Genomic DNA, 72,089 nt, shown 5'->3' with positions numbered 1-72,089 from the left:
CTGAAGGAATGCCTCCTCCCATATAGACTTGCCTGAGCCCCAAAGGCAGTGTGTGTGTGTGGGGGGGGGGGTGCTTTCTGACAGCTTCATCACCTTCTGAGATTCAGGGATGGAGACCACCCAGATAGTCTTTGCACAATTAAATATTTTTTAAAAAAATAAAAATATACTACCAATCCACAAGGCTAAGGCAGCCAAGGACGGCACTGCTGCTGTGCTCTCAAGTTCCTTCAAAGGACTTTCAGGTGGCACTGTGTCAGAATGCTCACGAATATTTGAGGATGCTTATGCATGTAGTTACGTAAACTATCTGCCTGTCTCTTGGAGGCTAGCCAATTGTCAAAGGAAATGGACCCTCCATATCCTTATGGCAGACAAAAGATCTGTACTATAACATTGGAAAGATCAATGCTCACCTTCGGTAAATCAGTGGATTGATGACTTTTGAACTCTACCAGTATTTGAATACATGCCATAAAGCCAACAGTTGTGCATGGTTGCTGTGGGCTTTCCAGGCTGTGTTGTCTCACTATGGCATACCTCTGAAGACGCCAGCCATCGATGCAGGCAAAACGTTAGGAGAAAAAACTACTGCACAATGGCCACACAACCCAAAAAACCAACAACAACCAGTTGATTCTAGCCATGAAAGCCTTTGACAATAAATTGTGTATGGATTTATTTTTATATTTTTCAAAATCTGTAATAGAAATTTTTGGGTAGATCTGCCACCACTGTAGTTACATTCTTGCCTCTACAGTACATATACCTTGTTTTCTTTTTTTTCTTCTTTTCAAAATTCTATTTATTTTCCTGATTTTGAGGGGTTTTTCCCTTGTTCCTTTTTTAATGAAAGAGACATTTTTAAAAATAAAGCAAATTACTAAATCCATCAAAACATGAAAATGTATAAGCTTGAATTAACAGCTCATTTTGGACAGAAAGACTTTTCAAACTTTTTGAACTTTTGGCATATATTTGACAGGTTAGCTTACACAGATACACGGGATTCCTAGAAGTTTACCCATTTAGGCAATGATTGACCTTTTACTTTTGCTTCTCAACAATCTAACAATTTAAAGAGTTTCATCAATCGTTCATCAAGGTTTTTCATTTCTTTAGGATGTAAAACTAGTCTTTGTACATTTTTCCTTGACAGTATTTCTGGTTTTAATCCACAATTCCTCTGGTTCATATTCACTTGAAGTTAATAACGCATACCTGTTCTATACATGGTCTTCAGATTCTTCAGGAATGTTTATTATGTGGGGGACATTATGTGGGGGACATTTTTCCACATACTATTTCTGATCCCCCTCACTTTCATAGCCCCCATAACATATCCCTTTCCCCAGTCTTCCCATCCACCAAACTGCTTAACTTCACCTGCCCCATCTTAAACTTTCCCTTCCTCTATATCTTAATCTTTCCTTTCCTCTACACTTCCTCCTTTACTAACTTCTCTTCATCCCACTTGCCTTTTTCTGTTCACACCCTTTCCAGTTCTATTTTTTCTCTCCCCTTACTCTGTTTCCTTCTCTCTTTTCCATCTTGTAGCTTTACAATCTATCCTCAAACACCTGTGACTGGATTGGCAACACTGTTGCAGATGCCTAGCAGTCCCAAAAATGGCCAACTGAGGTTTTGGAACATAGTGTCATGAGAGCTCAATGGCATTTATCTCTTTAAGGTACATACATTTGCTAAAATTTTGCTAAAATGTTGGTGGTTTTAACCTTCTAATGTATTATTTAAAGATTTCATATTTTTGTTCAAATCTAGAACTTCTCCCATACCTGAAGAAAAATCCCTCCTTATCTGTCCCTTGCGTGGACTTTTGATTAGTACTCTTGGGCATGGTTCAGAATTAGATATAATGATAAATAAAGTTGTCTGATCCCAAATACTATTTATATGTCATAATTCTTTGTAGCTAAGGGGGCATTTTATAATAATGTTACGTACTTAGTAGGTACCAGTGGATCAAAGGTTCAGAATTCCTGCGGTAGACACTATAAACTACATAAGTGTCTGTGTGATAATGCATTTCCCATCCATGAACCATCCTTATTATAAATCCACATTCCCAACACTATGAATTAATACAAGTTTGGGAGTTCTCAAATACTCCCTCTAAGTAGGAAAACTTTTTCAGGAGAGAGTGTACATCAGGGCTCAAAAACTAAATAAGTGACAGCCTAATCAGATAACAATGCCATATTATCATGACCATATCCTCCAACATTTTATTTAAAAGACCAACTATGGGGCTGGGATGCCTCCAACTTAACCGTTTACCCCCATTCCCATTGTTTTCCTGATCTAAAACCCCCATCTGCTATGAGCCCAGAAGCAGATAAAAATTAACTAAATTCTAAAGGTAACTGTTATTTTTGTGCTGCTGAAGGGTTAAAATATATCTGAAATATATCTCAATGCTCTTTCAAAATTTATTGAGCAGTAGTGATTGTTAACAGCTACAAGCACACCATAGCCATCCTTTCTTTTAAGCTTTGAAAACCCAACTTTGCAAAAAAAAAAAAGTTATTGTCCTAGAATCTTGCTAAAGTTGTTGCCACTCCATTGGGGCTTATCCCAATACAAAATTAGTACAAATTTTATAATTGGGATATAAAGAACCATACAGATCCAATCTAAGCAGGCCACTTCTCTGATTCTTGTCTACCACCCCTCCCCTCAACAGCACTTATTCCTTCACTCTTATGCTATAATAATGATGATGCTCTTTCACTATCATAATATCACCCAGCTATTACATTATCACTGCACAGTGTAAACTTGAAGTGACTTCAGCAGAAGAAATTGAGAAACAGTTGTAACACCATCTAGCTGGCACAATAGAAGTTTATGAGGCTGAGCAGTTAAATTCTATCTTTCACAGTTGAGAAATGAGGGAAAGTTTATTTGAGATATCCAATGTATCCGGTATTTCAATCTTCTTCATTCAAATTCACCCTTAATTAAATCAGTTCTGGGAATAGCTCAGGGCACAGGCCATTAGGAGAGAGTGCCTTGCTGCTTAATTAGCAAAGAAAGGTAGAATAATGACAGTATGAACATTATGATAATGGAATAAAGCTACCTCAAAAGGTCATCAATTAGATATTGAGATAAATTTGCATTTTAAATTAAAACTTCGTTATTTAAGTCATCCACTTTTTCAGATTGACTCCAGTAACTGTTTCTTAATGTTCAGGGGTCATCTGTGTCAATTTTTCCAAAATATTTACCAATCTTATCACAACTAAAACATTCATCAAGGAGAAGGTGCTGAAGAAAGCAAGGAAGTGAATCCCTAGGCCATTTCCTTAACTCTTCAGTTTTAAGGACTGGGTTTTTTGATGATTATAACCCTAATGGAACATCTCGTTTTTCTATCTGCTACTTGAGTTTGCTACTTGAAACTTCGATAACAGTACATGGGAGATAGCGCCAGGTACTTCTGTTTCTATCATTTCAGACTCTTCTTGAATCTTTTGCCAATTTCACATGAAGCTGCTTGTACTGTGAATCAGACAATTAGTCCATCTTGAAAGGTTCTGAGATTAGAGCAGCTGTAGCCTGACATCTCAACTAGCCCTTTTCTCCCTTCTCCCCGCCCTTCTCTCTCCCCATCTTCACTTTTCCCTTTTCCTTCTTGCTCTTTTTGCTTTCCCCCTTGATGATTTAGAAATTAGGAGGTGAGGAGAATTTGGGGTTTTGTGTGCCAGCAAAGAGAAGGACCCTTGTAGAGGTCCCCTTCAGTATTTAACTTATTAGGAAGCTCAAAATTTATATCGGCAAGTTGACTATAGCTATACAGATGATGATGTTTTTTAAACTGAGATGTATTGTTTGTTAGATGATGTTATTGACTGTATGTATATTAGGCTATAATGCTGTTGTCTGTGCCCTGAGCCTGGCTTGCCGAAGTAGTGGGCGGGGGGTGAGGTGGGGAGTATAAATTTGAAATAAAATAAAGTAAAAAAGGTCAGTGAATCTATTCAGATCAGCAACTGTTCTCCAGAATCTCAGGTAGAGGTCTTTTGCATTGCCTCCTACCTTGTCCTTTAGCTTGTGATAACCAAAGAAAGCAGTTAGTTTGCCCCTGTAGACTAGGGTATTGAAAGAGGGCAGAGGGACACATGTACAGTCATGGTAAAGCAGTACAAGATTGCATTTGCGGAAATCAATTGTGGTACACTTAACAATTTGAGTGTCCAGAGGGAAACACTTTTCTATTACAATTTCAATAGAGGGGTGTCCATCGCATCATCAGTTACCAGAATTTAGGGCTAGCCAAACTACAAAAATGAACAAAAGTTCTCAGCATTGGGGATGTGCAGTCATGCTCTTTTCATTTCTTTTTGAGTCTATATGTCGTCTTTATGATCCTTTTCATTTCCAGTGTCCCCAATTCCTTTATTCTTTTACGGCATTGTTATGTGATATGCCTGTGGAACATGAATAATGTTAAAATTGCATAAATACAATACTAACAATTTTGCATGATCAAAAAGAAACTCATTTTGGGTTTGATTCACATGAGCGCGAAACAAAAACAAAATGGGAGCAGAATGTTCAAGCTGTAACAGCAGGGCTGTGAAATTTGGTAGCATCCTTGTAGCATTTCTTTGCTAAGACTACCTTTCTGGATACAGAAAATAAACCACAGAACTCATTCCCATTTACTGTGATGGCACATCCTCATCCGTGTTTGTGGGTGACTCCATGAATTCATCCCATCTTTGGAAACTACATAGAATGTGTGCAAAATGTATAATAAATCTTCAACACTCAGTGCAGTGCCTTTTGTAAGGAAATGGCAAAGTCAAAGTGTGTAACAGCAATGCCCTAAGGACAACATATTCTTCAAGGCAGCAGACATCAAACTTTGTTTCTCATGACTTGAGTTCCCTGCAACTACACATCAGCTGTGGGAAATGGCTTTTAAAAACCAAAGAGTCTAAATGGGTTCAGAACACCACTGCAGGAGACAAAAGGGCCCCTGCTTACCTCCTGCAGGCCATTTTTCCCATGTAAAAACAGCACTGAGGGAAGACAATTATTGCCCCATTTTTGCTGCTCTACATAAAGCATTCTGTGCACATGGAACAGAAAATAACTTTCCCCAGTGCTTTTTTGATTCAGGAAAACAGCTTTGAGAGGAAGGCAGGAACCCTTCTTTCCTGCAGAGGTAGCATTTTTCCAATTTGGGTTCTCCTTTATTTTTAAAGGCCATTCCTCCCAGCTGCACAGTGACTGCACGGAACCCAAGAATCACTGGGGGAATTGAAACCCAACTGATAGACTGGGGTGGGTGGGGTTTGAAATCTCTTCTGTCTTGGATGTGTTTATACTACCATTGAAAAACAGATTCACAGCTCAGGAATGTTGCTTGACACAGCAGTCACCTTAGAAAACCAGGTGGTTATGGTAGTTTGGAGTACTTTTGCCCAGTTTCCACAGTCATGTTAGCTGCACATGTTCCTGGCTGTTAGATCTGTAAAGCCACAGTGATTAATGCCTTAATTACGTCTAGACTGGATTATTGCAACCTGCTCTAATTGGGGGCTACTCTTTAACAGGGTCAGAAACTGCAGCTAGTGCAAAATGCTGCAGCTAAACTACAGGTCAGGGCCAGCTACCAGGAGCATGTGATCCTGATTCCATAGCAATTACATGATCTACCAATCCATTTCTGAGCCCAATTCAAAATATTGGTTTTGTCCTTTAAAGCTTTGTGTAGCTTTGGACCTGGGTATATGAAGGATCATCTTCTCTCATACAATAGTGGTACAGGTTGAGCAAAATTTTACTACTACTTTAGGTCCACTATCTCTCTCTCTCTCTCTCTCTCTCTCTCTCTCTCTCTCTCTCTCTCTCACACACACACACACACACACACACACACACACACACACACACACAAAATACCTAGGAGTAATTTTTTAAAAATCTCAATATAGGCTGCTTCTACATGGAGACACAGGCATATCTAGGGTGGGTCAAGCCAGGGCATGTGCCTCAGGTGTTGATGTTTAAAAGATCAGTTTAGATTAGATGTTAGTTTCATAGATGGTTCACAGTTTGTACAGTTACTTTGATTAGATGTTCTGGCTAATGGTTACTATGTATATATGTATAGGGTCCTAACACTGGCTGGGTACTTTTCTACTGTATCCTCATACAGCCATCACAGTTAGGTAAAACCCTCAAAACAAAACATAAACTCTTTACTTAGGTAAACTTAAAGGTAATCCCTATACCCAGACCCACTGGTGCATCAGAACTTTCCTCTCCTCTCCTCAGAAGCAGTTCGTATCCTGGTTTATATCGCCTTCAACTTACCTCTCCAATAAACCTAACACCACCAGTATATGGTGTCTGTGTATGATTGCTTTCACACAGCACTCAGGCTGATAACCAGCAGAATCAGTTACTCTCTTGGGCTGATCTACTCTCCCCAGAGTCTAGTCTTCCACTCAGTTAAGGCAGGCAGCACTTTACATCAGTAACATTTCCAATCAAAAGCCTCTCAGGCTTTTGTGACAAGCAGTTTAACCTCCTCCCTTTCTGCATCATGCAGTCACTTGCCCAATCAGAAAGCAAGGGGCCATGGCCAATCAGGTGGCTCCCCTGTTCCAAGTTCTTTCTGTGCCTCACTCCAGAAGTTCCTGGCTAGTTTCTGAGATCTGATGTGATGGGTCTAGCCTGGGACATGCCTGGGTCAAACAGTAAGGGCCCTACATCTGTTACCTTCTCTCTTACCTACAGTTGCCAACTGACCATAATAAGTCGTCCATCCTGCACTTCAATCTTTAATAGCAATTTGATGTAAGAGATTTGATCTGAAACTATTGCCCACATGAAGATAGGCATTGTCCCCAGATGATTTCTGCACATCTACCTGTGGCTATAGGGCCAAATTATGTTATGATTTTTTGCAAGATCAGTCTGGACTCCCTTTCCCTACAGTCTCATAGCAGCTGAAGGGAAATAACTTTTTAAGTGCCCAGGGACCCAATTCTACTCAGCACAATGCATAGAGGGTAGGAAGCATGTCTGCCTTTTCCTCTGTGCTCTTTCCCCAAACCAAAGCAGCACCAGGGGGAATAGTTTACCCTACTTTGGCAAATGCAGCTCCAAAGTGGGGCTAATCACTTCCCTGGGACCATTTTGGTTCAGGAAAAAGGCATGGGAGAAATCAAGAATCCTTCTTCTTTCTGTGCTTTTGGCCAAAGCTGAATTAGGACTGTGTAAACTTTAAACATTCTTTTCTCTGCCACTGCTGTATTCCCTGGACCCAGTTCACCAAAATCCTTATAATGTGCAGTTTGGCTCAATGATCAGCTAAAAAACTGGCAAGTGTCTCTTTTTTATTTCCAGTCCCCAATTCCGGCTGCATTTTGAGCTCTTTTCAAAACTCTTTTATGCTTCAGATTCATTTTCCTTTCTTTTCCTTTTGCTGATTTCTGTGACCTGTTCACAAGGATTTCCCCCTTCCAGCACCTGATTTGCTGAGGGAACCTCAGAAGCAGATAAACAGGTTATGCCATCTGGCTGGTTGGTGCCAAATCTATTGCACTGCTGCATTTATGAGAAGGATCAGTGGGCCACAGCCCGGGATCATCCTTACTGGAGATTGCAAGTACTCATTGATAGGGCTGTAGTTGGCCCCGAGGTCTTATGTTGGGCAAGCCTGATAGAAAAGCTGAATCATATTGCTGAATCATATTGACAACATTAGCACAAGAATTTAGCAAAGTGGCACCAACAAATCATTTGTTTTAAAAGTGAAACAGTTTTGATTGTTTTGAGAATTATTATTTACCACACAATTTACAATCAGAAGTCTTTCAGAACAACTTGATTGTTTATTTAATATCCTGTCTTTTTCCCAGATGCCAGCACAAAGAAACTTACATCAATCTCATCGCCTCCATTTTATTGTCACAACAACCCTGCAAGGTACATTAGGCTGTGAGAGTGTGACTGGCTTAAGGTCACCCAACGAGTTTCCATGGCACAAGTGGAAATTTGAACCTTTGTCTCTCAGAACTTTAACTGAAGATAAATTAAAAATGTTGAATATATTTACGTATGGAACTGAACCAAGTAATTGCTCTCGACCCCATCCTAACAGTTTGTATGAGCAACATGAAATTTTCCATCCTAAAATTTCCAAAAATATTGGCTATTTATGTTATAGAATGAATAGAATTTTGTTCTCTTGTTAAATATAGTAAAGAACAAGAGTGTTATACATGCATGTTTTGTATTGATACCTTGCCTTCTAAATGTGGCACTAGGACAAATTTATGCCTAACAAATGTAATTTATCTTATCCCTAGATAAAGTTTACCATTTAAATGGATGGCCATCCCAAGAGTTCATTTTAATTAGGCACTTTTGCATGTGAAAATTTAAAAAGAGTGCTTGGTTGTTACCATGGCAATTCAGCTTTGAAGGATAAATTTATCATGTATACAAGAACACTGGCAAATATCAGAGCTTGTATTCTGAACTTGGATGCAGCAGAAAAACACAACACAACTACATTTATTTGCCCTTTCTGAAAACAAGCATTTCTGACAGATTATTAAAACAGTTTCCATGCTAATATATCCAAGTGGTACTAGGACCAAAAGCTATTGCTGTTTTTCTTATACAATAGAAAATACGACCTTTTTCAAGAGGATCTAGGGATCAACAATATCAACAAAAAAATAAAAAGATTAAAGATCTGCTGCTAGAGCTGGTCTGTACAGGGACACCATGAGAGTAAGTTCTGTCCCACATCCTGTTATTTATATCTTCAAATTCACCATGTTTATATCTTCAAATTCACCATCACGTCTCTTTGGCAGTGCAGGCAAATCTAGGATAATGCCACACTTGATGCTGTCAGTCAAATAAGAATCTGTCAGTCAAATTTCTGTTTTTACTGAGATGGACCAAGGAAGACATAAAGGAAGAGAACAACAGAACTATTTTGAATGCCTGAGTTTTCACTAGCAAGATCAGACAGCTAATAATGGGAGGCAATCAGCTGCATGCTCAGGTGGAGCTACTCATATTATTGTGAGAGTTCAACAGGATTCTTGCAGGCATACATGTGCACACACAGATATGCCCTTCTGCCTGAGTGTCTTCTTCCCCATTAATTCTCCTTCCCCAAGTCACAAACCCTTATTATCCTTTAAATAGATTTAAGTTCCAACTGAGGCCTATCAGTCCTGTAAATTACTCTTCCCATTCTTTCTCAGCATGACTTCCTGCCTGAGAAGACACGAACTATAGAGGTTTTTTAACCCACCCAAATTAAATTAGATGGCCAACTGTGGAATCCTCATCAGAGTTATACCCTTTTAACACCACTGACATCAATGCCTTTTAAACAGTATTATCCTTGTTAGGATTGCATTGCAAGAATACTACTGTTTTGACTAACTTAAGCAAAATCTGATTATCCAACAACAGCTACTACTTGGATGACAATGGCCTTTTGCACATGTTTGGACTCTTTGAGTCAAACGTACATTACCTATGGGTCAGATTCTCAATTGCACACGTTTCCCCCTCTTCAGAATTCACTGCACCACAGATCAGAGAAGTCCTTGGTTTCTGAGAGTGGGCAAAGTGCAATGCACAGGGAAAGCAAAACACACCAGTGTGCGTTCTACTTACTTTCGCATTTCTGCTCCTCCCAACCTTCCCCCACTCACAAAGGAGCTGTCCACTTCTCCACTGGCATTTCAGGGAATAAGTGGGACTTTTAAAATTATGAGACTTTTAATCTATTGTTCCTGTGGTAGATTGTTAAAATGACCCTTTAAAAAAATGAAAAAGGGGTGGTGAACTCAGAAGCAGGGATAAGACAAAATGGTGGCTAGGCTAAGGGGAAGCAGTGGGGCTGTTTTTCGTATCTAAATGAGGAAATGTGGAGAAATCCCACAGTGAAGCACAAAGCTGAGACAAACTGTGAATGCGCAAAGGGAAGATGCCAGTTAGGATGGTCTTAGTGATCCTGTGGCCCAGGATGGGGCCCAAGGTTGTCTGCTCCAGATTGGGAAATACCTGAAGATAAGGGAGGGGGTGGAGCCTGAGGAGGGGGTGGTTTGTGGAGGGGAGGAAGGTTTACAATGACATAGACTTCATCCTTCCAAAGCAGACATTTTTTTCTGACGAACTGCTCTCTATTGCTTGGAGGTCAGTTGTAATAGTGATCTCCAACAATCATTTCTAGGTTGATGCACACTGCATGTCTGCTTTCTGTGTGAGAATTTATCTTGCTTGCAATACAGAATTCTTATCTGTTTGAAATGTGGAAGGGTGACTGGATCACGCCTTGGGTGACTGGATCACTCAGAATTACTGTGTGTGCACATGTGGGGGGAAGGGTTTATATCTGGAAATACGTTCCCACTAAAACCATTGGAAATGACTATCAGATTGATTTCTCAGTTATGACTAGCTTCAATCCTGATATTAAAGAGTCTCAGATTTTTAAAACAACATACAAACCAACTGTCATTCCAACTGTTCTGGCTTTTGGGGGGGGGGGCATTGCTATTATGGAATTTTAGTGCACATAGTTATAGGAGCAGCCCTGTCCTCTGGAATTATACACTCCTTCACTTGAAGGCCCCTCTATCAACAAGTATATCTTCTAATACTTTTTCTTAATGGTTAAATCCCAAAATAGTCAAATGTTACATAATCATAATTTTGTGTGTGTTGTGGTAACTTACAATATTTTTTTTTAAAAAGCACATTTACTTACTATGCTACAGATTTGTGGTTTTCTGCAGGAACGCACTTAGCACAGAACAATGCATGTTTGAAAATTAGATAAGACAAAACTAGAAGGTTAAAGCAAGTTATAATAGACTTCAAAATGAAGTAACATCTTATTTTATAGTGAAACTATCAAAAAGCAAATTCCAGACTTGTTGTGCTAAAGCACAGTTCCAGTCTCCAAGAAAATTGCCAAAGCCAAATCAATGCCAAGTGGGAGGCCAAAGGCAAGAGCAGGGGTTTGCTGCCTAAGATCTTGCAAATATGCAGTGCCTGCATCAGAGGCACTGCTCGCTCAAGGTTCACACTGGGAAATCAGAATTGATTCTTCACAGCGTGAGGAAACTTAATGTCAAAAGCAACCGGAAATCAAGTGGTATAATCAAAGCCTAGCTGCATCTGGTATTATGCTCTTGAAAGGTACTTGTTAGGACTCCAGTATGAAAGGCTTTATTTCATGGATAGCACTTAACACAGGAAGGTGGAGGGAGGGAAGGGGAACAATGTGTAAAGTGTCCTATAGACATGAGACAAATGTGGTTCCTTCACACATGGTAGATCCCACAGTGGAATGGGGCTATGTCTAAATGTGACTGAGGCTAATTGCATAGATCTTCCTCATGGATCATTTGAAACTCTTTGTGGTAGGACCTTTCTATGGGGATCTTGTGCAATAAATATATTTTAGACTGCACTTGATTTGTGTGTTGAGGATTGGAGGGAGTTAGGGCTGGCAAACGTGCCCCATCTTGGCACTGTAGGATGGTGTATTGGTTTGGTTCTAGTACGGTGTAATGTGTTGGTTGTTGTGTGGTGAATTGTTTTTTTTTTCTAGAGCGTTTCTGTTGTGTGGTGAATTGTTTTTTTTCTAGAGCGTTTCTGTTGTTATGTATGTAAAAGTTAAGATACCAGTAAATATAGACTTACTGTTCATGGGTTTAATGGAAAATAGAACAATAGAACAACAGAGAAAAATATTACTGTATATACTCGCGTATAAGCCGAGTTTTTCAGTACATTTTTTTGTACTGAAAAAGCCCTCTTCGGCTTATACACGAGTCAAGGCTTTGGTAGATCTGACAGCTCCCTCTTTTCCCACCATGGCAGAGAGAGGAAGCTTTGAAGGATCCCCACAGCAAGAGAGGGGAGGCTTTGCCTCACAGGCCTCACCAGGTGGAGGAGGGCACAGAATGGCCCAACATGGCCACACACCCCTGCCAGGCTGAGCACGAGTGCAAGTGCTCCAGAAAGCCCTGGCTACACAGAGCCATACTGGCTCCATATATTAATATAGCTGCTATCAGGGTTGCTATCAGACAGGTCCTGCTATCAGACAGGGTTGCTATCAGACAGGTCCTGGGCTATCTTTAAAGTTATGGTGAGTATTTTTAAAATTATAATTTTTACCTGTAATGTAGGTTTAACATGTTGTTGTTGCCCTGAGCCCTTTTGGGATGGACAAGGTATAAAACACGACCATGCGAGCAGTCCCTGAGCCTCCACCGGCATAATGTATGCTGGTGGAGGTGTATTTCCGCTGCCGTGCGGAAACAGCCTTAGTGATGTTCCAGGTGTGGTGCTTTACCTGGCACCCTTTGAAGAACAGAGCACTAGCAACTTACAGCAATTTTGTAGTATTTAGAAATACACAGAAAGAGGCCCTCCCACATGGCAGTAGATTTACTACCCGTTATTAGATACTTAGAGCAAGAGATCCTACAGACTCCCTGAGCTTAAGCCCACTCTAGCAACATTTGTACCTTTTCCTTTCTCACAGCATCTGAACTAAAGTTTCTTTTCACATAAAATTCTCACAGCCCCATACTTCCCCTAGTCAGGAAATTCATTTTTTTCCAAGTTCTGATGGACATTTAACAATGTTATTTCCAACACTTATGTCCCATATATAGTTGTGAAGATATTACCATTTCTTTTGTCATGTAGGATGGACTGAGTCCCAGTGATCAAAGACCAAGCTTTCAATTCAATTGTTATTTTGTGTGTCAAGGAACAGAACAACTACTCCAAGGTAACTCAATGAATGTTGATGCTTCTCCCTGCCATTACACTCCCCAAATAATGTTACATTCAATAGAAACAACCTTTTGGTAGTCCCTAGCCCAAAAAACATCCAGCTGTCCTTGACTGGGGCCAGGGCTTGTAAAACCCTAGCCCAGCCTGATGGAACTATCTGTCCAATGAGATCCAGGCTCTTCAGAACCTTTGAGACAGAGTCTGTAGGACAGAGATATTTGAGACAGAGTCTGTAGGACAGAGATATTCTGCCAGGCCTATGGTTGAAAACAGCAACGGTTTACAGCTATAGGTCTCCCTCTTCCTTGCTGTACCCTATTATTGTTATTACTATTAATTATTACTACTATTGTTATTATATGAAACCACAACCGCCAAGTCATTAGCTGGTGTTGGCCTATATAAACATCAGGTTTTTTCCCCAAGAACCTAAGATGAAATGTATTGGCATAGTATACATGTGGATCCAAACAACGTGGCCTTTTGTAACTGGCTTATTATTCTCATTATTATTATTTTCCCTAAGTTGATTGTTGGGTTTCCGTGTCTGTACTTGCTACTTATCTTAGCAATGGTTTCCATTTTAAATTGGATCAAAAATTCATGCGTGAACAATTAATTGGATGTTAGCTAGGTCTTAACACTAATATTAATATTTATGTGTATGTTTTATTTGTTGACAAACTACTATGCAATTTGCATTGTTGTTAGCCATCCTGAGCCCAACTTGTGCCAGGAGAGGGCAAGGTAGAAACCAAATCAAATAAATGAAAACTCAAAAGACATGAAACAAACTTCTATTGAACTTAGACTCTTTAAATTTGGGAAATGAGGGTATTCTGTTTGTGTAAGAGGTCTTCCAATGGAAATGGAAGTTTAATATTTGAAGTTTCTTGCTTGATTATACCAAGTTCAAACTTCTGGATCAAACTGTCATCAGACAACAGTATAGCTTTGTTACCGTTTATTTTTACTTAAATGGTATTCACCATTATTTGCTGGAATCATCCTCAATTACATGTGCTTATTTGAGGATTGAGCAAGTCTGAGCAATATAAAATGCATCTCCTGCAATTTCATGTCCTTTAAAAGTACATTTTAAATAAAATTAAACTTCCCTTTATCACCCCAAAAAATAAACTTTTCTAAAACAGGCATAATTCCTTGAATCAAAGGGTGCTTGCCTCATGTCAAGTTGAATAACACAAAGGGTAAAAATGTGAAAACAAACAGTAGCTGTAGTAATTTGAGCAGTTAATGCCGCCTTGGGTCATACTTTTCAAGATATCCTTCAACCTCAAAGGCTGGAGACACATCAGGAGGAAATAGCTATAATGGAAGAGTTCAGACAGAAGAGAAAAGTGATGGGCAGCAGAATTTGTGAGCATGTTTTCTTGTGTGACCTGATTGCTGACTTTTGGAATAGAAGGTTTCTGGCTTAGGGCTGTTGGTACAGATTCTAAAACAAGTGCCATCACTGATATGTCTCTTCATTGTTTTTCAGCATGAAGGGGTTTTATCCATTTCCCTTCAGCCAGCAAAGAATGGTGCATAACATCATCCTGCCATTCTATTTTACATCACTTCTGTGAGGCTGGTCAGGTAAATAGTAGCCTGCCTATGGTTTTATCAACAAGGATATTAACTTACTGTCTTTATACCAGTGGTTCCTATTGTCCAAATTGGACTCACTACACTAGGCTTGAATGATGCAACTTTACAAGCTAATTAAATTACAGCAAATAATGGGAGACCAACAAGAATGGTACTTAAGAGGAAGGCAATGACAAACTATCCCTGCGTCTAATTGGCTTTGGAAGCCTTTTGCTGGAGTCATCATATATCCATGATGACTTAACAAAGCTTATGTACGTATAACATGAACTTTTAAAACTTGAGCTGATCTTGGGACCTTCTGTGCCAAGCAGATACTCTACTACTGAATCACAATCTCTCTTGACTGCAGTTTCAATTGCTCGGTCTCCTGCAAGGTTTTGTCATATTTGAATATGTCAAAGGCCGTTTCCGCACGACATCGATGGGGGTTGGGTCGGCGCATTCCACGCCGACCCAACCCCCCTGGGACCGTTCGCACGAACGGTCCCAGAAACAGCCGTGTCGGCTGGGTGACGGCGCTCCGCCGAGGCCTGGAGACACGCCTCCCGGCCCTGCGCGACTGCTCCAGCGTCGCAGGGCAGGGGGGCATGTCCCCAGGCCTCACGACGCACCGGACAGCCAGAGACAAGGTAAGTGAAGGGTGGAAGGTGAGGAGGGCGCCTTGGAGCCACTGCCGTTCGCAAGGCAGTGGCTCCAAGCCGCCGTTTCCCGAAAACCTCGCTTCCTGAGCGAGGTCGGAAAACGGGCGGTGCAAGGGCGGCGCGGCTGCAAAGCAGATGCGCCCCCTGTGCGAATGGCTCCCTGGGGACGGCGTTTTTGCCATCCCCAGGGCGCCATATACCGCCCGTGTGGAAAGGGCCAAAGTGAATCTGCAGTTAATGTTCACTATATCTGTTACTCAATAGAATCAGCTTCGTTTTGTGCTTTTTAGTTCTTTGTGTTACCCTTTTGTACATGACGCTGCTCACATAAGTAAGCAACACCCCTAGTGATTCATTGTGCCAGCTGTACATGCCCAACATATAATTCAAAGGCATGTGATACAGTAACTTTGTTGAAGCTAAGTAAGTCTGTGTGTGGTCAGTTCCTGGACAGAACATAAGAAACTGTACATATACCAACTCCATATAAATATAATAAATAAAAAGAAATATCACCATACACCGTAAGGAACCAATAATATAAGCAAAAGGTGTCCCTGTGACCTTGTTTCAGTTTAGATGGGGGAAGACAAAAAACAGGGTGGGGAGAGGCAAGGGTAAAAAGGGACTGTAATGATTTAACTACTGTGTGTGTATGTGTCTTTAAATTTGAGACAGAAGTGGAAAAAGAGGGGAGAGTGAAAAGGGGATGATAGTGTGATGTGCGAGCCAGCATTAAAGATGTGGGTGGCTTTACCTCAGCTGGTGAGCAGCGGGATCACCAACCCAGCTTGGCCTTGGGGAGGGGGCATTTCTCACCAGGAGGTGGATGCCTGACAGAAGGTATCAGAGAAAGGGAAAGAGAACAGTGTCAAAGCTTTGTCTGAGATAGCAGAGATCTGTCAGAGTGGCAGAGTTTAGAGAAAGTATTGCACTGAACACATATGAGAAGACAGTGCTGAACTAAACAGAGATTAAATGTGAAACTTAATAGAGTGAAGTTGGTGATAAACTAAACCTTGAGAGCCAAATTAGATTAGAGTGGATTGATGCTAATTAACAGTCATCTCAGAAGTTGATGTCTCAATGTATTTTGTATTATATCTATATATATAAAAAGCTAACCGTCCGTTTGTTGGTGATGGTCTAACGTGGAAACGGCTGGACGGATTGCCCCCAAATTTTCACACGACGTCCCTTCCCGTGGCAAGCAGGTAATGCACCTTTCGCCGGGGTCCCAGGTCACACCTGAGCCCCGTAAACTGCTCATTTCCCCAGACCTCCACTGGGCCAATGAGGGTCCGCTGTTCCGGGGGGGGGGATGTGGCTTGCCCACCTTTGTCGCGGCGTGCGCATTCACACCGAGAAACCCCCTGCTGCTGGACCACGGGAGACCAGGGAGGAGCGTCCCCAGCCAAGCCGCAGGAAAAACCTGGTACAGCTCTCCCCTTCCTCCTCCGTCCCAACCCCCCCCAGCCCCAAAGCCACAGCGAAGCGTGGCCGGGCCAGCTAGTTGTATATATTTACCTTGAAGTTACATATCAGTTATTTTAAAAAATTAATTGCTTGAAGAAACCTGGAATTCCACCCAATTTCCTCAGGACCAGACAGTCCCTCTAAATTGCCTAAAAGGCTCATATACACTACCAGACAGAAAGTGATCAAAGGGTTTCAAAATTTGCATTCCTGGTGGCAACAACTCTATGCGGACCAAATAAGGGATTCAACATAGTTATCACCTATTAAACATTAGCTGGCATCTATTTCTTTATAAAGAGAGGGACACTGCAGGGACAAATAAGCAAATATATTGCCACAAGACCATCCTTTTGGGCATCAGAGAAGCAGTATGCATGAGCATACTGGGGATGGTGGCTGGCACTGGGGGTGCTGTCTCAGGTGGTGAGTCTGCAGTAGGCTCACCTGCCCAGATCAGCACATGCAGAAGGAGGGAATAGGCTACCTCAGTTGGTGGGTCAGCATTAAAGATAGTGTGGCTACCTCAGCTGGTGAACAGTGGGATCACCAGCCCAGGTTGACCTTGTGTGGGATGTTGGGGGGATGGCTCACCAGGACAGAGTGAGAGAGGGGAGGAGTGAATTTCTGAACTGGCAAGCCCACAACGGGCTCACTAGGCCAGAAGAGGAGTGGGCTGGGCTGGGCTGGGCTGGGCTGGGCTGGGCTGGGCTGGGTGCTTGAACAAGTAGGGGATGGCTGCCTAGACTTACCAGCTTGCAGCAGGTTTGCCAGGCCAGATCAGGAGCTGGGTGGGGAAGGTTGCCTCAGCGGGCTCAAAGGCCTGATAAGCCTTCTCAAGGGACGGATCCAGCACCTGGACAGCATGTTTAATATCCCTAGGTTAGATTTCCTTCAAAAGTCGTTCTGGAACACTGAGGAAGAAAATCCTAACCGAGTCACCTAAGAGCTGAATAGCACATACGTAGCTTAAGCTATCTCTAGTCTCAGAACATTTATATAAACCACAAAAAGTCAAAGAAAAGTCAACTTCCCTCAATAGAGAAACCAGCATGATACAAAAGCACTATTTAGATGAACACATCCACTTAAATGTTTAAAAATATTTATGCTTCACTTGGTACAATAGTAGTCAAGTAGCTGACATAGAAATCAAAAGAGAGTATAAAATGATAATAGATGCAGTAGAAATGAATAGCAGAAGAAAAACATAGATAAAACTTCTTCCTTCTTAAACTCCTGAAGTTTAAGCCTAAATAAATGATGCTATTTAGAAGTTAAGTTTCAAAACCATTTTTACTCATGTTCTGCAGGTCACTTGAGAGGAAGGAAACTGTTGTTCGGTAAGCTACTTGGTAGTATCCAAATGAATCCAAATGCATCCATGAGCATAACTGCAGTGTTCAGCACCTCCTCTTGTAGGAGCCAGGACCTTAACCAAGCTACCAGAAAGAGTAGGGATCCCATCCTCCTAAATAAGCCTGCAGATGGATAGGTGCCTTGCTTGCTAAGCGGCTCCCAGCAGCATTTATGCCTTCTTAGGAGAGTGGCAGTTCTTCCAGTATGGCCTGTAGCACTAGTGGATATTCCTTTCATCTCCTGCCCGTCACCTCAAGTATCCTGCTTTACCCTGTTGAAATCAGTTGCTCAGCATGCCTGGATGTTGGAAGGGGGGCATGCTACATGCGTGTACAAATGTCGTCTCCTTGAATGGGATTATTCTCTTTGGTCTTACCCTGGGAACTGCCCTCTAAACCCTCCTCTCTCTTTGTTCTTGTCTTCTCCTTACGAAGTCACACATCTCTATAAGTCTTTCCTATAGAAATAATGCTCTCATGTTTCCATATACATGATGCCAAATTCAGCTGTCCACTTGTGATAGGGATAGTAGTCTTTAGATTAGGCTTCTCTCTCTGTCTCTCTCCTTTCTACTGCAACATGAACAAGAACAGAATCTACATGAATAAATGTAAGTTTTATTTTTGTAATATACTTCTTGGAAGATATATTTTGCTGCATGTTTCTATGACTGGGCAAACTCTGCCATATTAACCAAATACACCCTTGTCACTCCTATATAGGCTCTACAGCCTCCCTGACGCCATGTACAAAAGTGTACAAGGCACACCATCTGCGCTTCTTTGTGAGGAAACCACTGCAGCCTTCTAAGGGCCTAGAGACAACTGGGTCTATGCTGCCAGCCAGACCAGGACATTAACCACTATCACACTATTTAAAAACAAATACTTTATCACATCAGCTACTGATGGGAAGTAGCTACATCACAAAGCTTTTTTTTATGCTGTCCCATAAACGACCTGCTGTTCCATTAAGGCAAACTGGCTTCATTATGTCTTGCAGAGAAAACAGACTTAGGAAATCTGATCAAAGGTCACTACATAAACAGAGAGGTCATAGCAGCTCTCATTCAGTCACAAAGTCCTCTGACACAGATCACTTGATTGTCCCATTTTGAAATAATCAACACTGATGGAATTTTAACAAGCTAGATCGCTCCAAATGCATTCTTCATCATATTCAACAGGTAATTTATTATATTTTGGGTCTACTACTAATTCCATTATGAATGTATAGCTTTATGGTTCATTAGAATTGATATCTGAGAGTAACAAGCTCTGAAACTGCAGACTCTGAGACATCTGGTTAGCAGAGTTCTGGCTGCTTACTGCAAAACCCTCTTTGAAAGGAGGGCATCACTTTCCTAGAAGTATTCCTGCACTCAGTGTAGGATGCCAGTAATGCAAACTGACCTACCTTTGACAACTGAGATAGGCAGTAATGTGATCCAACACTGTTAACTGACACAAGATAAAAATGTCAACAACAGAAGGTTTTTGTCTAAAAATATTTTATTAGAGCAAGTTTCCCAGGAAACAAAATTCGATATATAAGAGGATACCCAATGCATAAAACTTTGCCATTTAGATCTCATGAACAAAAGGAGGAAAAAAAAGTGGTAAGTCATTCAATTCACAGAAGCACCATAGCTATGACTATGTTGCTTTGGTCAAGTCATGGCTGTAGAGACCGAACACATTAATTCATCAAGTTTTAAAGTAAATGTTCACAAAGTATCAACTGTTTCATATGTCCTATTATGTTCTTCATGCTCAGCTCACAAAAATTAAACCCTTTGAAAACATGAAAACAAATTATTTCAGCATCAGACGCCAAAACGTAGAAATCTTAATACCAATTTACCACATAATACAGTATTTTATTTTTACCAAAAAAAGTTCTTAGGCTTCCTATTTAGGCAAGATGCTACATAGGGCTAAAACATTTTGAAAAGTTATGAAAGAATATCAACCATATTTGGAGGAATTTGCTTCAGTTTTCAGAGTTTGTATACTAGGGGCTCGACATCTAGTAACAAATAAAACCATAGCCTGAAACAGAAGTCATATGTTCTACAGCTTAATTACAAAGCACAAACCAGTAGAGAGTTTTTTTTAAAACCTACACAACAAAAAAACAGAAGACAGCAAACATGTTGAGTGCCTAAAACAATCTGCACAGTACTGGGAACCAACAGGATTTATTTTAAATTGACACCCAGTTGGCCTGATGTAGTTAGATTAAATTTAACCAACAAAAGAATATCCAGTTAGACTCCTACAATTTTTAAAAATAAAGTTCCATATATATAGCTGCTTAGCCAGGCTAAATAAAACCTTTTACCCAAAGGCATTCAGACTCAGACCATGACAAGATTCCAAGGGAAGGAAGTGCAATGGGTACATGGCTGCCACCAGGAATACTTCCATATAATATTATCTTCATGGGTGATGAACTCCAGATGGCACTGGGATAGGCATAGTCTTACACAATCCCACATACCTATTATTTATGAGATAGTCTACAATTCACTTGTGCTTCTGTTGGCTACCCTTTGGATTCACATACCTTTGGACTCCCAAAATCAAGGTGATCTGCACCAATAAGCCAGATAATCATGGAAGCATACATGTTTACCTCAAATGATTATCCTGCACTGCACTTCTCATTCTGCAGTCTCTGAAAAATGTGTCAGAATCCCTACTTTGTCATAAGAATGTTCTGAAAGTGACTGGGCACAAGAGGTGGAATCTAGCTTTCTATCATCTAAGATGACGTACTGTGTGACTAGACAAAGCTTTCCAATGCTGGGCTTCTATTAGCTGGAGAGATCACAGCAGGGAGTTCTTTTAGGAGACACACACACACACACCGTGCCGCAGAGCTCTAGAGCAAGTGTTATGCTCCCCTGCTTCAACCCTCACCCATTCCACACTGCTTTCTAGTATGGTGTAGAAGGGACAGCTCTGCCCTCTTGTTGCACATAAATAATGCCTTCAAATGCAGTATCTGGGAAGAACTGAGCAGAGCTGTCTGGGTGTAGCAAGCAACTTATCTTCCATTAATTTATAAATGATATCATAACAGTCTCAACTAGCTTTTAAGACAAGATCAGAACATTGGCTTTTTCCCCAAAACATTTCTCTATTTGGGCTTTTTGAGTTATTAAAGCCCAAATACATTCCTTTCCATCTTATTTTCCATGCCAAAATACATTATCCCTGAATGTATCTATACACTATGCATGAACTATCTCTCAGAAGGATTGTATCCAGGTGATTGAGATGCATTTCTACCCCATTGTAACTGCTTAATGCTACAAATCAAATGCTGCTAAAAGATATGTGTAACCTGCCTGCAATATGTTACCATTGCCATCTGTGGCATTCTTTCCTTGATCTTCATGGCTTCACACGCTTTGGAGATAACCAAGCTTTTGCCTGACACCCTGATCCTATGAGAAACAGTCACATCCATTATCACATGGGGGCAGGAAGCCAGGTGGCTTTCTCTTACTATCTGCCGCTGACCTTGGGCACCTCAGCTCCAGGGACTGTTTTTCACAGGAATTCAGGAGGGGGGACTTGCAGGGGATAAAGGGGGTGCAAAATCCAGGTTTGTTAGAATTGGATTTTCCAAGCTTTGGTGCTCTGATGCTTCTCAATAAATGCTATTGATCTTCTCAATAAATGCTACTGACACTTCTGAATAAATGCTACACAGAGCCCAGTTATTTGATTAAGGTTCAAGACCTAACACTATCATACGCTGATCATTTCAGCATCAGAATGCCTTCATACAAATTCTATACTCAAGGGAAATTGAGGCCTAGAAACTGAGATAAAGTAACATATGTTCCAGGACGGCAACTGCACAACTGTAGTCCCTGTGGCATGACTATGTCCTTACTCCTCGCAACAATAAGATTAGGACCTCAGTGTGCAAAAGGATATGGACATGGAATGTGGTTACATCAAACAGCGACCTTGAAGAGAATGAAATCTCCAATATCACATTGCAATAACGTCTATCATTTTATGACAAATTAAATTGACAGTTCTCATTAAGTTCTGTGCTCTATTATTCCTAAAGAGTCAATTTGTGCAGGGTAGGGAATGCATGCAAAGCAAAAAGATCAGATTACACAAAAGAAAGGGTTTCTCCTGTCACACCTGCAGGTAGATTTTCTTTGTAGCTATGCACTGTTAGACTACCACATTAAGAATTTGGCATTCCATCACCTCCAAAAGGTTTTTGATACTGAAAATGTTTTTTGCTCCATTGTGGTATTGCTCTATTTCCTGCTATTATAAACAACCAACTGCTTTTTCAAATACCATTCTCAGTCATTTAAAATATGATTAGTCCATACCACAGAAAAACACATTTCCTAACCTATACAATTTTCAAATTGCATATGCTTCTCTGTGAACTGAATATACAGTCAGCAGAGAAAAAAGCATGAGACTGTTTTTCTTCCTAAGTGATAAAAGCTGACATATTCTGCCTCCTTAAATGAGAAACTTTCCACAGCTCCAAGGGAGCACAATGCTTACATTAAAGAGTCATTCAAAACTAGGCCTTCCCTGAGTGCTAATTACTCATCACAGGTACACCTTGATTGACTCTCTCATGTTAGGGGCAAACTCATCTCCACTTACCAATTACTACAGTAAACACTCTTCCTTTTCTGAATAAAATGAGACTAAAAATAATCCATATCATTTTATAGTTTTGGCTGAACTGACAGTGTTTCTTCATTGAGAAGACTGAAGAGAAAAAAACACACCATGTGGCTTTGTCTCTGGTCCCGAGCAGAAGTAGAAAGCCGAGATATAGATCCATGCCTTATGAGGCATAAACAGCTACAGGTACATCACATCCCGTAGATGAATCACACTATGTTCAAGGTTTAAAAAGAGACAGGGCCGAGACAAGAAGAAAGTGTGGAGACCAATTTGAAAGTGGGGCAATGTAACTGTACTGTACTCTTTTCCCGAACTTGTAAAATAACTTCAGGTACCTCACTGACCAGATGCATGAGCAAACTGTGAGCAACACTCTTAAATCTAGGACAAGCCCAGTGCCAAAGTATTCTGGCACTGATTTCAGCAATTAGACTAGAAGTCTCTCATTATACTATGTTGTGCGAGGGCAGTCCAGAATTAACCAACTGAGTCTGTAATCACTTGGCAAATAACTTCAATTGCTGTGTGTGTTTGTTTCAGTTCTCAACAGAAATCACATGTTGGAACTGAATTCAGTCCAAAATTCAATCAGTTGCAATAATCATGAAAGCCAAATAAAAAGTGTTCAGGCCTGTATTAATATTTCTGTGATTTTTTTAAAGTGTCCTTTTTCTTCTTCTTAAGAAGAACAGGAACTGCAGAAAAGTCTGCAGGATGCTTAATCAAATCACAGTTTAAAGATAAATATTTTTACAGGCTGTCACATTGCAAAGTTCACATGCTAAAGACAAGGAGATGAAAGCAAATAGAAGAGACTGTAAATATGAGTTAAAAAAATGGGGACTGGAAAGAGGGGTTGAATGAATAAACAAAAAAGTCTGGAATGTAGAATGTCAATTGCATGAAATAGACAGTCAGAGGCAAACCTAGTGCAGAAAAGAAATACCACTTGTATGTGCAATGTTTGTCTGTCTGATTTTTAAAACAAAGCTCCAGACAAGTTTTAACAGCAATGTCCACAAAAAGTGCAAAAGTTTATTTCAAAAGAAGCTGCCCTTTTTTGGTTATCAAGTTCTATTAAGCAATGAAGGTTATTTCCAGGCGGTATTGACAAAAACAAAAAAACCCCACACATACCACCTTGTCAAGACCAGTCATGCTTTTCCAAGTTAGCTCCAAATTAGCAGCAACAAACATTTTATTACATGGCAAGATATCATTCCACACTCCTCTTCTAGGTGTAGTTTGCATCAAAGAACCTGAGCATCAGTAGAACCCAAGTGAGCCTCTGGATGTCTCCCCCTCCAATGCTCCAGTATCTGCTCCTATTGGGAATATACGACTTCTAGCACAGTCGCTATCTGCACCCTCTTGAACTTGCACAGGATGCTGAGCCATCTGAAAAAAGAGAAGACAACGTTTGTAATGTTTTCTAAAAATGTGATATTCTATTCATCCTTCCAGGAGTATAGAGTTACCTCAAGAACACTTTAAGAGCACCAGCAGGAAGATATATATCCCCTAACTAGAAAAACAGCTGAAGGTAGGCAATGTGTCAAATCCCCAAGCAAAGAAATACTGCATCATGCACTTGAGAAGATTCCACAGGCTAGAGGCATCAAAGGCTGACTTTGAAGTTGTTCTGTATTTGAAAAATAAGAATCCTTTGCACCCCTTTGCCCTCTCTTATTCCAGCAGTTACCATGACACCCATTCACTAGCGACATACCAAATATAAAGCTAACCTCATAAAGATATCTTCTGTGATCTAGAGCTCCCTGAGTAACTTAAAGTCACCATTAGAGCCCTCACTAGAAGGAATTTGACTCCAGGCCCAGAGTGCAGAGATCTATTCAGGCAGTGATTACAGTTCTCAATAGATTGTACCTTTCATCCATTAGCTTTCTAATGAAGGAACTTCCCCACAATCTCTAAAGCACTTTTAAAAGCAAACCTGTAATGTCATAGACATCTAGTAGGCAAAAAGGACCCTGGCTAAAGAGCTCTTAATGATACTTTGGCTGTGATAGAATACATATGAGCACAAAGACATACCTGTACTCAAAGAAAGGGGGAGACAGGAATTCCTGCTTTTCAAGTAAAGCTCTAGAACTGCATTTGATGTGTGCAGGTACTGAGCCCAACAGTTGGACTGAATAGAGGCCCAATGAAGAACTTCTATTATTTCCTATTCCTTGAAGTTCCTTTCTCCATATTACGTTCACTGCCCTTTCTGCTATAAAGTGTGCTTGCTACCCTGTTTCCCCGAATATAAGACATCCCCTAAAAATAAGACATAGTAGAGGTTTTGCTGAAGTATGAAATATAAGGCATCCCCCGAAAGTAAGACATAGCAAAGTTTTTGTTTGGAAGCATGCCCGACGAACAGAACACAAAAAAATAAGACATCCCCTGAAAATAAGACATAGCGCATCTTTGGGAGCAAAAATTAATGTAAGACACTGTCTTATATTTGGGGAAACACAGTATTTTCTTTTCAGCCAGAAGTGGATAAAGGACATTCTCCTTCTCGCTCTGCACTGAATGAAGCTACCATCAATGAAATAATTTAGAATGACAATCTTGAATTCTTACTGTATGTTAATTCTTCTCCAGGTCTCTTACGTTTCTGATCACCCCTGAAACAAAATGGATAAATTATACAAAGTTAGTATGGCTGAGGTAGATCCTGTCGCTATCCTACCTCTCTGTTTGAAGTCTTCCTTCAGTCTGAGAACCCTTCTTCCAATGAAGAGGAAGAACCACAATGAAGAGCCACTCCTTCAGCTGAAGGAAAGCTTCAAACTCTTATCAAGTGAAGTGGGAAGATAGAGATAAGAGCGATGCCTTTAAAAACAAAACCATTGACAATCTTTTAATGTGTGCCATGTATGCCAGCAAGAATAGTATTTATTTACTTCATTTATACCACGCTTTTCTCACCAGTGAGAACCAGCAACATTCTCCCCATCTCCATTTTATTCTCACAACCACCTGTGAGGTAGGTTAAGTTGAGAGTATGTGACTGGCCCAAAGCAACCTAGCAGCATTCCATGACAGAGAGAGGATTCCAACCTTCATCTTCCCAAATCCTATTCCAACACTCCAACAACTGGCTTTGAACAATATGGGCAGTTCAAGGAAAATGAGCCTTAGAATGAGTAGTCCTTGCAAAAAAGGTAAGATATATCTCTGCCATTTTGAGCCAACTCCTGAGTTGCCCACATGCCACTAATAGAATTTTTGTGAGGTCTGAACTCACTGTGTATCAGTAATGAGGAACCAAGAAGGATGCACAGATGACATGTTTGCTTTAGGCTGGCAATATGGGGATAGGAAGTTGCATCACAATCTATTGGTCCTCTACAGTGTTCTTATTTCAAAGGCTTCCTGAACAGAAGTAGTAGTTTTGTTACAGAACAAACATCAAGCCCAGAAGCACCTTAAATATGCAAAATATTTTCCAGGGTATTAGCTTTCTCAAGTTAAAGCTCACTTCAACTGATAACACTTCATAGCAGATAAAGCAAGCTTTCATTCACAAAAGCTGAAAAAACTGATGGCCTCTATAATGTGCTATGGAACATATTTTTTGTTCTGTTACTGTAGACTGACACAGGTATACCTGAAGTTATATCTCAAAACATAACATAGAATCAGGCCCTTAATTATGAAGAAGGAATTCTAGAAAAAGAAGGTTTTGTCTTTTAGCATATCAACTAAGCACGGCCAAAATGTTTACAGGCAATGCAATTTTACATTCTACTCCATCAATGTTAAAATCTCTCTTGAGATTCTCTGTTTTGTATATTACAAGGCCCTAGGCTACATTTTGTGTATGACTATGACTATATGTACATTTTATTTATACAAAAACACACAAATGAACACACAGGGACTCAAGAAACTTGTGGAAAGGGTGCATTCCTGCCCCCTTCACTTCTTTCCTTCTCCTCCTTTCTATAACAATCTTCTCCCTCCCTCTTTCACAACCCCTCCCCTTCTGTAAATCTTCCTCGCCTGTCTTTCTCCTCATCTCCTTTGTCCAACCACCCTTCTATTTCTCCCCACACTTTTCTCTGTCATTATCCCACTCCCCTTCTATGTCAACCTTCTCCATCAAGTTTTCCCTCCCCTTATCTGTCAACGTACCCCCTCTCTCATTTGCCTCCTCCCCTTCATCAACCCACCCTCTCTATTTCTTTCCCATTCCCTTTTCTGGCAATCATTCAATCCCTCTACCTTTGCTTATTCCCGTCAAACCACCCCTTCTCTGACTCTCTCCTCTCCCTTCTGCTTTTCCTTCTCTTACTTTGTGTCTCTCTTGTGTAAGCTTTTCTGTCTCTTTTCCTTCATGCCTAATATCACTTGTCTTCCTCCAAGTCCCATTACTCTTTCTCCTGCTCCCATCACTTGAATCTTAGCTGCTGACAACCCCCTACAGGCCATCCTTTCTTTCCAGATGTCCTTCCCCATGTACACACTGGCTGAACATCTTTGACTGTACTTTCTCTTCTTTAAGGGAGTTCCAAGACTGTGCATGTAGGAACCCTGCTAGGCCGTCCGCCCCCGCTCCCCCCCGCACACACACCCCACCTCAGTCAGGTCAGCTCCCTGGATGCCTATCTCCACACCAGTCCAAGTCAGAGTGGTGGAAGTTGTGCCATCACTGGCTGTGATGGGGAAAGCCATTCCAGCCATGTTGGCAATAGGGGAAGCTACACCAGACCTGGACAAGCAAGTGACAGAGGAAGTCCCTCATCGTCTCACCTATTCAATGACAGTGGCAAATCCTTCCCAACCAGCCTGCAATTTCTTTTCCTCTCCTCCTGCCCTGACCAGGATAAATGGCCAGCAGCTAATGGCAGTGATTAAAGTGGGCCCTTAAAATGCCCATACTGAATTACTGCTGCTGCAATATTCCTCCTCCCTGCTGCAGTTGCCCTGACTGGCTTAGCAGCTAGTGGGTGTGGCTTAGTTGTATGGGCTTTCCCATTGGTCACAATGTGGATTTCCAAGTGAGCATCCTGTGACTGCTGGGTAAGTCTGGGGTCAGTTCTGCAATGGGAGTGCCACTCCTACACATTGATATTTCTTGTAGTCCGGTAATGACGCTTCAAGCAGTTTGCACCACTCTTTACCCTTTCCTTAGTCAAACCCAACAGTGGCATATATATGCAGACTGGTTTAATTTATAAAAGCTGCAGAATTCTATGTTGGAAGAAAGGGACTGTACGCTGTTTCCTGCCTCATCCTGCAGAAGGGGTTTTTACTAGCGAGCTAGTGGCTAGATAGGGACTTAGGAATTTGTCACCTTTACTCTATCATGCTGAGTCTATCCCTTTGATGTAGACTGATACTCTTAGGGACTTCCTCCCTTGCTTCCGCCTTCTTCTCGGAGACCCTCTCCATTTTACCTCTTACCTTCACCATGCCTAGGGAGAGGATGTGTCTCCTACGCATCCGCCTCCATCCAGCTAGATTAGACTAGATAGTGAACCTATCTCTACAGAATGGAGTTCACTAATAAATTCTCTTTTTATTAGATAAGAAACTACAAATGACTCTGATTTTCTTTTGTGTCTGAAGTTCTCTCTAGCAAGCTCAACCACGTGTTTGTACCCAGGTAAGCTTCCCTGTGTTTAGCCTCTGTGCCACTCTGCTACTTTTCAATACACACGCACCAGGTGTGGATCTCCCAACATGCTACATACAGTATTTTGAATTATGTTACCCCATTGAGCCACCCAAGTGGCATGCAACTTTGTTCTCTCCTCCATTTTCATATTTTCGTAACTATTACTCTGTGAGTTGGGATAGGCTGAGTGTATGACTGGCACTAAGGTGCCCAGCAAGCTTCCATGCTGGAACGGAGGTTTGAGCCTGGCTCTCCCAAAGCCTAGTGCAACACTTTAACCACAACACCACATTTGCTCTCAAGATCTGGAAATCACAGTGTTACAGCTTTTGCAAGAGCTTTGAGACTTTCACCATGATAGCTGTGAGGTCAATAAGTCCAATGGTTAAAATGCCCAAAGTATGTTATTGTGGGGCATGCTGTGAATTAACGTAATACAGTTCTGTTATTTTCAGCTAACACTTACCACTAGCACTTTGCTTTAACATTCATTAGTTAATTAACAGAGACGCAATAATCAAAATCGCTTTTCAGTGGAAATCTAAATGCAAAATTCCACCAGAAGTATAACTGCTGAAATCTTTCATTACACAGTTTCTGACCGTACACAGGGGTATTGGTTTGGGGGTTTTTTAGTCTTTCAATACTATTGCAAGTTAGAGTTAAAATTTAGAGCATTAGATCAAGAATTAATAAAACGGATGAAAACAAAATAGGTAAGCTATTTAGCAGTGGCCTTCAAAACTATCACTGTTATCCAAAACAGAAAATGAACTAGGGATCTGGGTGGATCCACTGCCAGAGGCAAGAATTTTGAGTTGATCTGCTTTCTGACTAGTTGGTAGCAATAACCCATGATAACATGCTCTCCCCATCAAAGCAAACAAATTTCCTGCTTGTTTATCTACAATGATTTCCCTCATAACTCCACTTGGTTAGTATAATAGTGGAGTTTTACAACCTTAAGTTCCCTTTAGTTTTTTCTACTCAGATACCAGTAGTAAAGCTTTTGAATTCACTATATCCATGAAGGGTTTTTACTAAATATCTTAAATCACACTGGTATACCAGTGAAAGACACTGGTATGCACACCAAGACAACTGTCAGTTTTTACTTTATTCAATTCACCATTAGTGAATGGTATGCAAGAGTTAACACTGTTGTAACATACATATGACTCACAGTTATATTATTTTTCATTGTTAAGTGACCTATGGCATTATAGATAAATTATCTTCCTGGAGTGTTGCCAATGGTAAATCCCAAATGTAAGGTTTAATTTATCCAAAGTCTCTAAGGAAAAGCAATTTAGAATTTTCAATTAAAATGAAACAAACTTCATGATCAGATTTCCAGATTTAAGCGATTAGAGGTAATTGTGTAGTTTCAAATATTTTTACTGGCAAATGCGGAGGCTGACAAAGCCAGTCATTCTGTGAGACTGGAAAGGTTCAAGTACAAACTTGAAATAATCCTGCAAAGAGAATTTATACAATTGTTGGCAAAAGTCAAATATATATATAAATGGTATCAACAGACAGTGGACAATATGGAGCACAAATAGTCCAGTTTCCATTCCTTCCTCCACTACCACTTAAAACCCAGTTTAGAAAAGTTTAAATTAAAACAAAATAAAATGTTTTTAATTGGAGAAAGTATTGGTCTTATTTGGACCATAAAACAAAACTTGTGATCAAGTTTCTTTATTAAATTATTAAATTCTAGACTTTGGGGTCTTGTGGTATGATATAACGGTACACAAGGCAGTAGTGTTACCAAGGCTAAGGCAGATGGGAGTCAGCTCAATGGGGGGGGGTGTCCCTTGACGACCCTCTAAAAGTCACAGCAGAAGATAGACAAGATAAAAGTATAATTAAAATATAAGATAAGATTATTTATTGTTATTATATTCATATAACAGAATTAAGTGATACTGTAATGGTTGTCCTGTTCACATATTTTTAAAAGTGGATTATAATACTCTTCCCTCACGTCTCCGCAGTGAAATCATGTGGAATATCCCTATGACATCTTAATTCTGATTCCTACAATTCAGATATCCCTGTTCTCTGAAGTTAAAGAAGCACCCAAAGAAAGTGAAGATTGTGTCTTGTGCTGGTAATATTCACACTATTGCAGGAGTTATTCTTGTTTTTCTTTTGCTTGTACTTTTCAGTTCATACAGTGTTTGTTCTCCACCCAAGTTGTTCTGAGAGTTCGTGATAAATTTGTCCATAAAATCGTATGTCATGAGAACTGGGACTACGTGGCAATAATTCATGTAATTACAGCATTTCCCCCAGTTCCAATAATCATGAAAATTGTTGGTCATATCCACAATTTTCCAATTTACATGTTATATTTTCACATACAAGCACCATTTGTGTGAGAACAAGACACTATTGGAACAGAATAAATACAGAAGTTACCTTTGTGCATTAATTCAGGTATTCTCAGGGGCATACAATTCCTAATCTATGAAAAATGGCTATCTTTCTGCTCATTAGGGTTATTCATGATTTGTTCAAAAAGCACCTATTTGCACCATTTCCCTTTCATCGATGCAAGCAGACAATAAAATTGATGGCAAGAGAAAAACAACTGAACTTACACCTTACCAAGACTCATATCTAAAATGTTCTGAATACTGTTCAGGCTCCCACCCTTAGAATACTAGATTGTTAAACTTCCTGAAGTATGTGATAAAATAATCTTCTCACAAACAAATGGACAATACACACAGCTGGATCTAGTACTGCATTTCCACAGGCGCAAGGACTGTGGAAACATGCTGGATCCATCCCATAAAAATGCAAATGGTATTATGAGAAAGTAGTTCCAAAGGACACAGTACTATAATTCTATGATTAATGTGAGAAACACTCTGGAAAATCTGGCTCCACATTTACCTGGAAAATCCTTCCTGAATAAGTTCTTGTTGAAGTTTCTGGTCTTGAGCAGCATATTCTTCAAGTTCAGATTCTACTGCAGGAGGGAGGATGTTTGGAATAAATTTAGAAAATAAAGCTGGTGCCATATGAACCCATTCTGTGGGGAAATGGAAAGTAAAAGTGAGCAGAACAAAATAATTCCTGGTTGTCAGGTACACACAACCTTTAAGGCAATTCAACGACAGGCCTTTGGCCGCATAAAGGAAGAAATCTAACTTTGCTGCAGGCAAAGCGAGAATGCTAACACAAAACAAAAGAACAGGTACAGTGTCTTTTGGTCCCAAGCCAACTTTCTGAGAAGAGGTTACCAGAGTGAAAGAGCACTTTCCCCCATCTTCCTACTTTGAGCAGCAACTATTACCCTTCCGAGATATGTTTGCTGGTTCATGCATGAGAACTTCTACAGTTGACTACTGCCATATGTTCTATACACAGTTGCTCTTGAAGACAAATTTGATACCTTTGCAGAATGCTGATCACTTGTCTGGTACAGACATTATGGCCATAGTTCCATAGACTCAAAACAGTGGCACTGGCTACCAATTTGCTTGCAGGTTGAAGCTCTTCTCCATATAAAATCTAGTCAACAATGCTTGCTGATTGTTCCCTCTCCAAGTTGTATTAGGAGTATGATGGTAAGTAACGTTTTTTCCGGCAGCAGCACTTACCTGATAAAATCACTCCCAGAAGAAACAAGAAAAGCAATATTTTTGCAGTTTTGCAAACTTTCCCCTTTAAACTGGCTTTTAGTTTGTTATAGTAGTCTATAAAAACTGCTTTTATATACTACTTTTGGTACAAGTTCTGAACTTGATGTTGCAGCAGCAAACCTTTATTGGCATAGACAACAATACAGCAATAGTAAAGAACTGATTTTTTAAAAAAAAATACAATACTGAAAATAAATGTTAAATGAAAGGAAATCTACTGGCATTTAATCATTTCCAGGAGAAAATCTGCTATTATCATATAGAGAGATGGATCAGGATTGCCAGGCAAGTAGTATAATCTAAATAAATCGGGGAGATCGGGTAAGCGTAAAGGAGTAATATGCACATACTTGGATCTGATTTCCTTAAATCTGGGACAATATAATAATTGGTGGGTGAGAGATTCAACTGAGCCAGTATTACATGGGCACAATCTCTAGACTTTTCTTGCTTGTTAAATCTGCCACATAACAAGACGGAAGGCATAACATGAAACCTGGCGAACATTATGGCTCTCCTCTGAACAGGGTTTATTAAGCAGTACAGGTAGTATGCCAAGTGGCCCTGTTCAAATGGGATAGAAAAATACAGGGGGGAGCAAGTTTTCTTGGCTGCAGTGATTAGGGTAGAGAACTCTCTATCCAATAGTTGACCTTTTTAATTTTGTATAAGCTTCTGAATAGGACAAAAGGCAGAGTGAATCCACAGACAGTCCAATAGAAGCCATTTTTTCTTCAATTATGGAAAACCAGGGGTTGGAATGGGTTAGTAGGCTGTGGACCAGGGAATTACAGTCTGAGAGAAAATGAATTCGCAGCCAGAATTTAAAAGCCCTCAGCCAAGCAGTTGATTCCAAGGAGTTTTGTCCTAACTCCAGGCAAAGGGCTGTGTAGGGCACGCAACTCATGAGTCCAGTTATCTTATGAAAAACATTGGATTGAAGGGAATTCAAAGAGTGGTTAACAGCTTGAATCCAAATTGGGACTCAGTAAAGCAAACTCAAGGCATTGGCATTGAAAAATTTGATGGCAGGAGCAATAAAGGAATGGTCTAACCCAAACCCTACTGACCCACCAACTTGTTAAGTTTATTTTTCATTTCTTGTAATTGTTTCACACTTTGAGAACCTCAGTTGGGCAGAATGGTGACATAAAAAATGTTTTAACATTTTTTAAAAGGCCATCTTCATTTAAACTAGTACTTTAAAAAATGTAATTTCTAGGATTTCAAATTCCATCACAGAACACAAAAGCAGTAAGCAGTATGGATAATGGCAAATAAAAGTCTTCTCTATCCAACCAGGGATTCAAATTGATTAGCAAGAATCGTACCGAAAAAACAGACCCACGTATGCTGCTAAGTGGCTTCCGTGTATTATATACTCTAATTATTACAAATATATATAAAACACAATTTTAAATAATGCTTTTTCACTTTCGTTACAGGTAAACTCCTTTGGAAGAGCCACAGCGATATTAGTCCATTGCGCTGGGCCAACTCAGTTCGTCATATAAGGATACGATCTTCACTGTTGTCCTTTACTCCTTGTACATTTTCATCATGTCAATTGGTTCCAAATATGAATATATTTCTGGAATTGTTATTCTCAAGATGTGTATTTATACTTCTTATCCGTGACTGAGTCCGTATGTCGTCTCCCTCCGGAGTCTATTTCTGAATGACGATTAAAGGAGCCTTGTCTCCACTTCGGAGAGTTCGTTAAAGCAGAAGCTACACGCGTAAATATAGCTTTTCGAATGCCTTCCTCAGTGCTCCATCCGACAGAGCTTGTCCATCACTTGAATGATGGTAACAGGAGGCACACTGGAACATGATAAGCTTTGCCCCACAAAGGGGAGCTCCACTCCACTTTGCTTCCAGAGCGCAAGGCGGGACTTCCTGAACAAGCGAAAGAAACCGCTGTAAGGGCTCGTCGTGCGGAGAGGCAGTTAGTGGAGGATGAATTCCAATGACTGTTGAATGGCTGCTAACCCATGATAAGCTTATCATGTTCCAGTGTCTTGCTGCAACAATCCCCTGGTATTTGCTGCACTTTGCACCGAAGAGGATTTGACACACACCAAAAAACTGGTTTGCAATAGGAAGTTATAGACTATTGTTGAAAGAACAAGTTACCTGGCCTAAGCATATATAATCCTTTCACAATGTTTGCCATAGTGGAAGGGCTTATCCAAAAGGGCGTGGACTGAGCTTCTAGAAGTAAAGCTGAAATGAGAAAAGAAACCAATTTACAAATTAAATTTTAACGCCAATTACAGAAGTTTTCAGTACTTCCTGCTTTCTGACAGAGATTGGTTCATGCAAAATACTACCTTACCATACAATCCTTATAGGAGAACAACTCAATAAAGATGCCACCTAGAAATTTTTAAACCTTCCGTTTATTTTTATGGAGAATTCTGGTGTTCTGAAGCAGGTATACCACTGAACTACAGATACCTTGCCCAGGCCTGATTAGTTCTGAGTTAGTACTTGACAAGTAATTTTGCTAATGAGGTATGCATGTTTCCAAACGTACAAAATGGTCACAGACTGAAGGGCTAGAGGAATTAACACTGAACTGCAGCAACACTATTTTCAGAAGTCCCTAAGGCTACTCATTCGCCAGAACAAAACATCTATCCATGCTTTTCTAGAAGGAAGCAGTGATGCACAGCAGTCCTATTATCCCTCTTTCTTTGTAGATATAAGTGAGTCTCATAGAGACTCATAGAGACTTTAAAAACCTGCAGCTTATTTCTGCAGACAATTCTGCCTTCCCGAACACTAACACAGCTCGCTCAGGACATTTTTTTTTCAGCACAGCAGACCTGCCTTTTTCCACTTATCCGCAATTTTAAAATAATTATTGTGCACAATTAATTTATTTGCATAGTGTTCTCCATTCAAAAGCTCAGACCTAAACAGTAAAAATGTCAGTCTAAATAACGGTGACGTATCACAAATCGCTCCTTGCCCCCCCCTCTAGATTGATCAATAATAGTGACAGCCTGCTGTAACACTTATCATAAGTAAATACGTAATTTAGTTTTTTGCATGGAACAAAAAACATAGATTCTCATGGTACTACTTCAGACACCCTCATTCCTTTTCCATGTGGACACTTACTTGCTATCCCTCCATGCAGAAAGGCTTCTGCTGCCATAAATAACAAGGAATTCCCTAGCAAGCCTATTCTGGGATGGATAAACTTGTCACTAATCTAAGCAGGGGACAATAAATTGATCAGTAAATGGTTCCTTCAGGTAAGAAATAAGGCGATGGAATGTGAAGGTAGGGAGGGAATGATGGATTTCCACTGAACAGGTAAACAGAGACAAATAATGAAACACTGTCAATTTGGAAAGCCATAAGGTAGTAGTAGTGTGTGTTACAGAATCAACTAAAGCATCCGAAGTTTGGAGGATCACAACATTGATTCACTAGCCCTCAGGGGGAATCTGCCAAACATAGAATGTGAATTTTTGGTGAGAAAGAGGAAAGATAAACACTGCCAAGTTTTCTAGTGTACTGAAGCAGGTGTACTGCCATGCTGGAGACACCTTGATCAAACCTGATTTGTTTTGAGTTAGTGCTAAGTAATTTTCCCAACCATGTACCGTATATACTCATGTATAAGTCAAATTTTTCAGCACATTTTTAATGCTGAAAAAGCTCCCCTCGACTTATATGTGGGTCATTAAAAAATGTTGTGTGTTTTTACTTTGCCGGCCAGCAGGGGGTGCAGTTTTTATGCTAGAAACACCAAAATTTCAGGGCACCCTCAGAAGACACTCCTGATGATACCAGCCAAGTTTGGTAAAGTTTGGTTCAGGGGGTCCAAAGTTATGGACCCCCAAATGAGGTGCCCCCATTCCCCATTGTTTTCAATGGGAGCTATTGGTAGATGGGGCTACCCTTTTGAGGGTCCATAACTTTGGACCCTCTGAACCAAACTTCACCAAACCTGGCTGGTCTCATCAGGAGAGTCTCTTTATGATACCAGCCAGGTTTGGTGAAGTTTGGGTGAGGTGATCCAAAGTTATTGATCCCCAAAAGGGTGCCCCATCCCCCATTGTTTACAATGGAAGCTAATAGTAGATGTTCCATTTCTGATAATATCCCTCTTAAAATCTAAGTTGAGTTACATTTGGACATACAGATGATGATGAGGAATCCAGTTTTGAAGGTTTTTAACTCTTGTGTTTTAGCTTGGTTGCTGATTGAGCTAAGGTTTTTGTACTTTTAAAGTTATTGTTGATACCATATTGTTCTTGTTGACCCTCTTTTCCATTTACAGAGCCAGTTTACTGTTTTTCTTTGAAATAAATATTCAAAAACATTTAACCTACTGATGCCTCAATTGATGTAATTTTATTGGCATCTATTTTTATTTTTGAAATTTACCAGCAGCTGCTGCATTTCCCACCCTCGACTTATACGCGAGTCAATAAGTTTTCCCAGCTTTTTGTGGTAAAATTAGGTACCTCGACTTATATGCGGGTCGACTTATACACGAGTATATACAGTATGTTTCAGCAATCTTCTAGAATGGAACCATGGGGATTTGAAGTACCAAATGATTAATTTATATATCTCAATGAGGAAATTTCCAAACATATAAGATAGTTACAGTCACCGGTAGATAGTTACAGTCACCGGTAGATCCAGTCTTCAGTTACAGGAAATAATGAGGGTGCATATTACTATTTTGTTTTTTAAATAAAGCTTTGCAAATAACTCTAGGACATTACTTCCCAAGAGACTTTGGAATAGGGAAGCTTTGAAGGCTATGCTAAATTAGCTTTCACAAAGAAAGCCAAATGCTAGATTAGATCAACGATATAAAACACCAACAGACCAAATATGTTGTACCACACTTAAAAGGAACTCCATGAAGCATGCCAGTCGTCTCCAAAGAAGCAAGGCAAGTTTTCCCACTACATAATACCAGCAAGGATCTGTGTGTCATGTCTTGTTTTCTGGTGCATATGACTATAGACTCAATTTCATTTCCATTCCCCAACATACTAAGAACCACCACCTCCCATCACTTGACCTCTGAAATGATATCTGAATGGAGCTACTACATAATTTGCTGTTCTTTTTTAAAATATTTATTAGAAGGTTAAAACAAAGTCCAGGAAAATTGAAACAGATACTTTGAAGAAGCTACTACAATCTTTGATACTCACATTTTCCATCAATAAAAATAATGAACAAAACAACATTTATGACATATAACTTAAAACCAATTTTTCTCTGTCCCAACACATCAAGTCAATTAGTAAATCATGAGGCAAGCTTGCCCACTAAATGATTACAGGGAAGTTTGTCTATAAATAACTATTATGGGGCTTTAGGGTACTTATGCTACTGATACCTTCTTCGGCCCATTCTGGTCCAAATAAATGTACGTAGATAGTTTAACAAATTTGGGTGTACCGCTAATGTACCTTTCTACCAGTTCTTCTTTTCCATTTATATGCTTCAAAATTTTAACACTACAATATGCGAGAATCTAACATGGCTCTAACATTTCCAAAAAAGTAGTCAAGCGTTTTACTTACGCATCAGGCTGTAAATGTGCTTTTCTGCAACATGTTCCGTAAACAGTTTTATAAGGTCATTTCTTAAGTCACGGTTAAGCTTTGTTTCTATGTAAAACTTATTCTGAAAAACAAAGGAAAAAACCGACAATAGCTTTGGAATGGAAGCAGCACAGAGACCTTTGAACACACCTATAGAAGCTGCATTGTGTTCCCTTCTCATGAATGAGCAACATTTCAGCACACAATACACAATAAATACGGCAGGGAAACAAAAGGAGCTTGAAGACAAGCAGCTGGAGGTTCCTAAGTGGTAGCTGTTGGAACTCAAGGCTGATTGAAAACCCTGCTCCCTAACCCTAGGGATTTAAGAATGCTAAAATAGATGCAACAGTAAAACCATACATTTTTTTGTATTGTCTGTATCCTCACATACAAGGGAGAATCAGAGTTCTGTTTCATTACAATAAAAAATAGCAAAAGAAGTAGAGACCTTCTCCACCTTACCCTGATTGTGTTATGTACCTGAACCCCCCCACATAAGTCCAGTTCATCCTAGTTATATATCTTATATATCATAATGTCCTGCTAAAATCTTTTTTAATATTAAAAAAGATTATAGCAGGACATTATGATATATAAGATATAAGATATGTAAGATTTTAGTAGGACATTATGAGAGTCATTCCATGGGCAAGAATGCTGAAAGGGAATGAAAATGAAGAGAGGTGTGTGGAAAAGAACTTTTAATATGATGGGAACATCACCAGTTGAAGTCATGACTGTAGCTTAGGAGCCTCCACCCAGTTTAATAACACCTGCAGCAGTTAACAGGCACTGGAGCAGCTGCTAATGATGAGTAATCAAAGAAAGTATATTGGGAGGAGATCAGGAGGTGGCCAAGGAGGAAGATAGTGGAGGCTTCACTGGTAAAAGTAAAAGTTTCCCCTTCAGTTGTATCTGACCCTCGGGTACCACTGCAAGCAGTGATTTTATAGGCAAGCCACTTTTGTGGGGTAGTTTGCCATTGCTTTCCCTGGCTATTCTTTACCCACTAGCTATGAGCTGGTTACTCATTTACTGACCAAGAAATGGATGGATGGATGGATGAGTTGATCATGAGCCAGCTGCCAGGATATCTGACTCACAGGGGTCTCGAACTCCTGACCGTGTGAGTGGCAGTGCAAGCACTTAACCACTACGCTTTGCGGCTTCTGTACGCTTCACTGGTAAAAAGGTCTTTTCTGCCCTGGCACAGTTCTTAGGAAACTTTAATCAGTATACTGAAAGGCACTGATTTTATTTGCTTCATTTCTTGTTGTTTTGGACTATTATGAATAAACGTCGTAACTTGTTTATGAACCCTGGCTGGTGTAAGCCCTTGTTTTCTGTGGAGTGGCTGGAGAGGAAGAAGCTAAGAGGGGAGAAAAGTTACATTTACCGGCAAGCCCTCATCAGTCTCCTCAGAGACAAGAGGCCTGAGATGAGGGGCCAGAGAACTTCCAGCTAGCAGAACTTCCGTACAAGAGATTCTCTTAAAACAACAGCTCTTGCAAGTTCAGGTCATCACGGTTTCAACAAGATGAAAACATGGTAGGAGATCCAAAAAATCAATATGATAAACAGATAACTCTACGATGAGCTGAGGAAGAAATAGGAAATGCTCAATAAATGGATGGAAAGACATAACTCTACAGAAGGGTATCTGAGGGCTGCTAGGTCCTGAAGGTCAGCCATTAGAGAGGCCAAAGCTCAGAGTGAGCTGAGGCTGGCCAGAGAGGCTTGCTATGACAAGAAAAGCTTCTTTCAATATGAGGAGCAAACACAAGGCAAAAGAGGCGACTGGCCTGCTACTGGATGAAAATGAAAAAATTCTGACAGATAAAACTGAGGGTTCAATGCCAATTCTGTCTGTTTTTTCCCTGACCAAGTGAAAAGACTCATCTAGAGATACTAGTGGACAAGACACAGTGTCCAGTCAGCTGGTTGACATTGGCTGAGAGATTGTTGCTGAGAGGAACTGGCTACATTGGACGAGTACAACCCCCCTGGGTCAGATAGTGTGCTCCCAAGAATGCTCAAAGAATTTTGTTGAGCCTTTGCAAAACTGTTGCCCATCATTTTCAAGACTCCTGGAGAATGGCAAATAAGTCAATCAGAAAACAACGTAAGGCAATATCTCAAGAGTTTAAAACAGGATTTTATGCAACCAGATCTTAATTTAAGAGCAGAACTACAGAAGGAGTTACAGAATATTAGATCAGAATTACCATCAATCATTAATGGAGAAACCCAAAGAAGCATATTAGACAAAGAAATAATACAGATTTATTCACCGAAAAAGCAGTTATGAGAAAAAAAATACAGTACAATGAGATAAGGGCTGAAGTTTCAGAAATTCAAGGAAGAGGGGAAATTCCAGGTATCCCTGAAATAATAAACAAAAGAGACCTCAAAAAATAATTTGGCAAGATCCTGCAGAAATACATATGAGGTGGTGAGAACCTTTCTGATACTGCACTAACTTTGCAGAATTGGTTCAGGACTTATTGCATACTATTGGGAAAATACAACCTGCTTTAGAACTATTTCTATCTACAGCAAATATAATTACAGAAATGGTGACTCAAATAAAACAACTGACAATATGTCTCACAAACGAAGCTTTTTCTGAAGATTCAATCATAGATTCCAGAGAAATATCATCAGGAAATCTAGACTACAAGAAAAGTCTCCAGAAAATGCTAAAAATGAACAATCCAGAAGACACCAAGAAAATGGATTAAAAAATATAAAAAGCAGGGCCTTTTTGTTGTATTAATATACACTGAAAGTTTAAGAATTATCAAAGATTAATCCTCCAAAGGGTTTTAAAAATGAAATGGCTTTGATGCAAGTAGGTTGTTTTGGTGAAATGTATTAGAACAATAGTATGAACCAATCTTATATTTACTAACTGTAGAGTTTTGTTGCCTTTACTCCGAAATCTGAAAGAACTCCATTTAATAGAATTATAAAGAAAGTATGAAAGTATATTGATATATGGCTAAAACGGACTAATTTTATGAATAGAAGATTTGAATATAATCCAAAAGTGGAATGGGAATCTTATATTAATCATTTCCTCCTGCACATTAATAATAAGCTTATGCTTTGCTAATAAAATTGTGAACATGTGAACACAAATAATGTTATTTTAATAAACCTAGCTTTTTATTATATATAGATTATCATAAATAACTCTAAATTAATGAGTATGATGAGTATAATAATATGTAGAAGTTGGTAAATGAATGTATTAAGTTGTTCTAAGCATAAGCATAAGCATTTTATTGTCATTGTGCACGCACAACGAAATTTACAGCAGCATTCCTCGATGCACACAATTTCAGACTCATACATCATCCTCACTTTCCCCTTCCTCCCCCATCCCTACACAGCCCCAAATACATCAATATGAAGCAGCGGACTTTAGCATAGCCACAGCTCTAGAGTATAAGCTGTCTCTAAGCCTCTTTGTCCTAGTTCTGAGGGCCCTGTATCGTCTGCCAGATGGTAACAGTTTAAAAAGAGAGTGTGCTGGATGAGACGGGTCCCTCAGAATATTTTGGGCTTTATTTAGGCTTTGGGAATTATAGATTTCTTCCAAGGAGGGAAGAGGGCAGCCGATAATCCTTTGTGCAGTAGTGATCACCCTTTGGAGCGCCTTCCTATTCGCCACTGTGCAACTGGAGAACCATACACAGATGCAGTAGGTTAGGACACTCTCTATAGCACAGCGGTAAAAGGACACCAGAAGTTTTCCATCTAGTTGTTGCTTCCTTAAAAGTCTCAGAAAAGTACAGTCTTTGCTGGGCTTTCTTAACCACCGCGGCAGTCTGTACGCCCCAGGTCAAGTCCTCTTTAATCATAACGCCCAGAAATTTAAAACTAGCCACCCGCTCCACTTGATCTCCATTTATAGTCAAGGGCTGAATTTCTGAGCTATTCCTTCTATAGTCCACTATGAGCTCCTTTGTCTTGTTAGTGTTAAGAACCAGGTTATTTTCCCTGCACCATGAGAGCAGTCGATCCACTTCATTCCGATAGGCAGACTCATCCCCTCCAGAGATGAGCCCCACCACCGTTGTGTCATCAGCAAATTTGATAATGGTGTTACTATGATAGACAGGAGTACAGTCATATGCATAAAGGGTGAACAGTAAAGGACTCTTCTATTTTGAATGTAATTGATGTTTTTTCAAGCTATTAACACAGATTCTTATAATGTTTTTACTGTATCTCCCCTTTTCCTTTCCCCTTTTTTCCTCTTCTGAATTATTTTTTCTTTACATACAGATTTTTTTTTAAAAAAGAGATGCTTGATTTTCATTTGCCCTCCTTTCTAGTTATAGCCAACAGAACACAACATAGTATTCATACCATAATTGCCTTAATACTAAATCCAAAGAAAGTAAAATAATATGATCTCTTGTTTCGTCAAGACCTCTGGTCAAAGGAAGTTATTGTTCATTAAGGAAAGGATAAACTCTTGCTGAAATAATTACAGATTTTTAAACCATAAAGCATCAGGCTTGCTTGCATGGAAAAAAACACTGCCGTCATCATTTTAAAAGCCTTTTCCAAACCTTCTAGATTTTACCACAGAACATGTACGATCTGTAACCGCAGAAATGTAACAGACAGCCAAGAGATCTACTACTACTCATTTCACCATCCCCTGTATCAAAAATATAGTTCCTGATCACTACAGTACCCGTACCTCATCAGTTCCTTTCTTACATGCTATTGGCCCAGTTGAAATGTTGTTCAGAGGACTTACCATATATATGAAAAGAGGCACAATGCTCTGTAATGCTCCCATATACTGTCCGAGTGCTACGTTAAACCTTTCAACGTAGAAATCTGGAGGGCTGGCCTTCAAGAGAAATTACAAATAATAGTTATTTTTAGTAAAATAATCTTGGGAGGATCCTAGTTGAAGTTGAAAACTAAAAACTTTAAACCATATCAGAGATTGGAAGATACGATTATGCAATCAATAATGTTCCTAATTTATTCAATCAAAGTCTACATACTTGGAAGCAAAATCCAGCTGACAAACAATAGAGGGAACAATGCCAGACTACATCTGTATTTGCAAACATGAGCATCTTATAGACTTAACTCCCTGCAGACTTAACCACCAGTCTGCATGCATGTGTGTATATAAAACCCACAAAGTACTTTACCATTTAGCATCAATAAAATTGATATAAACATTATTATTAAAGAGCCTCAATGAAACTTTGCTTTGGCAGAACCGACATTAAAATTCATCTTCCATTCTACATTCATACTACAAATGGTGTCACACTTACTGTCTTTAACAATGCTTTTACCAAGAAGAGTTTGGCCTTGATGGCTCTGAGAAAAAGACCATCAGTCAGAACATGCGAACAAGTGAGGACAGGTTCACAGCAATCATGAATAAGAATGCCATAATTAATCTGATCAGATGCCTCTTGTACTTCAATATACAAAAGATTCATACAAACACTCAACAGGGAGTTTGTTTGTTTGCTTTTTAGTTATCCGCTCTTGTTCATAGAAACCTGTTAGGTGAACTGACTACAAAACCTAAAACTATTACAATGAAAAACAACCACACACAAGGTTACTGCATCAGAACCATATAATGAGGAGTCAACGAGAACATGTATATCGATATACAAAAATACAGCACAAATCAAACAAAGCAACAGCAAACAAACAGTGAACAAAAATGGGATGAAGTTGACAAGCAAATCATATACAAAAAAATCACACGAACACTCAATAGAGTTTTGTTTTGTTTTTAGTTGCCAGTTCTTGTTTATAGAAACCTGTTAGGTGAACTAATAGCAAACAAATAACAGACAAAAATAAGCTGAAACTGACAAGCTCAAATACCACAGGAAGAACAGGTAAGTCAGTCAGTTTTCAGTCAGTTTTATTACGGCCATTAGGCCAGCAAAAAAGAATAGAGAAGAACAAGAAAAAGGAAGAACAATAAACAAAAGAAAAATCGAATTTGTACAGAAATCCACGATACAGAATCCACACAAAGAATATCATCAGCTTGTAGAATTACCACGGTCACCCTCATTTGGTCCGGCTCTTGGTCCCAACATGACTCTTCTCTTACTATATGCCAGCATACAAAATTTAGCTACCTGCTGAGATATAAGAGAAACTCGGTCTTCCAGCAAAATTCTCACAAGAACTGAATCGGAATTAACTCTAGTTAAATTTCTGTACTGGATAAACAATGGATGAATTAAAGCCTCACTTTCCCCTTTATGGAGTTCACAATGCAATAAAAATATGTAATACAGAGTCCACTTCCCCTGAGTTGCAAACACATAGTCTCCTATGTCGTGGGATTTTTTGAAATCTGCCCATTAGATTGGCTGATGGAAAAGCATCAAAACGGGCCCTGGAAAAGGCCCAGCGGCATTTCGTAGATGTTATATTGGACAGGTAAGGGGCAGCCGAGATACCTGTCCAAGATTTTAATGGTTTATATAACACCGGTAACAAGGGGAAATCTGTTTGCATTTCAATGTCATTGAGCCGTTGATAGACCAAGGCTGTTGCTCTGCAATGATCCAGTTCCAATAGTTGTACATGATCCAAGCCACACTGTGTAAGTTTAAGTGTTATTTTTTCTAGCCAGCTTGGATATGGTGTTGCTGCCAGTAGCAAAGGCAATAAGCCCATGGGGTGGGAAAGGACTTTAAGCCAGTATTTGATAATAAGCCTCCAAAAGGTTGTCTCAACTTTAACCAACCCTGCTTCTTGTCTTAGAACTACGTTAGCTGTACATTTAGGAGTGTTAAAAAGAGCTCTAAGGAATGTGGATAGGACTCTCTCTAATAGAGTGAAATCCGAAATTATTGCCAATGGGGCTCCATAGGTGAGTTGTGCCAGGGATTTAGCTTCAAATAATCTAATTGCCGCTGGAATAAATCCACCCCCTTGTGATAGAAAATATCTTAGGATTGCCTGTGAGCTCCTTTGTGCTGTGTGTAACGGCTGTTTGTATATGGGCTGAGGGTTTTCCGTTGTACTGGAAAACCACACCTAGGTATTTGAAACACTTTATTTGTTCAATCTGATGACCTAACAACTGCCATTTCAGTTTCTTAAATTTGGCATTAAAATGGTCTTTGCGTAAAACAGGTAAGTCCAATAATAGGCAACACTACCAGGTAATCCTGCACACTTACCTTTTGTGTTGCCTATTATTGGACTTACCTGTTCATTCTGCAGTATTTGAGATTGTCAGTTTCAGCTTTTTTTGCTATTTGTTTGCTGTTGCTTTGTTTTGTTTTGTTTTGACTTGTGTTGTGTTTTTGTATATCAATATATATATATATATATATATATATATATATATATATATATAGAGAGAGAGAGAGAGAGAGAGAGAGAGAGAGAGAGAGAGGGAGGGAGGATTTTTAGGCCACCCATTCCCAAAAAGGGCTCAAGGTGGCATACAATCAGTAAAACCATAAATAGATACAATTAAAACAAGTGGATCATAATCAACAGTTCAAACAGTAAAACCTAGTAACAAAGATGGCGACTTCCCTAGACCGAACCATGAGTCTTAGATGTAACCTCATGGTTCAGCCCAGCTGGCCAGATGAAAAAGTCTGGTGGAACAGCTCCGTCTTGCAGACCCTGCGGAACTCATGCAAATCCCGTAGGGCCCTGATCTCTAGAGGGAGCTTGTTCTACCAGGAAGGGATCAGGACCAAAAAGGCCCTGGACCTCGTTGAGGCCAGCTGTGCATCCTTTGGGCCAGGGGTTTCCAGAAGGTTCACCTCTGATGAACGAGCAATATGGAGAGAGGCGGTCCCTCAAATATGAGGGTCCAAGACTGTGTATGGCCTTAAAGATTAAAACCAAAAGCTTGAAGATGGCCTGGTACTCGATCAGCAGCCAGTGCAGTTGATTAAGGACAGGTGTGATATGGTCCCTGCTCGAGACCCCGGCTAGAAGTCGGGTAGCTGCATGCTGCACAATCTTCAATTTCCGGACCAAATTCAGGGGAAGGTCCACATAGAGCGAGTTACAATAATCCAGCTTAGAGGTGATTGTTGCATGGATTACTGTGGCAAAGTCAGAACTGGAGATATATGGGGCCAGCTGTCGTGCCTGCCAGACATGGTAGATAGCAGTCTGGATGGTCCTAGAAATCTGGGCTTCCAGGGACAACCTAGAGTCCAGAATCACTCCCAAACTGCGTAACGATATGGTTTTGATGCCGTAGCCTGCCGTGTGGTTGGTTTTTGTTTCTAGTAGAATTTGCTAATTTCCACCATACTATCCTCTTTTGTTTTGGATAAAAACAAAAACAACATATTTGATGCATGGCTATTACATCATACAACTGTAATCTGAGAGAGATTAAACTATAGCTAGAGAAGTTCTCTTTCAAAAAGTTAAACTACACTCTTCAACCTGAAATGTTTGATGCTAAACTTAGTTGAGATGCAAACTAAAAACAAAAACGAAACACTAAACTCTATTCAACCGGCTGCATCTCAGAAACTGTAGCAAAATATTGTTATTGCTTCTTTAACACTACCCAGATGAAATGAAACCTTTCAAATAGCAGGTTGCCTTTAACCAAAGGGAAGATTAGAACTAGAAAGGTAAAGCTGCACTAGAAGACAAGTGTTTTCCATACATGTAAATCTACAGAAACTCTTCAAGGGAGAAATATAACAATGAATTTTCATTATCCAGCTTAAATGCAATACAATTTTAAAATCAAGTATTTTCTAACACTGTGCTAAGAAGGAGAAGAGTTTGGATTTATATCCCACCTTCCTCTCTTGTAAGGAAACTCAAGGTGGCTTACAAGCTCCTTTCCCATCCTCTCCCCACAACAGACACCTTGTGGGGTAGGTGCAACTGAGAGAGTGCCATAGAACTATGACTAGCCCCAGTAGGAATGTAGGAGCGCAGAAACACATCTGGTTCACCAGATAAGCCTCTGCCACTCAGGTGGAAGAGTGGGGAATCAAACTTGGTTCTCCAGATTAGAATCCACCTGCTCTTAACCACTATACCATGCTGGCTCTCAGTCCAGGTGGACAGCACGATGCAACAGGGACTTGTCATTTCCTTCTGAATACTGCAGAGCTAATGAAGTTCAAGTTGAATACTGAAACAAGAGTCTGGGTAGCCATGGAATTACCCTTATAAAAGGAAATGGATTAAGTCTCATGGTCTGTGTTCACAGTAGAAGAAGAATATTTGAGGGGGGTACAGCAACACAAGAGTTCCTACAAACCAGGACAACCCAACATATGATAGCAATATACCTAAGTACAAAGGTTTTTTATACACCAGTTTCAGAATGGATTCCTCTGGCAGACATGTGGAGAAGGGTTTTTTCAGCTCTTGCCTTTCCCCACACTGGAACATTCCTTCTCTCAGATGCTGAGAACAGCCGCCTCCCTAAAGGCCTTCCAAAAGGGTCTGAAGCTTGCCTTTTCCAGAATGCCTTCACATTTAGCTTGATAAGAAGCAGACTGCCGATATACCAAGGAACTGATTTCTTCTGTATTTTCTCTGTGGCACTGAGTGGTAAGTTGCAATGCTGCAGTCAAAACTCTGCTCACAACCTGAGTTCAATCCCAATGGACTCAAGGTTGACTCAGTCTTTTAGCCTTCTGATGTTAGTAAAATGAGTACCCAGAATGCTAGGGGTAAAGTGTAGATGACTGGGGAAGGCAATGGCAAAACACCCAGTAAACATAGTCTGCCTAGTAAATTTCATGATGTGACATCACCCCATGGGTCAGGTAATGACCCAGTGCTTGCACAGGGAACAACCTTTACCTATTAAGCCATGCCATAGCTTTATAGCTGTATGTCCTCACTGGCCATTGTAGTTGCGGCCAGGCAACCCAAACAGTATTGCTAGCCTTCAAGCCTTGGATTCTATCAATAAAAGGCTGAGTGAGGGGACAGGACCCTCGCAATGGCTGTTTTGAACTTTGAGGGAGGTCTCAAGGCCAGGGTGACCAGTAACCATCACATGACTTGCATGACTGACCCACACTCAGCCACTTACAACTGCTTAGCAGCAGCCTCTCCATAAAAGTTGTTAAGAATTTCAGACTGGGAGCACCCTTGTTCAAATCCCCACTCCACATAGTGCTCACTGAGTGATCTTGGGCCAATGTAGAGAGGAGATTTACACAAACTCAGCATAGTCCACCTCAAAGGGTTGTTGTGAGGATAAAATGGTGTAAGATGGAAGCAGATGAAGGTGGTTTTGATGGGGATGTAGAAGAAAAGGAAGCAGGGAAAGGAGAGAATATGGGGGCTGCCAGGAAGAGGAAAAGAGGAAAAATGTGAGGAGGAGGAGGATACAGGGAAAAGAGAGGTACTTCTCAACAGTCCTGGCAGGTTCCCCCACTAGTAAACTGGGCCCAACCCAACAGCCAGAACTACAGTTTTCTCTCAGGGAGAGGGAAGGAAAGAAAGCTAAAGATGTGGCCAGGAAAAGGTAGGTTGGCTGGGGGATGGGAAGGAGAGAAGAAAGCAGGAAAAGCGGAGAGACTATTAGAACTCTCAGAAAAGAAAATAAATAGAGGGGAAGGGGAAAATAAAATTCCCCCCAAGTCCTTGAGGGCCTTCCACTTGTACCAATATTATTGTACTTATATTATTTAGAAATAGGAACTTCATGGTGACAGATGCCATGCAAATGGCAAATAGAGCATTTGATGTGATCACAGCTGAAGTTTCAGGTCCTTTCTATGACAATCAGTCACTTTCTTGTTTATTCACTGACTAGTTGAGATCCTTGGAAAGTGAAAATAAATGAGCTCAGTGCTGCTCAAGGGCAGATATGCACCATATAGTGAATTCACAACTTAAATATTTTCAATAGATACACTGCTTGTTTCCCAATAATTTCTTTCTAAATACCACAGAAACACATAACATTAGATTCCCTTGTATTAAATGGAAGATAGTTGACTGAGCTATCATACTTCTGATGGCTTGTTTCTGGAGCAGCAGGGAGAATTGATAGAAGGGTTTGGTTCTTGTGCCCTAGATGCACCACTGGTTTGATGGAACACAGCTCTGTGTGTCCTTACATATATGTCTTTCAGTGTAGAAATAAAAAATGGGGGAAATGTTCCTTTCTCAAAGAAGCCTCTGTTGTACCTATTATGTCTCCCCTTAGTCTTCATTTTCATAGACTGAAAAGTCCCAGCTTCTTCAACCCTTCTTATGAGTGAAAGGACTTTTCAGTTTAGAATAAAGAAAACTAATGATAGAGCTCACATAGTAAGCAGTCTGAAAACATGAAATCTCACTACCTTTTATTGGATGAGCCATATTACAATTCCACTGTTTGTTTAGTTTATTGGTGCTTAAATAATCTTTGAAAAACAACAAGTCCATGGAAGCATTTAAATTGCTTTTGAATTCTGAGCAAGAAATCGGTACCAGAACAAGATTGCCTTCACTGAGGGATTTACACGTTCTATGATGAAAAGATGCCCCACACAACAAACAAAAGAGACACATCTGACCTAAGCCATATTACAGGGTTTAAGTGGTAACATTTGCTAAAGCTAGTTTTTTAGGATTACTCATGGATTGTTACACATGGATTAGACTTGGAGATGACAAAATGACTTCAATTAAAAAAAGACTGCTCTTGAACTACAACTAGCAAGTACAATTGAGAGCCTACACTCTTAAAAATATGTTTACAGAAATGTTTTTTAAGCATCTATCTCTAGAGCAATTGCGGGAGGTCAGACAGGAATTATTCCAGAATAATGTTTTGTTTACCTTGGTATAAAGTGTTTCAGAAATGTAGGGTGGGATCCAAAGAGTGTTTCCTTCTTCAACGTAGCCCCAACTAAATAAATGTATGCGAGTCAGTAGATTTTCCTGGGCAGCAAGTAGACTGACGGGTCACAGCAGTTATTAAACATTGGCAGAATTCCAGGTATACATGGGCCTTTTGATATCCTGATCATTACAGGTGCACAAAGCCCAAAAGCTGTCCAGTCAAAGCTACAAGCCCAATAAATACCCATTACAATATAATACTCTCTGCAGATTGACTTATGGACAACAAATTAACTCTAGGTATTAACAGTACATACCTAACAGTACATACGTATCAATACCCAGAAAACAACAAGGGAAAATTGATGTTCACGTAAGGAAGAAGAGTCAATGGAGTATGTTCTGGGACTTGTAAGTCTATGAGGCATAGTCTGGGAGGTACGTGCACAAAAGTTAATTCAGTTCATTTTGGTCAAATTTTTATGGATTGTACTCATTTGCTTCATTCCTTATTTCCAGTGGTTTCCATAATTTGGACTTTTGAGTTTTCCAGTTAGTAGCATTAGCTATAGCTGAATGAAAATACGGCCATCTGCGAAAGCATTCTACTGCCACCTACAGCACACCATCCAAAATAGCAAGCTCAAGTTTTCTTCAATGGACGGAAAAACACTGCACAACATTACCAATCCAGGCTAGTCTTTGGCCACTAGACTCAAATGCCATTCCAGATTCTTACTTTGTTAAGAGGATTGGGATAAGAGTTGAATAGTCTTCACAGCTTCTCCATCAATCATCACAATGAGCATTCTTTTTTTGAAATAGTACTGAATATTCAAGCCAGGAACATTAAAAAAAAAGATCTGGCATCATGTTCAGATCTACAGCGAGTCTCACTGTTGAGTCTCACTTTCATTCATCCATCCATCCATCCATCCATTTATATCCCGCCCTTCCCAATAGGGCTCAGAGTGGCAAACATCAGCATAAAATCAGATAAAATGATACAATTTTTGCTCCAGGATCACACATTAAAAGGCCCAAAGTCACTGTTATAATAATGTGGCAAAGTAAAACTGGCAGGTTTGCTGGAGGTGGATGGGGGAGGGCTTCGCTATCTGTTCTGTATTGAGTGTTTATACTGAATAGGTGTTATTTGCTTACATTCTATACTAGAAGTGGCCATACAAATATGTGTACCGTCCTTCCCTGTGCAACTTCCAGTCTTACTTTTCTGCAAGCATAATTATTCTTAGAGAAATCATTCACATGAAATAGAAGAAATTTAGAAACGTAAGTAAATTTAAATCATCATTTATTCAAAGTTCCTGGCAACTTTTTTAAAGGGCCACAAAACAGCAAACACAGGTTTGTGCCATCTTATATTTAAGGTTACTCTGCAACAGTTTCACCAGCCCATGAGCCCAGTCCTAGAAGAGCAACTCCTTTGTGGAATGTAACTGCTGCAGCCGGGCTGGGGCCAAAGCTAAACAAAGTCAAGAGTTTGACCCCAGCAAAGTCAAGAGATCAGTCATGAGGGAGTAAGAACATTGCGGTACTTTCAAAGTTTTTCCACACCATCATTCCGCAGCTCTTTCAGGGCTGCTGTCATGGGATTTGCAATGGTCCCTTGTTTTCTAGCCAACTGAACACTACACATAACTAAAAAAAAGGTAGCTAAGGAAAGAGATAAGTTTATCAATCCAGAAGACTTTAGCCTTTCCTGATCTTTTGCAGACATTTCTCTGCCCCCTTTTCAGCTCTGTCATGCTTTTTGAGACTGGTCAACCAGAGCTGTGCAAGAATTCCAGAAGTCACCACACTACCAAGTTATACAAAAGAATGAATTGACATTATAGCTGACTAGAAAAAGAACTTTTTTTTACAAGCCCTGTACAGAATTGACATTTTTACAGATATTTATTTCAACTCTAAGGCCTCTTCCACACATGCAGAATAATGCACTTTCAATCAACTTTCAATGCAATTAGCAGTTGGATTTTACTATGCAGAATAGCAAAATCAACTTGCAAACAATTATGAAAGTGGGCTGAAAGTGCATTATTCTGCATGTGCGGAAGGGGCCTCTGACTTGTAACCAACAGTTCAGGTCCCATCAATGTATATGTAAAGACTGTGCTCTGTAAAGTGCAATACTATATGCTTACAGTGGTCCTTAACTGCTTTGTCCAACTGCAGACAATATAGAAGAAAACTTCTGGATAAGACACTTGGGCTTGGATCCTACAATGCCATTCCACTGATCTGGTCAACAGCTCCTCTGACAGAATGGATTGTCTAGCTACAGATTTTTGCCGGTTCCCCTCCAGTCGCAGACTCCCAATTTGCTTACTCTGTCCCTTCAATCCACCGATCCAGTGGAGGGCAGGTTTGCAGGGCAAAGGCAGCTACAGGGAGGTGGGGAAAACAGCCTTCCTCTGGCACGACTCTACTTGTGCTGTCACTGCTTCAAATCCAAGTCGCAGTATGTCCTTCCAAACTAACTGAAATGTTTCAGACAAAATTGTGTAACAATTAAGTTATATTGTAAACATACTGAAGTATGTCTCAGAAGCACTTGAAAAAAAACTAGAGACCACATGACCTTTTATGAAGGCTGATCTGTCTTTGGAACAGGAGCTTACAGGTCCAGAGGGGAATCGAGAACCTTGTTTTTGTCAGGACAGAAAAAAACTGCCCAGAACATTCAAGAGAAATGCTCACCTTTCTTATAAGGAGGGCCTCCTCTATTTTTCTAACCTGCCTGGTTCTAAAGCCTTTTGTTGGGCAAAGCTATGCAGACATTTAAGCTGAGGCATAACTCAATAAGGAAATGGGCTCACTTCAGCTGGCTCAAGCCATATAGAAAGGAGGCATCATAAAAGAAGTAGTGGTACAGCTGCTGTCCCTCCTATGTTCTATTCTGCCTCTGGTAATCATGCAGAGGGATCCAAGGATTTGCTTTCAGTTCTGTCCACACTACTTGCCTGTGCCTCCCACTTAAAAGCAGCAAGCCACATTTGCTTCACTCATTCTTCCTCCTTCAGATCAATAATATTTACTCATCTGTATGTGTTTTTAGCCCACCATACCCAAAAGTCTCAGAGCAGGTTACGACGCAAGATAAAAGACATAAAATATCAATAAACCTAAAACAATTACAATATATAATAACAAAACAATAGATCTTATTAAAATTTAGGAAAAAACACTTAATTCATACTACCAGAGGGAAGAAACCATCTCTTCAGCCAAAGGTCAGGGAAAATAGGTACACCTTTACTAGTTTTCCATGTGCCTATAAAGAAAATGCCTGACACACTTCAGGGGGAAGATCATTCCACAGTCTCGGGGCCACTACTGAAAATGTCCCATCTTGGGTCACCACCTTTTTTACCACTGAAGACGGTGGTATACCAGAAAAGCTTAATCTGCTGATCTTGAGGCACTGGTAGGTCAGTATGAAAGGTGTTCCTTCAGGTACCTGGGGCCCAAGCCATTTAGGGCTTTACTAAGCTGCACTCCACCCTCCAGCATGGAGGAAGTGATGGCTAGAAAAAAAGTCCTAAACTAGTGACAAAGAACAACCACACACAATGAACAGCCAGGAGAAGCCAGGATTTTCACATTGCAATTCAATCAAAATTGAGAAATACAGGTACTTTATCTGAAGTACATCCAAAGTTTAACAATCTTGCTTCAAATGTACTGTAAGTAAAACATAATGCCAAGATTCTTACACTGACCTCTTTTGCACTTAGCCCTCCCTTTCCTTAATGCTTTCCCCCCTCCCTGCCATTATAACTGGTCAAAATTGGTTAAACAGAGCAACTGACTGGCTGAATGGCACCCAGTGAACATCATGCCTAAGCAGGGATACGTCACCCCAGTCCTAGTCCAATCCACAACCTATTCTTTCATGAGCTAAGTTTATGGACTAACCGACTTCAGTGAATGGGACATCGTGCAAATTCTCACTGAGCCACAAGCTCTGATTGGCATTTTCACAACATTGTTGAGAAGTTAACAATTGCAAAACATTTGATACACTGAAAAGTGAGCTCCAGGCTGTTAAACTGCTTCCCTGCCAAAATTTTAAAGGAAAAATAGCCACATAGGTGAAACATTCACCAGAAAGCCACCGAGTGTTAACAGTTCATAACTCATTGTTCAGGGAGACCCGACTATTCACTAGCAAAGTTGAAGAATCCTCATTGGACTTCCTGATCTGGAGGAGGTGATGGTAATAACTGAGCTATAAACCAAAGTATTACCTGGTGAGAAAACCACCAAAGACCACATTAATTTAAGAAAAACACTGACAAAATCCTCAAAGAGTGTTTACTCTACATTATACTGCTACCATTATACAGAAATGTTTTATCTCACATTTAATGTAAAAAATTACACCCCTCTCCCACCCCAGTGACTAATTTTGTCTTGTTACTCAAGTTCCTGAAGTATTTGTTGTGGACAAACAGTAACTGAGTTGAAGGTAAGTCTTCACAGGCTAGAAGCATGTACACTTAAACTCATCTAAAACAAACAAAAGCAGAATGGAACATAAATATGAAGTTATGCCATAAATGACATGGCTTGGACAGGAAGTGTATGTGTTTCTTACAATTTTCTTTCATTTCCTTATTTTATCCTTGTTTTCTTAATGTACTTCCCAATTCTGTGAAATAACGGTTATCCATCAAAGATAAGCAACTTTACATTTTCATCAACGTAAATGTATGTAGCTCAGAACTCAGACCAGACTGCCCTTATTGCCTGCAGTGATTACAAACTGCCTTGAAATGAGCAGGCAGAGAAACCTTCATAAACTAAGAAACAAATTCCCAACCTTTCTCCCTCTGGACTCATAAGTACAAATGTGACTCTCATTTGTCTGGATAAGCTGGCAGGTAAAAACAACAAATACCCTGATAATTTAAGATCGTCTCAGATTATCAACATCTGTAAACTTCTGCACTCCCTGTTGCCATGATAATAGAGAGATCGGACAGAACACATTTTTGGGGGGTTAATCCAGGACAGGTAATATGACACAGGATAATTACAGGGGCGAAAAAATATTCTGTGAAACCCACCTGTCCCAAAAGACACTCTTCAGTTACTGTCTTGGTTACTGCTCACCTTCGCATCATCCCAGGTGCATACAGATGTGTGCAAGATTTAGGACTGTTTTACAAGTGTACATTTCAACTTCTGATTTACAATAGCTTTTTTAAGAATACCTGGTCTAACTCTTACAAAAGTGGCATCATTTAAAGGTTACTGCTCTAATACAGATCTATTGCTGTCAGCCATCAGCTGTGACGGCAATCCCTTCAGATGATCATTGGTATGCTATCCCCAGTAAAAACGCTAAATACCAGGAAGACAAAATTGTTCAGCTTCTTACCTGCAGCTCCTTTGAGACACTCTCTAAGTGGTTAGTTATCTTTTTTATTAGGTCACTATACATCTGTTCCGAATGTTGCTGGCACACACATTTATACACACAACTGCAGAAATAAATACAGGAACAATGATGAAGTCACAGGAGTTCATAGCGAAAGGGGGAAAACAAGATTTAAACCAGCAAAAAAATCAGACAAAAATATCAACTGACAATTTCAGCAACATCCATTCTGAACACAAACCAAATTGTAAACAGGCACTGTGGCAGAAGGTCTGCATTCCCTGTAGAGAAACTTACATACTTAAAAAAAAAAGTTAAGGCTGATGTGGTCTTACTACACCATGGTAGTAACTCTGTGAAACTTCAGAGAGATCAATGACCAGAAATGCTGTTTCACCAATTCATAAAATAACATTTGATCACTTTAGCTATGGTCACCTGATGTTCCACACCATCTTGAAAGGACTTCTGTAATTTGGAGCAGAGCAACACTCCTCAATATACTGTGCTAGATTGTTTCCTTCAAGTACAATATTAAATTTAACACATTAATTGCTCACTATGCCAAGACTAAACTGAATTTTATGAAGTTACACTAGCTTGCAGCTGTCAGTTTTCCCTACAGTGGTAGCCAGAAGCAAAAGTGAGCACTATTAGAAAAATTAATTGCACTGCTGTGCACTTAGCATTATTAAGGGATGCAAACAGAATCAACTAGATGGGTCCTGTCTTGTGGGGTGCCTCAGGACTCTTTAATATTTATATGAGAATGCCGAGTAAGATCATATAAGCAGCTTGCTCTAGATTTTACCATTCAACCCAGGGGTTCCCAAACCCTTTTCGGCATGTGGGCACATTTGGAATTCTGCCCCTGATGTGGGTACACCAAGAAAACAGCAGCCTCTGCTGCAAGAGGCAGAGCCAACCACAAAACGATTGCCATAGCTTAACTTCAGTAAAACCGTGCAGATCTTTGTGTTATGCTGGCAACTGCTTCCAAAGCAACATTTTAAAAATCTGCACAGCCAATCAAATCTCCAACAGTCAATCCTTGCTGGCCAAAAACCCTACCTAGACATGATAATCCATGCTTTTGTGACCTCACTGTGGAACTACCATAAAGTACTCTAGGTTGAGCTGCTCTAGAAAAAAACCTGGAAACTGCAGTTGCTTCAGAATATGGTGGCCTGATAATTGCTAGGGGCTGGCTGCCAGAAGTACATCTTGCCCATTTTAAAACAGCTTCACTGGCAGTCAGTTTATTTCTAAGATCAATTCAAATGGCTGGATGATATTTAAAGACCCTCAAAGCCCAGAAATCCCATACCAGAAGGACTATCTCTTTATCTCATTGTGTTTGTTCAACCATTAACAGTGGTCCAAATAGCACTGCCAAGTGTCCCTGTCTTTTCTGAGACTGCTCCAGGTTTATGGAATGGACTCCCAGTGGGATGGGGACACTGTCCTTGGAAAGTTGGTGGGAGAGGGAATTGTGTCCTTAGGAACTTTCAGAAGATGTTGTAAGGCCATTTTATTCACCAGACTTTTTAAGAGAATGTAAGCTACAGTCATTTCATTAGGCCAGGTAGGGATTTGAGGTTTTATTGTCATTAGATTTGATAATTATATATTGTAAATTATCTTGATCCCCTGGGAAAGTCAAGATAGATTTGTTTTAATAAATGGATAATTTTGAATAGTTGTTCATCACCTGCCCTCCATTTTTCACTTACTAATATTTTGCCCTGACCTGGATAGCCCAGGCTTGTCTGATCTCGTCAAATCTCAGAAGCCAAGCATAGCTGATTCTGGCAAATTTTGGATGGTAGACTTCCAAGGACTACCAGGGTCATGATACGGAGGCAGGCAGTGGCAAACCAGCTCTGAACATCTCTTGCCTTGAAAATCCCACCAAGAGTCTCCCTAAGTCTGATGTGACTTGACAGCAAATGTGTGTGTGCGCACGCGTGTATGTACACAGACATTTCCAATGCTGATGGCTGTTTGTGGATGCTCTCCTTTACTCCAGTTCCACACAAACATGCAAACTGAAAAAAGCAAATATTTAGAACCCCCCTAACAGCATATCCAGACCAGCAGTTAATAGTCTTTACATGTTTCCTGAAATTTCTAAAGGAGATACAAGACTCTGCCCAAAACCAAAAGGTGGAATGCAAACATGAATAAATCACATAATGTGGTATGGATGGTATTCCTTTCTGGAAAAATATCAATAGAAGGAAAGTCTCTGCACAAGGCTGGAAGCATTCTAAAATTACCATGTTTAAGATGGTTAAAATTGAAAGAAAAGGCCAAATCTGACTGATGTGCTTCATAATACATTCTATCTAAAGACAATTTGATCACATTCAAGAGGTAAGAAAATAAGACACAGGCAAATTGAATCTAGATCTAGAACCATCATTTTTGTAAAATATTTCAGCATTTTAAACCCATTCCAGAAGCAAAATGTTATTTGCCAACCTGTCATGCAAGAATTATATTTGGCGAAATTATAATAAATTTGGTGCTTACATATTTTCCATTTTTTTAAAAGTTAAAGGTGCAAGCACCAGGTTATTACTGACTTGTGGGGTGACATCACATCACAGCATTTACCAGTTAGACTATGTTTATGGGGTGGTTTGCCATTGCCTTCCCTAGTCATGTACACTTTACCCAGCAAGCTAGATTCTCTCATTTTACGAACCTCACAAGGATGGAAGCCTGAGTCGACCATGAGTTGGCTACCTGAAATGGACCTCTGTTGAGACTGAACTCAGGTCCTGAGCAGAGCTTTGACTGCAGTATTACAAAGTACCACTCTGTACCACAGGGACAGTAAAATACAGTAGAAATCAGTTTCTCAGTAGTTCGTATAAACTCTAAAGGCCCTTTGGAAAAGGCAAAGTTCAGGACTTTTGAAAGCCAGTGTAGTACACTAGATAGCATGTTGGCTTTGAATATGAGACATCCAGGTTCAAGAATCCAGCTTAACAATGAAAAAAAAAACTTAGTGGCTCTGGATCATGTCTTTCAGCATCTTCTGCTTCATTATCTGGTCACAAAGTGCCATGAGATAAGCATTGTAAAATATTTTGCACCTACAGTAAGGATCAGAAGATGTGAATGTAACCTGCTAACCACAGCAGGTTTTCACCCTGTCCTAATGATCAACAAAGCAAGGATAAACTTGGAACAGAATTAGTAACATGAATGCTAATCTTCTGTTCATGTGCATGGGATCCATATTGTGTAATGTTTCCCAGTCAACCAGTTCAGGGTTCAATACAGAAGATATTAAGTCTCGACCACTAATGCCACAGTACGTGCTCACATACTGTATTTTGTATTAGATTCAAAGAGACCAAGAAACTGACTAGTCAATTCTCCTTAAAACAGATCTAATCAGCAATACCCACAAAGCTCTCCTCCTGCATTCTCACTCCATTCAAAGGGTACTTGGCCATTTTCCTCAACATTTTTTCTTTATGGATGGTCAAGCTACTACATTTTTAGGCTGTTATCAAGCTTGACTGATCTGAGCAAACAAATTAGAGAAAGATTTCAAGTACGTTCCTTGAAAAACTATGAAGACCCATGTGAGAACCATTTGTTTTAAAATTTATACATGATCAGTCACCTTGATAAAATATGTAGAATCCTTCCATCATAGAAATACTTATAAAATGCACCAGCAGTTCTACTAAAGGTAAAGGCAGTCCCCTGTGCAAGCACAAAGACATTACAGACTCATTACAGTCACATCTCAACATTTACCTGGCAGACTATGTTTATGGGGTGGTTTGTCATTGCCTTCCCCAATGTCTACACTTTACCCACAGCACATCCAGGTACTCAATCCACCAACTTCGGAAGGATGGAAGCCTGAGTCAACCTTGAACTGGCTACCTGAAACAGACTTCCATCAGGGTCAAACTTAGGTTGTGAGCAGAGCTTTAACTGCAGTACTGTAGCTTTCCATTCTGTGCCGCGGAGCTCTTCTATTACATTAGACATTTCAAACGAGAAAAAGTTTGCTTCTATTCTATTAACTCAGCTTCTTCATTTCTACCTAATAAAAAGTATGAACAGACACACGGGAAGCTGAAAGGGACCCAACAGCCTTATAAGTCTAGCCTTCTCACTACTCAATGGAAGAAGCAGTACAAGCAACAGAGCTCCTATTCACAACAGAAGGCTGGAGTCCAATCTCATAGTTCACGTGTTTGCTGACAGTCAAACATGGTTCTGTAGATAACAAATCCATGGCTAAATCTGCTCCAGTTTACATTATTCATATCAAGGTTTTGAGAACATCCAGTGACAGCAACATCGCTTGTTATTACTCTCAACTGGGAAGCCACCCAGTGGACATTTACCCCGAGGGGGGGTGTTAATTATCAACATTAATTCTTACGTTATATGAAATTAACAGCATAAATATCGGTCTTTTAAACTGACTGCTTCTTAGGGGGTCCGGTTTAAAAGAATTAGAAGTACCACAAATACAGCCTCCATGACTAGCCAGTACACATTCCATTCTGTTCAGTGGGGTCACTTTTGGTCATAATGTTGCATGGAAAGAAATTACCCCTCAAGCATGGCTTCACTAATATAACAGCAAACCTGGGAGATACTTTGTTTTATTGAAGCCCCATGGCTGTCTCCAAAAATGGTCTGGACATTCACAAAGCATATATGTGCTAGACTACTACAGACAGGAAGTTCTGGCTTAAAGCCCTGTAATGAACATATAAGACTGCAATAAGACTTCAGAGAGCTCACTCCAAGTCAGCTGTGCATAACACCAAGGGAGTTTAAAATTCCCAGTCATCTGGCTGCTCAAATACTATAACCAAATGCCAGAATACATATCAGTGCATAAAAAAATAAAGCCATCAGTAACAAAACTATCCAAAGGTTTCCTCACCTGTATATTTGTTCATAGGAGATAGGGATGTAGTCACCAGGACTCTGAGTTAAGAGTTGATCTATGGCACTATCCAACTTTGGCCAGTATGTGCTCTTATACTCTTCTATAGTAATAACATTCATTACTACAAGAGAAAAGGAAAAAAATTATTGCACTGAGAATCCATTTAAAGGAAGCATTGGCACACAAAAATAAAAGGCAGATAAAGCTACAGCTTCAACTTGTTGATGTAAAAAGTGTTAGGAAGGTAAGTAAAATGTTTGTGTACCCTGTTGTAGTGAAGCTTCTGACAGCCAGTGTGGTATAGATCTAACTGTCAGACAAGGATCTGTGAAGGTGTACCTTCAAATCACTACAAAGTAGTTTTACTGATCAGAGAGTTAGTATCTATACATATATAAAAAGCTAACAATGTTTTTGTTAGTGGTAGTATAACTCAGTAACTGCTGGCCCAATTCTTCTGAAAATTCCCAGCCACTATAGTCAGCCAGGTGAGAGTGTTTTTAGATGTTCACATACCTGAAATTTCACACCTGGCCCAGGTAAAATGCCTGTTTCCTGGCGCTCCATGGTGAAGGATATGCAGCTGCCTGTGGGTAACTGTCACCCTTATAATGATCGTGCAGCTTAGAATGTTTACTCAGATGGCCAGATGTGAGCAGTGAAAACAGTACATAGGCAGTAACTCGAGTGGAAGTGAAATACATACACACACATACACACGAGGGAGAGGGAAGGGAGGGAGAGGGAGGGGTGGCATGCAAGGGAAGAGAGGGAGGGAGAGGAAAGGGACAGAAGGGGAGGCATGAAAGGGAAGAGAAGTGAGAGAGGGGAGAGAGTGAGGGGTGGCATGCAAGGGAGGGGAGGCAGGGGGCCCAGCATCTTGATATGACCCACCCACCCTAGAGGAGGGAAAGGGAAGGGAGGGAGGGGGAGGGGTTGGCATGCAAGGAAAGTGAGGGAGGGAAGAGAGTGAGAGGCGACATGCAAGGGACAGGAGGGAGGGGCCAGGCACTCTAGATTCCCTGAATACTGCGGTTTCAGTTAAGAAAACCAGGCACGCATTACTCAGGAGTAAGCTCGGTACAGCAACCATGACATACTTTGAAGGTTGCGTCGCGCCCCTCAGAGGATTTCCTCAGAAGCGACACCCATTGCCACCAACCAAACTTACTCCCAGGTAAAAGGATCATGACCGGCCAGCCTAGATGTGTGGGAGGGGTGCCTTTCCATTCCCACCCCCCCAAGGAATGCAGGCACACACATCGATGACAGTATCAGGCTGCGTGTTTGCATGAGCACGTACTGCTGGCCTCTGCAATTGATTTGCTGCTACTGTTCCTTTCCCATTTCACCACAGCAACACGTGGCTGGGCCCCGCTAGTAACAAATAATTCAGATGGCAGTCAACTCTGGATGAATCATGCTTAGGACTTACCACACTCTCAACACACAAATCCTTCATATCAGTAATCTTTATTTTTCCTTTTACAGATCAAGGTGCTGAAACTATGGCTTTTCAGCACATCTGATAGGCCAAATTGGTAACTTGCTACTTCCTCATCCCTAGACAAAAAGTTTATTCACCATACTTATGCAAGTCTTTCCCATGTCTGTGCAGATCTAAGAGCCCAGTGCAGAGACACTCAAGTGTAACACAACAAATCTCTGCTACTCTGCTTATAAGCAGAAGATCCAACTTAGTCTTTTATCCTTTAATGAGGCCACCAAATGACAAAGGCAAATTTCATTGCATGTATTCAAATGTGTCAGGGGAATTGTACCTAGGTGATTGATATGCATTCCTGCTTCATTATAATTGCTTAATGCTACAAATCAAATGCTGCTAAAAGATATACATAACCAGCTTGCTATATGTTACCACTGCCATTTTGGGCATTCTTTCCTTGACCTTTACTTTATGGCTTCACACACATTGTAGATAACTAGGCTTTCCCCTGACACCCTGCTCCCACAAGAAACAGAATCTATCCATTATCTCGTGGAGGCAGGAAGCCAGGTGGCTTTCTCTCACTATCTGCCACCAGCCTTGGGGCGCCTCAGGTCCGGGGACTGTTTTCCACAATTTCTTGGGAATTCGGGAGGGGGTACTTGCAGGGTATAAAGGAGATAGCAAAAGCCAGGTTCGCCAGAACTGGCTTTTCCAAGCTTTGGTACTCTGACACGTCTCAATAAACGCTACTGACCAACCATACAGAGTCCGGTTAAGGTTCAAGACCTAACAAATTGCAATTAACAAACACCAACAGCACAGGCTATGCATGTCCAGTTGCACTTAGAGTAGCAGAAAGAACTTAACTTTAGCTAAAAAACTTTATGGTGGAATGCTCTCTTAAAGGTGACAGCTAACAAGGCACTCTAGAAGGAAAGACAGAAGAAACACCCATGGTTCAGAATTTTTTCTGGAAGTCTCTTGGGTCTGTCTCACATTAAGCATATATTCCCTTCAGATTGAATTCTTGATTATACATTCATTTTGGCCTTTCAGATAAGAGAAGCTCTGTGGTTTCCGAAACTGGTCAAAGTGAGACTTTTCCTTCCTTCAGCAGGGAAGGCAAAGGGAATCAGGATGTATTATATTTCCTTCAGGTTTTCCAGCTCCTCTCCATTTTCCCCCACCAACACAACAGTTCTTCCGGCCAGAATCAAAAGGGCGGGGGGGGGGGGTTATATTTGTGTTGCAGGTCTATTGATGGACTAACAGGCTCATGAAATTGACAAGGTGTACTGCATTATCTGTGGACCCAGGCCAGCACCACAAAAAAGGCAGTAGGCGGCATGGAAATGAAAAAGAAGTGGACAAATGGTGGCTTGGCTCAGCATGGCTGGGGATGCTTTGCAGCAGAAGACTTCCACTGCAAACAAAAAAAGTGGGTTAACAACACTGCAAAGCAAGCACCAGCCCCAAAACCAGTAAGCTCAGTTCAGTAACCTTTATTTGGCATTTACAGAAAGAATGGGGAAAAAACCAAGATATAATACAAGGTTAAACTCAGCAAAAATATTAAAAGTTATTTCTGGACGCACAAAACTTTCAAAAGAAATTTAGCTACAGCTTCAGAAACCTCAACTTCAGAGCTATTAAGCAGCTTAATCATTTTTACATTGTCAGAAAAGGTCTCAAACGTAACTGGAAACAGTACAGCAAAATCAGGTCTAATATTATTGTATCTGGGACAGAAAAGCAAGATGTGATCAAGGGAGTCGACTACTGATGGGCAGGATGAGCAACGCTGTTCGGGCCGTGAGATTTTTTTTTAAAACTACCTTGAAGCAATGGAGAAGGAAAGGCATTGCATCTTGCTCGTCTCAGAACCCATCTTTGGTTATGAATAAATAGTTGATCCAAATAAATAGAACAAAATTTTAAGGGAATGATACCAAAAGATAAGGGTGAGCAGGAACTCTGTGCCTTACTCACGAGGAATTGATATTCCTGCTCAAACAATCTGCTTTTTCATTGCTGGAATATTTCTGAAGCAGTAAGCATGAGTAAGGAATCCCATGCAAAACCCAGGGATGAAATCTTGACTTCAGTGCAAGACCACCAGTCAGAAGCTTGAAGGTTGTGCATAAGCAAAGTCAAACTGTGAGGGTCTGTATGGAAGCAAAGGCACAGCCAGAATGTAAAGATTGCAACCCAGTAAGTGAACAAGTGAACTAGAAGCAACCAGTAAGTGAACAAAAGGCCTACATTTCTGGGATTACAGATCATTTCATTCAACATGAACTATGTTCTCCAATGACAGATTTATTATATATATCTCTCACACACACACACGAAATAATAAATAGGTGCTCCAGAGGTAGGTGTGTGCATACACACAAACATACACACCCACATGTGTAAAGAACAGTAATTAGGGGTCTAAACACAACGGCAGATTGTGGTTGGGAGACAACCATTATTTTTTCCAAACCAGCTGAAAATCCAATACAATATAAGTCATAAAAAGATCATTTTAAAACTATCCATATTATATGCTTTACTAATGGAGGAGTGGAGGAATGTCTTTTGTGAGTAGGAAAACAGATCCAAAAAATAATAGAATCAATTCCCATCAATCCTCCTCCCTCACTTTACAAGTGGGTTAACAACAATGGGAACTAGAACCAGGGGGCATTCATTGAAAATGCTGGGGGGAAGAATTAGGACTAATAAAAGGAAACACTTCTTCACGCAACGTGTGATTGGTGTTTGGAATATGCTGCCACAGGAGGTGGTGATGGCCACTAACCTGGATAGCTTTAAAAAGGGCTTGGACAGATTTATGGAGGAGAAGTCAATCTATGGCTACCAATCTTGATCCTCCTTGATCTCAGATTGCAAATGCCTTAGCAGACCAGGTGCTCAGGAGCAGCAGCAGCAGAAGGCCATTGCTTTCACCTCCTGCCTGTGAGCTCCCAAAGGCACCTGGTGGGCCACTGCAAGTAGCAGAATGCTGGACTAGATGGACTCTGGTCTGATCCAGCAGGCTAGTTCTTATGTTCTTATGTTCTTACAACTGAGGAAACCAATGGATGGAAGGAGGTGACCATATAGGGTTGAGAGGAGGGAAAAAGTCAAGAAGTTACAAGAATTCCTCTTATTTCAGGATCCACTGACTTGAGGGAGAAGAAACAGTTCCACCGTCATTCCAATCACTGTTTAAAAAAAGAGACTGGGGGAGTAATATCCTAGGACACCCCAATTTTGTCTTTTTATTAACCCTGTGTCAAAATTAGCAGCCAAGGAGGCTCACCCACTTAGGACCTAGCTCACCAAGGTAACAAAACACTGACCAGTGTGCATTAGTGGAATGATGGAAACTGGTTTAGAATTGTGTAGATGGCAGCCAGATCCAGGAGGGAAGGTCGAAGGGATTCCTGGAATTGGCAGACTCACACCAACACACTGCCCACCTCACTAACACAAGTGGTAAATGAGCCGGCCGAGGGGGCAAATACCAGGGTGGCTGGGTGCCACAAGGCTCCGTGGTACCTGACCCTGGAAGAGGTTGCCACTACTAATCCCCACTGGTCCAGCATTCCTGAAGGTGGAGCTAACCTAGTCAGCTTCCACCAGGCTTTCACTCCAGGAATGCAACTGGCACAGTAGTCCGACTTATGCCACCCAAAAATGTGGTGTAAGTCCATTTTGGGCTACAGAAGATTCTCCGGAAGCTGAAAGGTTTCTTATTTTCATTGCCTTCCCATGTCTCCTGAATCCCCTGTGGAATGGGCTGTTAGAATTGTGTAAAACTATTAAGTTCCCAAACACCGATATGTCTGTCAGCTGAGGATTAGATATTCACATCTAATCAAACAGTATGTACAACTCTACTAATGTAACCCTACCTAGAGCTACTCTGGTTAGTGACTAGAGTACACCTGAAGAGGACTGTGCCTTAAGTCTATTCACTTTTAAGAAATCAAAGGATTTCTTTGGGATCTGTTGCAAAACACTAAAATATTGTTGAAGGCTTTCACTGCTGAAATCGACTGGTTGATGTGGGTTTTCCAGGCTGTGTGGCCATGGTCCAGTGGCTTTTGCTCCTATCGTTTACCCACAGCCCAGAAAACCCTTAGCAACCTTACCACAATCTCACCCCTACAGCTCCTCACTTCTCAATATGTCCCTGCTGCACAGTGCACTGCAACACAGCCACGTGCAACCTACTTTAATAGATGGTAAGCAACCTACATAGGACACCTTAACGGGTTCAAAGCTCAACCCCTTGCCTACCCTACTGGAAACATCCAGGCAAAACACACCGAAACTAAAACCCCTCCCCCCACAACGAAAAAAAAGTCTGGCAACCAACGTGAGTGCAAGATGAAAAAAGAGGAGCTGAAACGACAGAACTTACGGGCGGCCCTTGCGGGTGCGGGGAGGGAGAAAACTAAACGCAGTTCAGGGTCCCCCACCACCACCACCTCTTCAAAACACCCCCGAATAAAACCATTGCCCCAGGTGGGGAGATAAGGAGCCCATCTGGGGACGGGAGGCAGCCAAAGCGCCACTCACAGAACTTAGAGGTCGACGAGTTGATGTTGAGGTTGATGCCGCCGGCGGCCGCTCCTTTGCTCGACCCATTAGCAGCCTCGGACAACATCTGCATCTCGAAGTCCTTCTGCGGGTCCAGGGAGGGGGCGACCTCGCCACGGGGTCCCTCCGGGGACAGCGGCTGGCACGTGTAGCTGCCCCTTCCTCCTCCCGCCGCTTCCCAGTTGTTGTGGTTCTGGTCGTCCATTAAGGCTTCGTAGCTGCTGCTGCTACTGAGGCTGCCGCCGCCGCCGCCGCCCTCCTCCTCCTCCATGCTCTCCTCCTCCATCCCGGCAGGCCGGGGAGAGGCCGCTCGGCCCGGGCGGGGAGAGAGACGGAGAGCGGGGGAGGGACGGGGCTGTCACAATCCAAGGCTTCCCATTGCCGAGCGTCACGTCTCCGGGTTACACGGAACCAAGGCGGCCGACGACTCCAGAATGGACCCCCCCCCCGCCCGGAAGCGGTTCGGCTCTCTGCCGTAAAGTCCTCCCCATTCAACGCGACACTTTTCGACAGTCACTTGAGTTCATTTCTGCGCACGCCGGCTTTTTGGTGTTCTGGGAAGTGTAGATTTAAGGCCTTTTCCGGAAAAGGACGCCTTCTCGGTGTTTTCGATACGTTGCTAGGACACCGGAGGCAAAATTGTCGCGGTTGCTCCGCCGTTTGCTTCGAAACCTGGGTGCAAATTCTAGGGGAGTGTGCTGCATCTGAAATAGCCGTCCCCTTCGTGCCAGATAGAGATCCAGAGTTTCCGAAATACGGAACAAAAACATGATTCCCAAGCAAGATTGTCCTAGATCCTCACAGGTTTTAAATGAGGGCAGTTCAAGTCCAGTAACAACAAGGTTTCCGTAGTATAAGCTTTTGAGAGTCAACGCTCCCTTCGTCAGGTCTGTTGGTCCTTAAGATGCTGCTGGACTGGAATCCAACATAGCTACACACCTGAAACAATTTTAAATGGAATCCGATTAAATCTGTTAAACCATAATTCTCACATCCATAGTCTGCAGTTTCAAATCACCCAGTGCTTTGTGACATTGCCAGTCCAAGATCCAGGGGTCTTCCCAACTTTTTTCATGGAATTTCATAAGATCTGCCTCCAAGTCCACAGGCTGCACAAAGACATGGATCCACTATTTGTGCCAATACTATTTAAGCGCAAAAAATGAGTCCTGTTGAATTTAATGTTTACATGGGGTCACACTAAATCCACCCCGAAGAAGAGAAAGGCTGGATTTATTCTCTCCTGTAAAGAGACTCAAGGCAGCTTACAAACTCCTTTTCCCTTCCTCTCCCCACAACAGACACCTTGTGAGGGAGGTGGGGCTCAGAGAGTTCTGAATGAACTGTGACCAGCCCAAGGTCACCCAGCAGGATATGTAGGAATGCAGAAGGAAATCTGGTTCACCAAATCAGATTCTGCCACTCATGTGGAGGAACACGGAATCAAACTCTGCTCTCCAGATTAGAGTCCACCAGCTCTTAATCACTACACCACACTGGCTCTCAAATCACAGATGACAAAATCTTCATGGATTGTACACCAAAATCATGGCTGCAGTACATCATATTTCAGTCCTTGGATGTGAAGTATAATTTGGTGCAGTAATGCAGCCCATGGGAAGCATGGGAAAAGGCTGAAACGCCCAAGTCTGGAACTGCTGGAAAGCACTTATTGCCCGATATGCTACTTAGCATGGGAGGATCTAACTAACTAAATGCAGCCCATGTTGTGGTGCTAAATGTTAGGGAAATTCTTAAGAGAATTCATGCAAAATTGTGCTTTAAACCACATATTTACACAATGACAGTGCTATGCCTGAATTATTTTTTTCCTGGTGCAGCCTGTGATGTTTTGAGGTCTGTTTCATGGTCTATAAATCCCAGAATAGTATAAAACTTCCAGTCCAAGTTTCATTCAGAGCTCTGGATTAACTGGCTAGACCCAGGAACTGGCACGAAGGACTCTGGTAAGCCCTGTGCTCCTTTAAGCCTTGCTCCTGAATACAGTTATCATATGTTTATTAAAAAGACTAGCAACTTTTTCCCTATGATTGCAGTATCTTACAGAACCCCTGGATATGGCTGCAATTTTTGATTTGCCACTGGATTTGGGAGGACTCTGCGGGTGATTCTGCACAGGCCGAATATAAAAGGTTCAGGGGTATGAAAAAAGCATTATAAGATCAATTAAGGTTGCTAAATTAGTGACTTTTTCCCTTTAACCCAGGGTCAGGCGCTTCCTACTTGCCTGTGTGAACCATGGCAAGCAGGAAGTGTTCTAGTCCTTCCCCCTTATGTCCATCATTATGGTGCATTCTCCAGGCAGCCACCATTAGAGTGGATTTTCTAGGCAGCCACCATTTTGTGCCAATAAGTGTTGGAGAAATTCTTGGATGGGGGGGATTCTCGGGTTGGAGGGATTCTTGGTGGGGTGATTTTCAGATGCACAGTTTGCAGAGAAACACGGCGTTTCCTATGTGAACCATGACACATCCTGATGCCGGGATCCCAGTGATCCTGGATGGCCCCTGCACCCGCTGTGCAAACAGCAACACAGGCAACACAGATTTATTTAACCCGTTTGTGTTGCCTGTGCAGAACAGGCCTGTGTAAACAGCAGAAGATCCACATTTCTTGAGCCCTGGTGGTGTTATGGGGCACTGCATATATGCTGTTCAGAATGCATTTTGGTTTACTGTTGCTATGTGATAAATTATCCTGAGTGCTTTCTGAAGCCTCATAGCAAGATATATATTTTAAAAAAATATATTGAAAACTGGAGGAGATAAGTAGTTCTAATAAACTGGGTAGTGATGACCTGATTACTTGGCCAAGTGACTAATTCCCTCTTTCAGCTGCTACTATCACTGATACAAATGATGATCATCATCATAACCAAAGTGGTGCAGATTTGATTCATAAAGGCAGAAGGAGCCACTCACTAACTCTTGTTCTAGTTCAGGGGTCTGCAACCTGCGGCTCTGGAGCTGCATGCTGCTCTTTCGTCCTTGCACTGTGGCTCCATGTGTCTTGGGTCCTCTCAGCCTCCTTCAGAGAGTCGCCCTAAGGGTAATGGGAAAGAGTCCCCATTCCTAGAGAGCCACAGCCTGAGACAACTATCCCAAGCCACATCCAGCTTCTCTGTCCCAGCTGCCTGGGTGGCTGATGCCGATGATGTGGGGGCGGAGCACTGCTGGTGGATCCTCTTGAACAGTTGAGCGCCAAAGGGCAGGAAATGGGAGGGAGTTGCAGGAGCTCATATTTTCAGCGCAATCCTAACCTCAGTCTGCCCACCCTTGAATGGGGGGGGGTCAGGGGTCGACCCTGTTTGGGTGACCTCATTTCCCCCTCCCCAGGTCCTTCTTGGGGGGCAGAACCAGATGGGAATTCCAGCAGCGCCACCTTGCGTTGCAGACCCCCACTGAGCTCCAGGGGCTTTCCTGGTGGATGGCAGCCTGGCTGAGCCCTGGTGAGAAAGACGATGTCAGGTTTTAAAGAAGTTATTACCTGCAGCCCTGCAAGGTTGCACTCGTCGGGGCTGTTTGATGGGGAGGTGGGGGTGGGTGGGAATTGTTTGCTTCTGCATTGCCAAGGAGGGCAGGAGCGCATGGGGAAAGCCTGGCATGTGGATTTTTGAAGGTTTACTTCAGAGTCAGCCAGTGGTGGGTAAGCTTGTAGATCATGGAAGGGAGGAAGGCTGGGATCATCCTCAGCTATGGTTGTTGTGGGGTGCCAACTCCCGGCAGGCAAATCCCAGGACATTTGGGGGTAGATTCTCAGAAGCTGTGGCTTTTGAGACCAGGGCGGGTGCCATGCTCAGTGAGAAATATGGCTGTCGAGTCCACCCTCCATGGCAGACATTTTCTCAGGGGGGGAGTTCAGCCCCACCCTGGAAATTGACAACCCCATTAAAGTCACCAATTTTGATCCACCATCCAAGTGGAATTTGAGGTTCTTTGGGGGGGGATTTGAGGTTCTTTTGGGGGGGGCATAATCAGTGTCTTTCAACACAAGAAAAGAGAAATGTGTGAAACGGGGGTTCTCTTGCTGGTCATTTGAATAATGTACAAAACAACAGACTTTTTACCCCCCCCCCCTTTTTTTTTTTTTTTTGCTTTGATGGGTAAAAATGGTCCCCAAGGAAGGGAACTTCTCTCTGCATGAGAATATATACAGCGTTATCTTCATTTTAGATGTCAAAAAGTATTTGCGGCTCCAAGTGTTTTCTTTTCCATGGAAAATGGGTCCAAATGGCTCTTTGGGTGTTAAAGGTTGCCTACCCCTGTTCTAGTTCAACTGACATAACATCAAGACAATTAATTTGTCAAAGAATTTGAATAAATTGGAATCGAAAGGAAATGTGTCTTCTAGTCTAAGATTCATTTTAGCTAGTCGTTTTGGTAAATATCTCCATCTAGTGGTGTAACGTTTCCATTCATTGAGAAGTTGTACTGTATCCAACTGCTTATATTCAAAATAATTAAAGTAATTTTAAGCAACCTACAGCAGTACTAAATCACACAAACAAAACATATTGCCCAGGGCAGCTATTTTATTAGCTTGGTTTTATTATTTTTCTACAAAACATTTCCTTTCCTTATCTCTTATGACTGGGCTTTTTCATATGCACAATTTTTTCCTGATTTTCTCAGCAGTCGATCTGGAAGCATTTAAATCAGCTTAGGAAACTCATTCTGCATACACACCCTTTCCTCTGAATCCCTTGTGCTGGGGAGTCAGTGTGTTTCTTCTGCATGTGGTAAAATATCAGGAATATCCAGCAAGGGTGCTGGGAGTTACTGAAGGCATCACTGATGGTGTTATAGCACTCCACCCCCCACCCTCCCGCTTTAATTTTTTTTTTTTTTTGCATGGAGGCAAATGCTACTGTGCAGAAACACTGGAGACATTTCCTCGTCCACTAAACCTGTTGTCACTGGTGATTCTCTATTTACTGACTGGACAATCAGCGCCCATATGGAAGAGTCAGAGAAGACAACATTCAACAAAATGGTTCCTGACTCTGCATTAACCACAGCCATGAGCAGAAAAATCACTGAGATAATATTTGTGCACAGGGATTTGTGTACAAACAGTCCTCATTTTATACCATTACTCAGAAATTAGTCCCACTAATTCAGTGGGACTTAAGTATGCATAAGGTATTGTAAGCATGATTACTTGGACATAGGTCCCATTCAGGAACTTATAGATACCAAGAAGCAGTTCTCATAGCCAGAGGGGTAGCTCCAAGGGAGCAGGGTGCTACGCACTGGGCACGCGCCCCTGTGGGGGTGTAGCAAAGGCATTCTGGGGCAGGATGGGACGGGGGCTTTCTGGAGCAGGACAGGGATGGAGGACGTACTGGTGCACTGGGCGCTTTTCCCCCTTGCTACGCCTCTGCTCATAGCTCTTTGGCAAAAAAATTAACAAATATAGAATCAAGACGATCTTCCAATGCCTTTCTGGATCACTTCAACTGATCAACTTGAGCCATCTTCGTACCTCTGTCTTTGTTCTCTGGCTATCTGAGTCTGGGGCAAAAGTTTCTTTTTTTCTTTTAATCGGCGCAATTTAGTCCTAGTGCCCATAAACAAAAATGTTAGAGTTTACCACACAGAGAAGTGGCTAACACACTGATTAAAAGGGTAAAAGGTAAGTGTTTATTAGGAAGTACATTTAGTATAGGAAAGATGGGAAAATGGCATGCTGTTATCTTGTGAGCTGGAAAAATATCAGCTAAAAGGCGCATGTGAATTAACCCCGAGGCGGAGTTGCTGATCAGGGTGGGGGATTGGAACGAGCCCAGCTGACAATGCCCAGACAAGGGCGGAACAAGAAAGGGAGCCACTATGGGAAGGGGCAGCGTCACCGGGGAAAGGAGGAGCGACCCGAGGCTTTAAAGGGGCTTGCCCTCCTTTGTTCAGACCATGTGCTTGCTGGCCGACGATTTGCCCATCCACCTCACCCTGCTTTGATATGCTAATGCATGCTGTTATGTCATAGTCTAGTTCGCGGTGGTTTGGTGCATGGGTATTGATCTGGAACGGGAAGGGGAAGGGGGCTAGGGAGCCGCGCCTTCCCCTTGGGAATGGCAACAGTGACAAGAAGCGACCGCCCTGTCGAACCGGGCCGAAAGGGGAAACATCTCTGACCAGGAGCAGCCACCCGGCAGAGCCCCACAGTAGATCGAAGCTCGGGACCGGGCACCCGCCCTGCTGAGCTGTAGCATGTACCCGCATGACCAGATCCAGACCCATGTTTAGCCTCATGCTTCTGCTCAATAAAATGGCTATGGCCAATTTATTACCCCAGCAATGGTGTGATGTGTATCATTATAAAGGGGCCTCGCACAAGAAGTGATCCACCCT

General features: G+C 41.1%; 1 protein-coding gene across 2 annotated transcripts; it reads right to left on the bottom strand.

Annotated features, from left to right (window-relative positions):
* Positions 1-19,420: 19,420 nt before the first annotated feature.
* CACUL1 (CDK2 associated cullin domain 1) lies at positions 19,421-66,178 on the bottom strand. 2 transcript variants are annotated; one of them, XR_007245268.1, is made up of 9 exons: positions 65,698-66,178; positions 59,667-59,793; positions 54,734-54,836; positions 42,287-42,382; positions 37,486-37,588; positions 34,052-34,141; positions 31,164-31,302; positions 25,320-25,462; positions 19,421-24,013 (listed from the first exon to the last, which is right to left on the bottom strand). XR_007245268.1 is itself a non-coding variant. In XM_048505862.1 (9 exons), the coding sequence occupies exons 1-9, from the start codon at positions 66,002-66,004 to the stop codon at positions 23,973-23,975; spliced, it is 1,050 nt and encodes a 349-aa protein (XP_048361819.1). In that variant the 5' UTR covers positions 66,005-66,178; the 3' UTR covers positions 19,421-23,972. The 2 variants fall into 2 exon arrangements, 1 of the variants encoding a protein (XP_048361819.1); XM_048505862.1 differs by lacking the exon at positions 25,320-25,462 and adding an exon at positions 25,211-25,254.
* Positions 66,179-72,089: the final 5,911 nt, after the last annotated feature.

Source organism: Sphaerodactylus townsendi, linkage group LG08 (genome assembly GCF_021028975.2).
Source record: "Sphaerodactylus townsendi isolate TG3544 linkage group LG08, MPM_Stown_v2.3, whole genome shotgun sequence".
Classification (NCBI taxonomy): Eukaryota; Metazoa; Chordata; class Lepidosauria; order Squamata; family Sphaerodactylidae; genus Sphaerodactylus; species Sphaerodactylus townsendi.
This window is presented reverse-complemented; position numbering and strand designations above follow the sequence as displayed.

What these genes read in the sequence shown, in the direction of transcription:
- CACUL1 (XM_048505862.1), bottom strand. Translation starts at nt 66,004, where the DNA reads ATGGAGGAGGAGAGCATGGAGGAGGAGGAGGGCGGCGGCGGCGGCGGC. An exon ending in TCCTATGAACAAATATACAG is followed by an intron (nt 54,837 to 59,666) that starts GTGAGGAAACCT and finishes TTATTTCTGCAG; the next exon opens with TTGTGTGTATAAATGTGTGT. An exon ending in GCACATTTACAGCCTGATGC is followed by an intron (nt 34,142 to 37,485) that starts GTAAGTAAAACG and finishes TTCTCATTTCAG; the next exon opens with CTTTACTTCTAGAAGCTCAG.